This window comes from Urtica dioica, chromosome 2 (genome assembly GCF_054948205.1).
Source record: "Urtica dioica subsp. dioica isolate 48M chromosome 2, U.dioica_male_clone48M_v1_H2, whole genome shotgun sequence".
In the NCBI taxonomy this organism is placed as follows: Eukaryota; Viridiplantae; Streptophyta; class Magnoliopsida; order Rosales; family Urticaceae; genus Urtica; species Urtica dioica.
Genome location: NC_142757.1, coordinates 17,713,125 through 17,784,895, shown reverse-complemented (window position 1 = coordinate 17,784,895; position 71,771 = coordinate 17,713,125). Strand labels below are relative to the sequence as shown.

The window sequence follows — 71,771 nt, the reverse complement described above, 5'->3', positions numbered from 1 at the left end:
GAATCGGGCGAGGTATCGTCTAAGAGACTTGCCACTCTCTTGCCTGATTGACCACAGGTACATCTTGGTCTTCTTTTGGACCATAGACGTAGCGAACCGTGCTAGGAACATATCCTTCAGGTCTTTGAACGAGTGGATGCTTCCTGGCCTTAAGTTTTTGAACCACTCAAAGCCGGGGCCGGCGAGGGTCAAACTAAAAGCTTGGCACATGGTGCCAGGAGAAACACCCTGCATCGTCATCCAGGTTTCATAGTGCTGGATGTGGTAGGCAGGATCTTCTTTCCCATCATAGGGAGCGAGGTTCGGGAGCTTGAAATTCCCCGTACAAACCTCAGCCAGTATCTGAGTAGTGAAAGGTGATGAATTCTCCTCAACGACCCCATAGGCACTTCCACCTATTCCGTATTCTCGGAGATCTCGTACCTCATTTCGAAGGTTGTGGATCATAGTGACCACATCGAGACCGGTCGTTGGAGTAACCCCTTGATCGGGAGGAGTCACCTGCAGCCTCTCGTTAGACCCCTGTCCTGCGCGGCGGTTCCCGTTAGTTGGGGCTCCCAGCGGGATATTGGGTCTAGAGCTTAGTCGCTCTCTCAGATCATTGCCACGCCCAATGCGTTGAGCAGTGAGGTGGTCCCTAAGGTCAGGGCTGGCCGTACGGAGGCGCCGGCTTTGCTTGCGGTGGTGCGCTCTCCGCGCGCCCTGACTTTCCACAACATTCTCCCTCGGACCTAGTCGGTCGAGAGCTGAACGTCGGGAATTCCCCTCTTGAGAAGCTGCCGGCGCATCGCCTGTTCTGGGTAAGGGATTCGACGGACCGGCTTCAAACACGGCGGGGAGTCCCCCGTCCTTCGTGAGAGAAGTCTTGATATCCTCCGACTCACCAGTACCCTCGTAATCAGGGTCGCGGCTTTCCTCGTTGAGGTTCTCAGGATCCCCGTTGGGGGTCATGGAGTCACGCATAGGTTGCTTCGCAGCCAGTCGGCTGTGGTACCCTGCGTTCCTCGCCTTCAGTCGGCGGATACTCTCCTCTAACTCCACGATGCGGTTGTCCCTGCTATCAGGAGATGGAGATGGTGAGCGGGTCGAGCTCTCTTCGTGGAGCGACTCTTCGTCACCATGCGCTCGGGAGCGCAAGAAGTATTTCTTGGTCCTAGCGACGTTTTCGGGGTTGTTCACGCCCTCAGAACATACGGGTGGTTGGCTAGTCATCGTTTCTCAAGTTCGAGAAGGATGAGTTCGCAGAAGAAAAGAAGAAGATGAACAGAAGGGATTTCGGGCTGAATAGGTCGGGAAGTCCCCTCCTTCTAGCGCCAAAATGTTGTCGCACGAAAATGAACAACTATTTAAAACCTCGGGCGGTTCGATCCAAGGCCGGACCAAGTGATCGCACCCGGGCCAAGAGTGTGAACTCGATAGTCTCGAGCTAGGGTTTTCTCCGATCAACCCGCCTCTCGGGAGAGGTAGGGGGTGAGGAGGAGGAGTGACCGTGCCTTGGTTGTCGGCTGCCTACGTACCCGTGCGCGGGATCAGGTCAGAACGTAGTTCAAGCGTGAAAGACGCAGTATGAGGCGCGGAGCCTTGGTGGAGAAGCGTGCTCGACGAAGGAGACGGGGCGCGAGGAGTCCTCGGCAGCGTCTCAGAACTTCGGAGATCGCGTACGCGTCTAGCGTGTTAGACGCGCGAGGGGAACTCTAGTCGAGAACCCTAGGGGCGTGCTTGAGCACCGGAGAACGTTCGGTCAAAGGGAGCGACGTCCGGGAAGTCCCCGTGAGTGCTTCGGAACCTTTGAGAACGGGGGAGAGAGAAGAGAGTCTGCTTCAGGCTAAATATGGCATCCAGAGAAGCAGAGAAGAGTAAGAAATCGAGCGTGTCGATAGGAGATGAAGAGAATTTCCTGAATTGAATAGGATTCAATGGGATATTATTGGATGGCTTTCCCCTCAATGGGAGGCGGTTTATATAGGTGTTTGGGAGCCTTAAAAGGTCCCTTTTTCGTTCATGTGGGACTAGGAACGCGCATGCCATCAAGTGGAGGCGCACGGCACGTGCGGCGCACAAAGCGCGGCGCACAACGCGCGGCGCAGGGGGCGCGGCGCGCGGGTCACCGGGCGCGGCGCGGGTCGCGCGGCGCATAGAGCGCGCGGCGCGCGCCTGCCTGGCGCGGCGCGCCGTCTGCTGCATGGCGGGTCGGCGTAGCGTGTTGTGTGCGTGATGAACGGCTCGTCTTGCCGGGCTCTTGCGGGCCTTCGAATACCATTCTTCCCACGTGAAATATGAAGATTTCCACTTGACGAGAGTGACTCGATTCGAGGAGCAAGGCTCAACTCGACGAGAGCGACTAGCGACTTAACTCGAGGAGCGACTCGAGAATGACTCGAGGCTCGACTCGAGGAACAATTCAAGGCTCGACTCGAGGAGATTGACTCAAGGCTCGACTCGAGGAGCGAAGCTCGACTCGAGGAGATTGACTCAAGGCTCGACTCGAGGAGGGAAGCTCGACTCGAGGAGTCAAGAGTTTAGGCGAGGGCTTGAAGACCTGCCGCTCTTCAGGACCTCCGGCCTGACCATCGGCCCTTTGAGCGACGTGCCTTCTTGGCATCTCGGGTTTTCCGAAAACGACCGACAACATATCCTATATTCCGACTACTCAACAGACGGCTGACGTATTCACCAAAGCTCTACATGCACCAATATTTGGGAAGCTAATAGACAAGCTTGGAATGAAAAATATTTATCATTCAGCTTGAGGGGGAGTGTTGTTAACGTATATTTAGGGCTGTTAGATTTAGTCAGATAGTCAAATATTAGATCCTACACTCTAGGAGTTACTTTCCTAATTTCTAGGAAAATATCTTGTAACCTCCGTGTATAAATATATCTGATGTACCTCTTCACTATATCAGGAAATTAAAAAATATCTCTTCTGCAGTGTCATTACGAATTATTCTCTTAGTTAATTGCTTTTAGAAAAAAAAACTATAAATATTTCCTCCATTCATACTCAATGTAAGTCTTTCTAAATGACGAATATCCAAGCGGGAATGGGGCCGGTTCCGGCCAGCCCAACTCCTCCACCGCACATTACGCATCTCGACCAAGCGTCCAACGATATGCCACAGATATATCAACAAATGAGATATATGTCAATGAATCCGCAACATTCTTCTCTTCAAACTTTAGTTCATTTGTCATGTATATTAACAAGTACAATATTAATGAAATGTCTATCAATATATTGCCGTATATGTAAACAAATATTGTATTCGTTAAAATGCATAACAAATCTTCAAACTAACCCATAATTCACAAAGCATATTCCAAGAAGATTACATAACATTAAGGCTTCAGAATTCACGATTGAAACAATATTAAAATCCTAAATTATATAAATTACCCATAATTAAAGGTGCTATCAAAGAAAGTATATTGTTTTTCAAGTTTTTCAAAAGGATATTGTTGAACTGATTTATCGACTCAAGCAATCAATACGGAAATTATAGGAGTAATATGGAATTCGTATATTTACTTAAGGGAAGGGGTCTCAAAATTCCGTTATGAAGAAATAGATCGAATAATTGAGGTCAAAACACTATGAATAAATCGGAAATGAAAAATGCGAAAGATAGTTTATTTCTTTATTTAATCAAAGATGGACGACATCAAAACACTAGCCCTATCAAGCCTGATATTCTCAAACATCCGACGAGAAATAGATATGAAATAAAATAGAGGGATTCGAGAGAAAATTATTATGCCCCTTTGATGAAGCTGAAGAATCTATTTATAGCTCGCCTTTGGCTTTCCTCCTTGTCGAGCTTGCTCCACGTGTATGGTCAAGATCGGTCTTCATCTTGTCGATCCCGGAGCTTGTCCCCCTTTCCAAGGGAGTTTGACTGCTTCCCTTGGGTGACTGGAGTTTGAACGTCTATAGGCGGGATAATCCTTCAAGGACGAATAACTTATGGGCTTCAGGCTATGAATTGGTCCGTTATGCTCGCTTACAGACACGGATTTCGCTTGGTTTGGTTTGATTTTGACGAGATATTTTGAGTATCTTTGTTTTTCGGTTTCCTTGTAATGGGCATATTAACACGTGTCGGTGCCTCCTCGCTCCGAGAATCTAAGCGTCGGGCCTGTTCGAATATTTAAATAAGGGTTAAGAAACCTTCGATCATTAAAACTTCCATTCTCTCAAATATTCGAAGATAAACCTCGGCGATTTCTCCCTCTTTCTCTCTGAAACTCTTTTTTTTTCTAAAGCTCCAAACTTTTTCTCTCTCGTTCTCATCATGTGCTTGGAATAGTCTCAGAGGCTTCGAAGCTTTTACTTCTCTAATAACTTTTAAGATTTTTATCCTCTCTTTCGAGTCGTGTTGTTTTGTTTTTGTAACTGTAATTGTTAAAAAAATGTCAAGCACTGACATGAAAATGGAGGATTTATCTAGCGAGCTCTCGTCGCCGTCGATTTTGACGGCCGATGACCTCATTGAGATGGGACATAAATATAATTTTCCTTCGGGACTAAGGCTCCAACTGGGAGGTCAATCCGCCGATCGAATAATTCCTGGTTATGTTTGCGCATACCAGGTCTTCTTCGATGAGTGTGGACTTTGCTTCCCAATCCCGAGCCTCCCGATCGATTTTTGCGACCATCTGGACATTCAGTTAGGCCAGATGTGTCTGAATTTTGTGAGGCAAGTGATGGCCTTGTTGTTGGTGTCCAAGGAGACCGGGGTCCCCTTGTTTGTCAACGACATCGGCCGTCTCTTGGTCGCGAAGAGAAATTCGAAACACCATCCCATGTGGTTTTATCTTGCGAACCGACCTCGCCAGGGGGTTATAACCGACCTCCTTGTCAAGGACAGAAATTGGGAATCCAAATATTTTTATTTGAGATCAGCGACCAGACCGTCGAGGTGGTCAAACCTTGTCTGACTATTCCGTGGAAGTCGGACTGTGGTACTGTTTTAATGGGGAGAGAGGTTTTATTCATCGATCTGTAATCGAGATCTGAACTAATCGTGAATTTTGCTCGCTTTTTCAAGAAAGTTTATCTATCCGACATCTGAGGCCTTCAAACGAAAGTTAAGCAAGATGCGAGGCGGCGAACTATCTTGGAAGGGATTTACTGAAGCTCGATTCGTCAAAGCTGGACTTTGGCCTGTCCCATCCTCCGGTGAGTTCGCCTTGTCGAGCTGAGCATTCTTACCTAACTTCTAAAAAAATTTATATACAGACGACCTTTCAACCGACGATGAGATGACTGATCAGGGCATTGACTACGTTGGCCAGAAGAAGGCCGCCAAGGAGGCGAAGAAAGCTGAGCGAGATGCCAAGAAAGGTCTCGATGCTGAGGTCGCCCCCAGTTTAGCAGAGAAGGAGTCTACCTCCAAGTCGGGAGTGACTTCGTCTAAAGGGTTCCATGAGCTGATTATCATTGCTCCGCCCAAGGTGATACCAGTGGAAGTGGATCCACCAACCGTCGAGGTTCTCAAAGCCTCTACCGAGCAGGCCAGTCGTCCCGTGGTTCTGGCCACAGCGGCCAAGAGGAAGGGAGGTGACACTACCTCCCAACCCGGGGTCGACCTGAAGAAGGGTCGTCCGGAGGACAATGGGAAGGGCGTGATGAGCACATCCCGTTCCTCTACACAAACTCGTCCCCCATCCCACCAGCCCGCTCCTGGACAAGGAGCCCCGGCAAAGTTGTGCAAGTTGGGGTTTCACTGGAACGACGACCGCCCGATCTACGAGGATCCCGCGGCGGCGGCCTGCCTCTTTCGACAGTTCAACTTCCTAGAGTACCGACTCCCTACGGTCACCAATCTTCATGGGGCAAACTTCTTCCGAACTGTCAGCGGGGCGAGCGCTCAGGTAAGCTATTCCACGCTAGTTCTTTGTCGTTTTTTTTTTGTTTTTTTTTATTATGACTCTAATTTTCAATTCATTTGATAGTATCTTGCTGAGCTGAACAAGGGCTTCTTGGGCTACGAGGTTCTCGTGGAAATGAGACTTGTTATGGCCGAGGAGGCAAAGGCCAAGCTGAAGGATTCGGAGGCCGAGCTTGAGAAGTGCCGGGGGTCCCTGGGACAGATGGACCACTTGGTGGCCAAGGCAAACGAGCACCGTCGTCGCCAAAACGAGCTGAAGAGTCAGCTCGACGCGTCCGAGAAATCCTACGCCGAGCTGAAGAATGAGTTCGACCTCATGGAGGGCTCCCATAAGAAGATGGCCGCCGCGTTGGAGAAGACCAAGGCCGAGCTGGGAAACTTACATGCGAACAACCTCTCTCTTCACAGGGTGTAGAAGTCCGCCAAGGATGATGGCATCAGGTCCGGCAAGAAAGCAACCGCTCTGAAATACAGGGGTGCGTTGACAACCTACCGCCAGTTCGTGGCGGCTGGGAAGAAGAGGGCGATAGTCTAGCATCATTTTGATCAGGCTAGGGCGGCGGCGGGCATCCTCCTGGAGGTCATCGACAAAGAGATCGAAGATGCTCCTTCTGATCTGAAGGAGGCCGAAGAGGACCTGGTGAAGTTCCAGGCCGAGCTGGATGTCGTCCCTCTGCCTGCACTTTCCGGGGTCGAGGAGCTCGTCTTTACTCCCTACTCGGAGCTGGATGTCATCGACAAAGAGATCGAAGATGCTCCTTCTGATCTGAAGGAGGCCGAAGAGGACCTGGTGAAGTTCCAGGCCGAGCTGGATGCCGTCCCTCTGCCTGCACTTTCCGGGGTCGAGGAGCTCGTCTTTACTCCCTACTCGGAGCAATCTCCTCTGGACATGGTCATGACCGATGGAGGCGAGGTCCCTGCTCAGTTTGGGTTGGGAAGCTCGGAGGTCGTACTAGAGCGAATCAGCGAGGACAGGGAGACGACGAAGGTCGGGGAGTCTTCGATGAAGCCCTTTGCATGAGCTCGCCCTCGGCTAGGTCCAGCTTCAATTTTATCAGTTTATGTCGAGTTTTTGTTAAGTTGTCCGCATGTTGGGCTTTTCTTTTGGGATAATTTGGGCCCCTTGTTTTGGGCCCCATCATACAAACAATTTTCAAAAGGTAAATAGTTACGAATAAAGCAACTGTTAATCCTAAAACACACGAATCGAATAAAGTGAAAACATAGCATTATCAAAATAATTATATGTTCTATACTTTATTAAGCTTTCAAACCGAGACTCCAAACCCTTCTTTGTCCATGATTCGGGTCTGGAGTGGTTTATCGTACACCGTGTTCCAACAAAGCTTGGGTAATCACTAGGACAAAAAACGTTATCCGGTGCGACGAATGTCGAACCCAAAGCATAAAATGTCGCACCTAAAAGATTATTAGGTGCGACATTAGGTGCGACAACGTCGCACCGGATAACCCGTCGCAGAAGGTATTCGGTGCGACATGTCGCACCGAATAAATACACCTTTAGGTGCGACATTTTCAGGTGCGACATGTCGCACCTAATGCCCAAGCTATTTTCCTGCCAAATTTAATAAAATTGGCGGGTAAATTCATATCGGGTGCGACAATGTCGCACCTAATGACATTCCCGCCATATTATTCGGTGCGACATTGTCGCACCGAATATGGTTTTTAAATTAAAAAAATACAAAATTAGAAAACTAAATCAAAATTCATTTAAAATTAAATAAAAATTAATTAACAAAATTCTAAATTAATTAGAAATAATATTCTGAAAATAGAATTCTTAATTAAAAATACAAATTCTTTCCAAAAAAATGAAAAAATGAATTCCAAATTTTTTTTTCCTATAAAACTTATCGATAGTAGAATTCCCTCTACCGAATAAGTTGCCAGAACTTCGGGAACCGCTTCCGCGTCCTCGTCCACCGCTGCTTGACGCGCTGCCTCTCGCTCCGCCGCTTCCGTAAGGACGGTCTCGCAAGAAATCCATAGAACCAGGCGTAGAACCCGGCGTGGAACCCGGCGTGGAACTTGGCGTCTACTGATCAGTCCCACCTGGTTGTGGTGCATGCGGAGGTTGGGGAGTCATGGGAGGCTGGTTGTGCATCTGGCTGAGGAAGGCGATTTGTTGCCGTATCTGTTGCAGCTCGGCTTGTTCGGCATCCATCTGAGCTCGCATCTCGGCAACCAATGGATCGGTCTGAGATGACGAACTTGACGAGCCTCCATCTAGCGTTTGTGCAACACCCAACGATGACCTTGGGATCGAAGGCCCTAAACCGACTTCCCAGTCTCTGCGTACTCCCAAAACATCGCGCATTGCATACGTCTCCGCATCTTCTTGGGAGATCACGACGTTTTGCTCCGCCGCTTGCCGCAAAATATCTATCGTCTGGGCGGTGATTTGATCCTTCAAAATAAAACCACAAAAAACTTATCAGATAAGAAGAAATAAAGTAATTAAATATAGTAAATAAAAAAATTAACTTACGTATTGCGTCTTCGCGAAGTCCGTCGTCCACGATCCCTTAGCGTCATGGTGTTTTTCTGACCATATCGCTAAAGCCGAGCCTATACTCCCATCTTCCCTTCGCTGTAATTTTTCAACATTAAAATATGAATCACATATATATTGCATATTAATATTAAGAGACTTACGTTCCTCGAGCGATGACCAAAAAAACTAAGCTACCCTTGTCTCGCCTTCGTCTTCTTCATCTTTGAATTTTCCCGGTTGCGGAGAGATTTCGCATGCAAGACATAAATTCGTTAAGTTTAATTTTAAGAAATTCGAATAACCATCGGAAGTTCTACTCATACCTTATGCTCCGGCGAGTCGAACGTCTCTATTGCTTTCAACCAGGCTTCCTTGTTGTAGTCTTTGGGAGTTTCATTTTTAGCGAGATCCTTACTCCCGCAAAAAGTCTTGAAGAAGAGCTGCGACAACCTCGACTTCTGGCCACGGCGCATCCTCTTCGCATCGCGAATGATAGCCATATCAATCTCGTTGCGAATAGGATTTGCAGGCACAAGCTCGCCACTCTCGGGATGTTCATAAACGAAGTTATACTCGTTATGAATCGAGTTCATAAGAGCCGCCACACTCTGCGCAGGCACATGATTCTAGTCTGGGAGGTCGACTGGAATGGTACTCTTGATCAGGTTTCCTAATCGGTTTTGGAACATCCCGATCAACGGATTTTGCTCCTTGACGTCTTGGTAGAATGCCTGCGTAGTCTGATCGTAGCGAACTGTGTTCGCTCCAGGGGTCCCAACACGAGCTCTCGCAGAAACGACGCCAGTCGTTGGTCCCCGCTTCTTCCTCGGCATCTGCGGGGGGTCACGCTCTCCTCCTGGTGGGTCCTGACCTGAAGTAGACATCCTGCAAAATGAATTGTAGTTAGTATTTTTAATAACTATGTAATTAGTATTCGACGATTATGGTTATTACATGGTGTTAGTCATTCATCGTTGTCACTCGATGTAATGTTAGTATCAAGACGACGACGAGTGATGAACTTCACGCCATTCACAAAGCAACTCGGATACTGATGAGCAATTTGCATAGATCCCGTAGACAATGCGTAAAGCTCTTCAGACACGTTGGAACCACTTACTTTCAGGTCAAAAATCTAAAATATATGCAAATTAAGATGATGTCATTTTAGCAATTTTAGTATGCTTTCAGCAAATGAATCCTTTCAGTTTACCTTTTTCGCAAACCAAATTTTGAATTCTTTTCTGTGCATTGCTTCGATATCAGAATCTGCGGTTCCCGCTTCAGAGTTATTTTGTATAAGTTCCAAATGCTCACTATTAACATTACATAATTAGATGTAAATCAATGAGCTAGATAATGTACATATTTAAATAAAAGATTCCCTTACATCAAATACGGATCGATTTATGGACAATTGGTAAAAATGTACCACTCCGCCTTCTCTTTTTTGGTCGTCATCTAAAACTATCGGCTTCATCATCCCGTAAGGCACACAGTTTTCAGACCGAAAAACACTAAGTTCTTGCATTTGAACTTCATCGACAGTTTTCTTATCTTCGAGATACCTTGCAACAAATGTCAATGCCTCTTCTACAACGTACGCTTCCGCAATAGAGCCTTCGGGTCTAGCTCTATTTCTGACAAATTGTTTTAACGTTCCAAGGTATCTCTCAATTGGGTACATCCATCGCATATGCACCGGACCGCCACACAATGCTTCATCTGGTAGATGAATTGCCACGTGAACCATGATCGTGAAAAAAGCTGGCGGAAATATCATCTCAAGCTTACACAATATCTCAATGATTGAATCTTGCGCTTTTTCGAGATCATCCACTCGCAGGGTTCTAGAACTGATCAACTTGAAAAAGTTGCAGAGCTCGGAGATCGTCTCTTGTATCGGTTTTGGCACAAAAGGGCGAATACCATCAGCCAACAGCCTCTGCATGATCACGTGACAATCGTGCGATTTCAAACCTGTGAGCTTCCCGTCAGCAGTTACATTTTTCTTCAAATTTCCAGCGAGCCCGTCTGGGAATTTAACAGATTGGAGGAACTCGGTAAAACGGTGTCTCTGCTCAAGCGTTAACGTGTACGCTGCTGGCGGTTTGTACCACCCATTCCTTTGTTGTCTCAAGTGCAGAGAAGACTTGATTTTCAAGTCCATCAAGTCCAATCTCGACTTCTCCGTATCGTAGTTCTTCTTTTCCAAGCTGAGGATCGTCCCGAGAAGATTCTCGCACACGTTCTTCTCTATATGCATGACGTCCATGTTGTGCTTCAACTCCAATTTTGACCAGTAAGATAACTTATAGAAGATGCTCTTTTTGATCCAATTCAATTCGCACTCAGCACGTTTTCGTTTACCGATATTTTTGCCGGTTGTCGTGGAAGAAACACTAGTCAACTGATCGAGTATGTCTTGCGCAGTCAACTTGACAGGTTTCTGGCGCTTCTCGTGACAATTTACGTAGTGATCAGTGCTTTTTCCTCAATCGGTGAGGCGTAGGCAGGAATCGACGATGGTCATAGTAGACAATCCTGTTTCTAATTTTCATAGATGGCGTCTCAATGTTGCACGTGGGGCACGCAAGATACCCTTGGCCACTCCATCCCGACAAATACGATCGAGCAGGAAAGTCGTTTATCGTCCATAGAAGTGCGGCACGCAACCGAAACACTTCATCATTCGCCTCGTCTCGCACTTGGAACCCAGTATCCCACAATTCTTTCAACTCTTCAACTAGTGGTTCTAAAAACACGTCCATGTTTTTTCCAGGTGAGCTCGGTCCAAGTATCAAAAGCGTCAGCATCAAGTACTCTTTTTTCATGCACAACCAAGGTGGCAAGTTGTACGCAGTTAGTACAACGGGCCACATACTATACGCTAGACTCATTTCCCCAAACGGGTTGAACCCATCAGAAGCTAGTCCTAGACGTACGTTACGAGGCTCTACAGCGAAATTTGGATATCTCTCATCTAGATTCTTCCACGTCGAACCATCCGCAAGATGTCGCAAAACGCCTTCTTCTTTGACTCGATCTCGTTCGTGCCACTGCATCTCAAGCGACGTGTGTTGAGAAGCGTACAATCGCTTCAATCGATCTTTCAAGGGAAAGTATCGTAATATCTTTTGTGATACATTCTTCCCGGTTGGCTTCCATCTGCTCTCATTGCAAATTGGACAAACTTCTGCTTTCTCGAGATCTTTTCGAAATAACACACAATCGTTGATGCACGCATCGATCATATCGTATCCCATGCCAAAACGCTTCAGCTTCGCCTTTGCCTCGTAGTGTTTTTCCGGAATTCGATTACCAATTGGATGAGACTTCCTCAAGAGCTGCAACAGTTCTGTAAACGACTTGTTCGTCCAATGGTTCGTGACTTTGATGTGCATCAACGAAACCAAGAACGACAAAGACGAAAACTCTTTGCATCCAGGGTACAATTCTGCTTCCAACTCGACGAACAAGTCTTCCACTTGCTCATCTGCTCGCACTTCACTCGGAGTCGGATCCGTAAAATCGTCGAAATCCTCGTGATCCATAATATCATGGAGAGCATCGTGCAATCCACCGACTCCTCTTTCGTTAGTCTCGCTGGCATCTTCTACCATTCGCCGTTCGCCGTAATGATACCATTCGATGTATCCCGGGGTAAACCCCTTGTTCAAAAGGTGATTCTTTACGACCCCGATGTCCAGACATCTCACGTTATTGCAAGACTTACAAGGACAATGATAATGACCGTTTTCGTTCGAGAGTTTGCTTGCAACGCGGATAAACTCGTTAACCCCTATTTTATATTGCAAACTCAATCGATTGTTCTCGGTAATCCAGTCCCTACTTGGATTTGACATTCTTTTGAATGAGACGAGAAATTGGGAGATAAAATTGAATCGTTAGAATTCATTTTGTAAGACTGAATTATTAGGAAATTGAGAGGTAAAATTGAGAGTGAATCGTTAATATTTGAAATTTAGAGTGAATTATTATGAAATTGAGAGTGATGAATTGTTAGGAAATTGAGAGTGAACCGTTAATATTTGAAAGATTCGAGAGCGAATTTGTAAGAATGAAAGAGAAATTGTGAATGACATGTATTAATTTTGAAAAATGGTTAGAATTCGTTAATATATACAAATTCACTACTGATTTCATTAACGAGTTAACCAATTTCGACAAATTAGTTAATTCGTTAAATACTAAACTGAGTTTAAATTAAATTTAACATGTTACTAATTCATTTGAAAATATATTCATATATATTACTAATTAATCTAACTAAAAAAGTATTAGATTAATTAATTAACCAAATTTTCAACAAATTGCAATCAACTTAAACAAAACATGTTACAATTACATTAAATTACACTAAACATGTTACTAATTACTTTAATATATTACTTTAAACTTAATTAATCTAATCAAACATGTTACATATTATTAAAAAAAATTGACAATTACTATACGTTACTATTTTCATCAAAGTTATATTTTCATCTAATCTAACATGTTACTATTTACATATATATTACTAATTAATCTAACTAAACATGTTACTAATTAATTAATTAATTAACTAAACGTGTTAACATCTAATCAAAGTTATATTTTCATATATAATACTAATTAATCTAATTGAAATAATCTAAAAAATATTAAATTATGTAAAAATATTACTAATTACAAATAACTAACCTTTTTCCGAGGCGACGACGAGGCAACGAGATACGACGCGGGGCTGCGAGTGACCAAGCTGCGGCGAGGTCGGGGACGGGCTGCGGCAAGTCGGGGACGAGCTGCGGCAACATACATCGTGAAATAAATTAATAAGAATACTCACAAGTCAAAACCAAATGTCACAAACATGCTAAGAATAGTACTGCTATAAAAATTATTTTAGAGTCTAGACCAAAATGTCAAAACTTTTCTCTCTTCAGTTCTCATACAAAATAATTAGATACAAGTGCATTAAATAAATTAGAAAGTAAATTACATAAGTATTTACATAACACAAAGCATGTGAGCAAGAGCACCAACCAAAACCATAAATAAAAATTATTATTATTTATTACTCATAACATCATATATGAGATTTTCCAAACAAATACAAAATTCATACAAAGACAGAAACCTTTTGGTTCACAAAGGAACTACACCATGTCAAACTATAAACACAAATTGTCTGCCTCCGTCTAATTTTTTCCCCTCTTGTTTTTCTTATTTTTTGAAATTTAAACCTCTCTCTTTTATTATGGGAAAAACTCATTTGATGATGAAGGAAAAAAAAAACAAAAAGAAAAACATTAAACCTTTAAATGCTTAATGGCGGTGTGAACGTCCTTGTCGCCTCTGCCACTGCAATTCAGCACGAGCTTGGTTCCGTCCGGGAGCTCTGGGCAGAGCTTTTCCAAGTCTCCAAAGCCGGGATTATGAGATTGAGATGGTCGCGGACGGCGGGGCGGGGCTGCGACTTGATCGGTTGTGCCTCGCAGGGGGCTGTCGGATTTGGGGGGCTCGGAGTTCAACAGAGGACAAATGGTGGTGCCTCGCAGGGGGCTGTCGGAGGAGACTCGGAAGCGGGTTCAGCAGAGATGGTCACGGGCGGAGATGGTCGCGGACGGCGGGACGGGCCTGGTCGGAGAGAGACAGAATGAGATTGAGAGAGAGAGGGTGAGAGAGAGAGAGAGAGAGAGATGGGCGTACCTTGGAGGACGGCGAGATTCACGGCGGAGAGGAGAGTGATAGGCCGAGTGGAGGCTGGTCGGCAGCGAGGGGGCCGAGGAGATGGCGAAGAGGAGGGATGGGTGCTAGTCATGAGCGGCGGGGCGGAGATGGTCGCGGACGGCGGGACGGGTCTGGTCGGAGAGAGGACAGAATTAGATTGAGAGAGAGAGGGTGAGACAGAAAAAGAGAGAGAGAGAGAGAGAGAGAGAGAGAGAGAGAGAGGCGTACCTTGGAGGACGGCGAGATTCATGGCGGAGGGGACGCAAGTCACCGGAGATTCACGGCCGAGTGGAGGCTGGTCGGAGAGAGAGAAAGAGTGAGATTGAGAGAGATATATTTGAAAACTTGGGTAAGGAAGAAGGAGTCTCGGGTATTTATATTACCCTAAAACTATTGGGTGCGACATTGTCGCACCTAATACGAGTATTAGGTGCGACATGTCGCACCCAGTGTCGCACCGGATATGAAATCCGAAACCCAAAATATTTCGGGGGAATATGGCTGACAACTTTAAATTTTAAAACTATTGGGTGTGACAAATGTCGCACCCATTAGTATTAGGTGCGACAAAGTCGCACCGAAAGGCATTAGGTGCGACAAAAAAATATTAGGTGCGACATTGTCGCACCGGATACCACTAAACATCAGCGAAATTTTTAGTCATCTGGCGGAGTATCCGGTGCGACATGTCGCACCTAATATGAGCTTAGGTGCGACTTTTAGGTGCGACATGTCGCACCTAATACCCTTCCGCACCCAATATGTTAATTTGTAGTAGTGAATTTCATTCACTGGTGCGAGTCGAATCTACCATGTCTGGCAAATTGGTCGAATCGAACTTGCTTGGTGGAAGTTTATCTCATTTATATGAGGTGAGGGATGAACCTTGGTACAAGACTGCCTACGTACCCATGTTTGGGATCAAGCCGTGACGTAGTTTGATTATTGTGGTTTCCTTTAACAGTAATATTTCTTAAGGTTCCTCACATTCCAGTGTCTTAGTACGGGGATTCCCTCTGGAGTCTCGATCTTGTAGACACCTAGACGTGGGATTTCTGTGACTCGATATGGCCCTTCCCAGTTTCCTCCTAATTTTTTGACGTTTTCTTTGGCTCTGTTCAGGTATACTTTCCTTAGTACGAGGTCTCCGATGTCGAATCCTCGAGAATTGACACCTTTGTTATAATACCGAGCGATGGATTGCCGTTATTGTTCCATGCGTATCAATGCTTGGTCTCTCCTTTCGTTGATTAAGTCGAAGGAGTCGCATAGCATTTTGTTATTTGTTTCTTCATTTTCACCCGTATATCTCAATTGGTAATACCGCTTCGACCCCGTGAACCAAGGAGTACGGGGTTTCACCGGTGGGTCTTCGCGGACTTGAACGGTAGGCCCACAATACTCCTGGGAGTTCGTCGTCCCATCGTCCCTTTTTGAAGGTGAGTTTTTTCTTCAAGTTATTGACGATGGTTTTGTTGGTGGCTTCTGCATGTCTGTTTCCTTGCGGGTATCGAGGCGTCGATCGCAAGTAATTCCTTCGGCTTTGCAAAAGCGTCTGAATTCTTTTGATATGAACTGGGATCCATTATCTGTGATTATCTCTTGTGGGGTGCTATGTCGACAGATTATGTTCTTCCAAATGAAGTTCTTAACGTCAACATCTTTTCTTGAGACGAATGCTTCAGCTTCGACCCATTTTGAAAAATAATCTGTTGTGATCAAGAGGAATTTGAGTACTCCTGGTGCATTGGGCATGGGACCTACGATATCCATGGACCATTTTAGGAATGGGTATGGAGCGGAGATTGAAGATAGATTTTCTCCTGGTTGTTTGATATTCGGGCGTGTTTTTGGCAATGTTCGCATTTCTGTGAGTGTTGCTCACAATCTATGATCATGGTTGGCCAAAAATATCATTGATTTTTTATTTTGATGGCCAAAGCCCTTCCGGCTACGTGATTTCTACATTCTCCTTCATGGATTTCGGAGAGTATGCGCTTTGATTCATCTTTTTCTATGCATCGTAAGTAGATTCCTGTGACGCTTCTTTTGAAAAGTGCCCCATTGATGAGAGAGAATCTTGCGCTTTGACTTATTAGTTTTCGGCGCAGTTGTTTGTCTGTTGGGGCATGTCCTTCAGATAAATACTTGATTAATCCTCTCTCCAGTCCCCCTCTTCTATTATTACCATTATATTTGTATTGTTGGTAGTGATAGAAGGTTGTTTTATTACTTCGACCAGTATGACGCGACTTAGCCCTGGGTCCAACGTTAAAGCTAGCGCGGCTAAGGCATCGACGGTTGTGTTTTCTCCTCTGGGGATGCGAGTCCATTCGAACTTATCGAATTGGTTTGTCATTTCTTTTACCACTTGAACATACGCCTCCATGCGTTCATCTCTTGTTTCGAATTCTCCGCTAAACTGGTTCGCAACGAGTTACGAATCACAGAAAGCGGAGACAGATTTTGCTCCTACGGCTTTCGCCAAGCGTAATCCTATGATTAGCGCTTCGTATTCTGCTTCGCTGTTTAAGGCGGCAAAGTCCAGTCGGAAGGATTGCTCGATCACTTCCCCATGTGGCGATAACAGGTGTATCCCAATGCCTGCTCCTTGTCTTGTTGATGAGCCGTCGACCTTGAGTGTCCAGTTTCCGATATCGATTGTCGTCTCGCATTCGTTTGTGGGGAGCTCGATAAGAAAATCGGCTAGGACGTGATTTCGGACAAGTTCTAATTCGATATTCTATATCATATTGGCTTAATTCGACAGCCCATTTGGTCAACCTTCCTGATTGGTTAGGGTTGTGAAGAAAAGAGCGTAGTGGTTTGTGGTCATTACGACTATCGAGTGGGATTGAAAGTGTGGGCGGAGTTTTCGGGCAGCCGTGACGACGGCGAGGGCCAATTTTTCCATTGCTGGGTATCGTGTTTCAGCATCAACGAGTGATCTAGTGATGTAGAAAACTGGTTTTTGGTCTCCGCGTTCCTCTCTAACGAGTACCCTGTTGGGAATTAAACCCCTATATTTAATCATGCGGAAGAAATAATTACGTAACCTTATCCTAATTAATATTGATTATATTTAAAACAAGATCTAGTTTTACGAGTTTGTACTATAAAGTTGGAGAAGCAATCAAGCAATCGATAAGAATAAAGGTTCAAGAAGACTTACGGGTTGGGCTCACGAACCGAATTCTTCAAGCCTTGTCAGATCCGTCTTCGTTCTTGAACATTTGTCGATGAAGAGGACTTCCAGATCAACTTCGAGTCGTCGATGATGACACCGCACTCTTCCGAGACGTAATCTCCGAGACAAATAGGACAACTGAGTGGGCAGCTTTCTGTACCTCACTTCGATCTCGAAACAATGGTGTTTCGGATCTCACAGTGTTTATGGGATTGGAATCACGGAATCCCGGGGAAAGGGAGAGGGAGAAAATTTTCATCCACTGCTAGGGAGGGAGTGACGAAATTTTGTCCTTCAATTGGGTTTAATTTTTTTTCATCCTTTGAACCCCTATTTATAGTAGTGGAGTGGAGAGGTTTTAGGAAACCCTAGTCTCTAATTAAAGATCAACCGTTAGATCTGTATTTAAATTCCTACTTTTTCTCTCAACCCTTAGATTATAATCTAGGTATATGATTCCATAATATCTTCTTTTAAATAAGGAATCTATTTAAAAAGACATTATCTTATTCCCTTTTAAATAGTGAAATAATATCAAATCTAATATTATCTCCTATATATTAGGAATTTAAATATAGAGAGAATAAAGGCAAATATCTTATTTTCTTTTAAATATTATTCTCTCTTTATTTAAATCGTAAAAGAGACAAAATTGAGCGTTTTCCCAATATACCCACGATGGGTATTTCGAATTTCATGTGCCCATGAGCAAATGATTTCGTTTTTAGGCGTTTTCCAAATATACCCACTGTGGGTATGGACAAATTAATTGCTCTCCATGGGCCAAGGAATTTCGAATTTTTCAATGCCCATAAGGCCTAATTCAAAATTCAATTAATTATTTACTTGATCCAACAACAAATAATTAATTCCACTATAAATAGTTAATTCGACAAATAAACAAATTTCCGAATGTATGTTGCTAATCATATTACAACATGTGAGATTATAATAAAAACAATATTATTAGAAAGTTCATATTCGTCTTTATCGAAGCCGAATCGGGGACTATGTACCTAATATTTGAAGCTTAACAAATCCGATCAAAAAGACGAAAAAAGTCATTTCTCTTTTTCGTTCGATTCGTCTAATCTTAGTCAATACTCCACCGTGTAAGCTAAGACTGAACTCTCATTTAATACTAAAATTATATTTACTCGTCGTGACGAGTGTCCACTGATATAGTCAGTACGTGCTCAAGATCCTCCAGGTTCAACCCGTATCGAGAAAAGGTCAATTATTCTGTTATACCTTTCTCATACATATAAGCCCTAAGCATTGTTGCTTCCCCAGTAAAAGATTCTCTCCAATGTTACTTACTTCGAGAGTGCCGACAATCTATCTGTTCTAGAAATAACCTTTAGGTGAGAGAACATTTACCTTCTTTCATGAAGGTTGGATTCCGTATCTGTGAAATACTTCCCTTCTATGATCAAGTCCTGAGTTCCCAAAATATCTGTTTATGCAACCTCAATTATCCTTTAACGTGATGCATCAAAGAACTAAGTAACAAGACCTAGAAGTCCATGAACACGTTAGGATTTATATCAAATCTCACTGTGACTATCATAGTGACCTCGGCTAGTGTGTCGTAACAGTGCTTAAACGTAACATCTCAGGCAAGGTCTGTCCAGGTCATACACTTACCAAAAATGTAGAATGCTCCCACTAAGTGATCAGCCTTCACTTAGTGTTCCACATATATGATTTTAGATACAACTTCCCATGCGTGTATCAATCATCGACCATGCTTTAGCATACCGCCCGAACTTAGATGCCCAGCATGTAATCAAGTTTAATACAGAGGCTATGAGTGTTGTCAATGGTGCCCACAAGAAGAGTTGTAGTCTTTATATTGTACATTTGATGTAATAAAGTCTCATGAAGACTCTTGCTTGTAATGGCTTATTCATTAATAAAAAATTGAAACGTTCATTCATTCTTCCTTGTCTGTTTGAAGCTTTATGATAAAACATTAGTCTTTAGTCCATAAACAAACTAAACAACTTACGAAGAGACAAATGTAGATTTGCATGAACAAACTCTTCGTAGTTTGCTTAAAACGATATATTCACAATCTAAGGGTCAAAGGACTATTGACCTCAGTATGATTGTTAGGGGAATCTATGATGTCTGGTTATGGGGCATTGAGAGGTGGAGACTCTATAGTTCTTCTAGGTATCTTCCGAAGGTACTGAATTGACCAGTGCACTTCTAGAGACAAAATAAGAACAAACCATTTAACCTCTTATGTCTCGAAGTCACTACGTATGAATTGCATCGTGCTTACCTTAATCCTGAAATGAGACATGCCATTTCACACCTTACGTATTCTCATTTGAGAAAGTCAGAGTTCGGACTCACTATGTGATTCCGAACAAGGCCTATTGGTGAAGTACTAAGTTGTGAGAATGTCATGAGTAACTTTGTGAAATTCTCATAGACATGGAATTCATGTACAAGATTGCTAAAATGCAATGTATATCACCTCATGCTTTGTTCCTTGGAGTGTGAATAAATGAACTGGCCAGTGTCCAAATTGAGTCCTGACTCTTTTGGATGAAACAATGTGACTTGTTAGCTCGTCGTCAATACATTGTTTCTAACTTATTCACAAGCGACAAAGGAGTTGAGGAAATAACAGCTAGAAGGGTAAAATGGTAATTTTGTAAATCCCGACTAGCTGATGATATTCATGAAGGGTAAACACTGATAATATTTTGTGGATCCACTCATTACAATTAGGTTGAATTCTTGAGTAGAAAATAAATTCATTTGAACCGAGATATTTTCAGTGTCAACTCTTTAGTGGAGTCAGTTGACATTAAGCTAAACTTGGAAAAGGTTTTGTGAACTTTTGAGTCCAAGTGTTTAGCCCAAGCTTTGTTCATTTAGATCCACGAGGTCACTGTCACAAATCACATCGAGTAGGAATAGTTAAACTGGAAGCTAAGTCAAAACAAGAACGAAAATTGTCAAAAGGGTATTTTTGTCTTTTGAGGCATAGGATGAAATGAATGTCAATAAATTTTTTGACATGGTCATTTGATGACATGCATCACTCGGCCAAAATTAGATTTATTGGGCCTTGTGGATTAATTTCATTTCATAAGAATTTTATTGAAAATTCTTAATGGGCCTTTCTCATTTTGTCATGAACAAATGAAGAAGCTTCTAGAAGCTCCTTCTAGAGATATGTTGGGCGCCTACTACCCAAGAGAAAGAGAGAATATTTTATGCATAAATGTATCAAGATACTTGCCAAAAGAAAAAGAGGAAACAAATTTCCTATGCATGTCAATAGGAATTTCGGCCAAGTGAGTCAAAGGCAAGGCAAGGAACAATAAAGGAAACAAATCCAACCCTTCTAGAAGGCTGCCTTCGCTGCCCAAATGAAAGAGGTAATAAGGCTATCTTGCTCATGAATTTGTGATAATCTACAGAAGAGGAAATTACCTTATTGAAGGCAAAGACCTCTCCTATAATTAGGAGCCTTATTCTTCTCATTTCATTCATCCAAAGTTTTAGAGATTGAGAGCTTCTCTCTCTAGACTTGGCCGCCCCTCTCCTCTCTCTCTCTCTATTCAATTTCGTTTTTATTGTTTTGGCACCTAGGTCCTCATTTGACCTAGTGTTTAGCTCTGCGACTTCAAGACTCGTTCTTAAGTCGTAGTGTTTAAAAGTTCCCACACACTAATTCCTTTTTATCTTGAGTGATTTAGTGATAGAAACTTTCGTGGTTGCTCGAGTTGCCGAGGAAGGAAGAGAGACATGCCGCGAGGGAGTCGAACGTTGTAACCTTTTCCAAAAGCTTCTCAACGTTCAAGCTTCTAAAAAGGTTAGTAATCTTTTATGCTCATATTAGTTTTTAATTACATGTGCTTGCTCTTGGTCTAGGTTAGTCAAAACTGTTTTACTTGTAAAAGAAAATTTTTAAAATTCCGCCGCTTACCGAAGCGTTAATCTTTTTCTTAAACCTAGATCAATTCCAACAAATTGTATCAGAGCTATGGTCAAAGATATGCATGTACATGTATTTAAAATTGTGAGCTTGAAAATCGTTTTCAAAAGTATACTAATTTTGTGACAAGTTAGAATTGTTTTCTTAGATTTTTTTTAATTTATTGCTCTTGCCTTTAAATTAAAAATCATGTTGATTTTCTATGAGTTTGGGATATTATTAAAACACATTAGAATCAGTTCTAAAAGTTTTTAATTTTTTATATTGAAAAACGTGTTTTTAAGTTTGAGAAAATTTCGAGTAAATTTTGTGACTAGTTTTCTTGTCTTACTAGTTTCTTTTATTTACTTGAATCGTTTTATGCTTGTAGTTATTTCTTTTATATCATGTTATTAACTTGCTAATAAAACACAAATAAAAGCTTTCAGAACTTCATAAAACGTTCCGTTACACTCGATTCTTTTTCGCACCTAAAAAGACCGAACTTTAATTATTTCTTTTTCTTCGAGCTGAAGTAAAACCCGCAGTAAAAGTGGCATAACTCTCTTCTCAGAAATCTAAATTTAATGATTCTTGAATCAAATTAAAATTCTGTCTGTCCTCCTTCCAATGCCATCGGTTTTGGGTCAAAAGGATATCGGAGCCGCCAGTTATCACGATTTTACTCCAAGGTGCGCGGCTGTTCCGAAAGTCCAGTTTTTAGAATTCCGGATTTTTCAGCCCCACTACCATGAGTTATAGAACTCTAATGATAAAAATTTCTTGAGCAAAAATGTTTTTCATAAGATTATAAACATGATGTGTAAGATTAAAATGTTTTGATTTTTGAAAGTTTAACTGAAATTGAATTTTACAAAAATTTTGTCATCCAAATCAAATAAGTTTTCAAAACTATATCTATATGACATATGTTCAAAATCTATATGCTCTTGAAAATTTGAGTGAGAGGTCTCCTTGTAGACAAGCCGAAAAATAAAAAGATGTGTAATCTCAAACTTTCAAGTGTTCGAGTGAGTTGAAGTTCACACTTCCCTCATGCACTTTCCCGAAATAGAAAATAGGAAAAGATCCGAGTATGTCCCTTGTGCCTTTATGCACTAATACTGCTCTGAACATGAAGATCTAGGATTCTTTTCTAGTTGTCCGCTCTATCGCTCTATAACTAGGAAAACCGTTTCCGAACTTATAAGAGTCGATGAACCAACTCCAAAAACTTAGTGGTAGGGTTATACTTGTTGTTTGTAACCCACGATCCCCAATACTAATGAAAGAAGCAATTAACGTGGGACTAAGAGCCGCTCTTGCGACCCTCTCTTAAATGGGAGTACTCCAAGGCGTTTTTGCTTCGATCATTGCTCAATGAGCTACGTCGGGAGTGAGACGATGATGACAAGGCCTCCCCTTGGGGGATTGTTTTTCAAAGTTGACCTTTTGGACTAAGTGGTTGGTTGCACACTTAGGCTCAATCCCTAGTAATCCTCCCTTGAGGCTCTGCGAAAGGATGTGAGTGATCAAACAAATTTAAAAGGTGGCTAGTCAAAATTGATGTATTGACATCTTGGCTAAGCTTAATGATGTGTCATTTACTTATAAATGGAGATTTTTTGCGGCCTTCTCTTGAGGGAGTAAATTATCGTTTGGTTTATAACACCTTTGGATTTTATCAAGTCTTAAACAAACTTAAATCCTAAACCAAAGACTAATCATAAACTTGTTTCAACTTTTATAGGAAAAATGTCTCTCAACCATCTCTCAACCATTCTTTCCTCGAATAAACTCGAAGGCGACAATTACGTCGACTAGAAACGTAACCTCGACATAGTCCTTACTGTCGACAAGCACAAATGGGTTCTCACCACCCCCTGTCCTCAAACGAATGAAGATTCGACGCAAGAGGAAAAAGACACCCTGGCGGCCTGGCTTCGATCCGATGAGATTGCGAGGTGCTATATTCTGGCATCAATGAACAATGTGTTGCAACAACAACATCGTGATTACAAAACTGCCACCGATATGCTCTACAATCTCCATGAGATGTTTGGAGGGCAAGGACATCAAGCTAGGCAACAAGCGGTCCGGCAGTTTATGAACTGTCGCATGAAGGCTGGGACTCCCGTTAGAGATCATATGATGCTGATCATTAGCTATCTAGACGAAATGGAGATCCTTGGATCTGAGATTGATGGGGAGACTAAAATAGATATGATATTGGAAACTCTCCCCGAAACTTTTGATACCTTCAAGCTGAATTACTCCATGAACAAGCTAGAGTACACTGCTACCGAGCTCATGAAGGAACTTCACACCGCTGAGGCACTCACTAAGAAAGAGAGGGCTCTAGGAGAGGTACATGCTACTGCCTCCACCTCTGGATCTAAGAAGAGACCTCGCAAGGCCGAGAAGAAGAACCAACCTAAGGTTCAAACGAAGAAGAAGGCGCAAAAGGCTCCGAAGGTGGATAAGTCTAATGACAAATGCCACCACTGCAATGAGCCTGGTCACTGGCGTAGGAACTGTCCTGCCTACCTCAAAACCAAAGTAAAAGGTATTGTACTTATTACCGAAGCTTGTTTAGTAGCTGATAATGTATCATCATGGATTATTGACTCCGCTGCTACTAACCATATTTGCTGCTCCTTAACTGGTTTTAGGAAAAGCAAAAGCTTAGAGGATGGCGACTTCTGCTTCAAGTGGGGCGATGGAAGCGTGGTGTCTGCGAAAGTTGTGGGATCCGTGACGCTATCTTTTGAAGATCGCACTTTAAATTTGAATAATGTTTATTATGTTTCTTCCTTTGGGAAAAACCTAATATCTGTTGCTCAACTTTTAGAGCAAGATTATTATTTAAAGTTTATGAAGAATGGAATTCGCATTTCTTTTGTCACTGATGCATGTATGAAGAATGGTCTTTTTTACATTTATCCCACTCAACCTTCACTTTTAGACACCGAAATAGATAATGATCTTATTAGGGAGCCAAAGAGGATCAAACTTTCTGAATCCTCCGATCTAACAAAATCAACATACCTTTGGCACTTAAGACTTGGTCATTTCAGTCTAGATAGGATTAAGAGACTTGTGAGGGACGGTCCACTCCAAGCCTCTGCAATAGGTTCACTACCTACTTGTGAATCCTGCATAGAAGGAAAAATGACAAAGCGACCTTTCTCCGATAAGGGTCGAAGAGCCACTGAGTTGCTGGAACTAGTACATTCTGATGTATGTGGTCCGCTCAGCCAACAGGCACGTGGAGGATACAAATACTTCGTTACCTTCACCGATGATTACTCGCGATATGGTTTTGTCTATTTGCTCAAACACAAATCCGAGACCTTTAACGTATTTAAGGTCTTTAGGGCTTTAGTGGAAAAGCAAACTGGCAAAGTGATCAAAACCCTTCGATCTGATCGAGGTGGTGAGTATATGTCTGGAGAGTTCGATGAATTTCTTATAGAAGAAGGTATCGCTTCTCATCTTACCGCACCTGGCAAACCTCAACAAAACAGAGTGTCGGAGAGAAGGAACCGAACTCTTATGGAGATGGTTAGATCAATGATGAGTTACTCATCACTCCCTCTTTCCTTTTGGGGATATGCCCTCGAAACAGCCGCCTATATACTGAACCAAGTTCCGTCTAAAATGGTCCCTGGTACTCCTTATGAACGATGGACTGGCCGTAAAGTGAATCTTGGACGCATCAAAATTTGGGGTAAGGCAAAAGACTAGCAAGTTGGCTAGTAGGTCAGAATTGTGCTTGTTTGTGGGATATCCAAAGGAAACCAAGGGTTTCATCTTCTATAGTCCCGAGGACGATAAGACTTTCATTAGCACGAATGCTCGTTTCCTTGAGGAGGACTTTATGAAGGATGCAAAACCTAGAAGCAAAATTGTGCTTGAAGAAAAGTTGGGTAAGGAAGCTTCTACCTCATCTGTAAGAACTGTTCTTACCCCAACTGAAACACAACCTAACTCATCAGAATCTCGTCAAGTAGTACTTCGACGTAGTGGGAGGGCTACTCAAAAGCCTGACAGGTACATGTCTTATAGCCAAGCAATGGCTTGTTCTGAATCAAACCTTTGGCTTGATGCCATGAAAGTTGAAATGCACTCAATGTATGTCAACAAAGTCTGGAAACTTGTAGACCTTCCTGAAGGGATTAAACCTGTAGGGTGTAAGTGGATATACAAGAAGAAAAGGGGTCCGGATGGGAACGTCGAGACGTTCAAAGCACGACTTGTGGCTAAGGTTTATACCCAACAAGAAGGGATTGACTATGAAGAAATATTCTCGCCAGTCGCAATGCTTAAATCCATCCGCATACTCATATCTATAGCTGCAGCCCTCGACTATGAGATCTGGCAAATGGATGTCAAAACACCCTTCCTGAATGGCAATCTTGACGAGCGCATTTACATGGCTCAACCAGACGGTTTCGTGGAAAAAGGTCAAGAGACCAAGGTTTGTGAGTTACTTAAGTCCATTTATGGACTCAAGCAAGCATCTAGGTTATGGAATATTAGATTTGATGAAACTGTGAAAAGCTTCGGCTTTGAACAGTCAATTGATGAGCCTTGTGTTTACAAGTTAATACACGAAGGCAAAGTTGTGTTTCTTGTACTATATGTCGATGATATATTACTCATAGGTAACGATGTGGGTAAATTCGACATGAAGGATCTAGGAGAAGCCGCGTACATTCAGGGGATCCAAATCTTTCGAGATAGGAAAAACCTGACCATGTCGCTCTCTCAAGCATCTTATATTTATAAGTTGATGGATCGCTTCTCGATGCAAGACTCCAAGAAGGGCCAAACACCCTTTAGGCATGGAGTCTCACTCTCTAAGGACCATTCTCCCAAGACTGCACAAGAGATTGAAGACATGAGGAAAATTCCTTACGCCTCTGCCGTAGGAAGCCTCATGTATGCTATACCTGATATATGTTTCGCCGTTGGCGTAGTTAGCCGTTTCCAATCCAACCCTGGACCCGAGCACTGGATTGCTGTTAAGCATGTTCTTAAGTATCTTCAAAGAACTAGGAACTTGATGCTTACATACTCAGGTACTGACCTGACTATGACGGGATATACCGACTCCGATTTTCAAGCGGATAAGGATTCCAGGAAAGTCACTTCGGGATCTGTGTTCATCCTTAATGGTGGAGCTGTTGTGTGGAGGAGTATTAAGCAATCTTGCATTGTTGATTCCACCATGGAAGCAGAATATGTGGCTGCTTGTGAAGCATCCAAAGAGGCTGTATGGGTTAGAAAATTCCTTGAGTATTTGGAAGTTGTTCCAAACGTCGACAAGCCCATGACCCTTTATTGTGATAATAGTGGGCTGTCGCTAACTCAAAGGAACCACGAAGCCATAAGCGCTTTAAGCATATTGAGAGGAAATACCATTTGATTCGAGAGATCGTGCAACGCAGAGACGTGGAACTGAAGAAGATCTCAACGGTGGACAACCTAGCAGATCCATTCACAAAGGCCCTAGCGAACAAGGTCTTCCACCAACATCGAGAGGGATTAGGCATGAAGGACTACGCACATCTTCTTTGAGTCAAGTGGGAGTTTGTTGTCAATGGTGCCCACAAGAAGAGTTGTAGTCTTTATATTGTACATTTGATGTAATAAAGTCTCATGAAGACTCTTGCTTGTAACGGCTTATTCATTAATAAAAAGTTGAAACGTTCATTCATTCTTCCTTGTCTGTTTGAAGCTTTATGATAAAACATTAGTCTTTAGTCTATAAACAAACTAAACAACTTACGAAGAGACAAATGTGGATTTACATGAACAAACTCTTCGTAGTTTGCTTAAAACGATATATTCACAATCTAAGGGTCAAAGGACTATTGACCTAAGTATGATTGTTAGGAGAATCTATGATGTCTGGTTATGGGACATTGAGAGTTGGAGACTCTATAGTTCTTCTAGGTATCTTCCGAAGGTACTGAATTGACCAGTGCACTTCTAGAGACAAAATAAGAACAAACCATTTAACCTCTTATATCTCGAAGTCACTACGTATGAATTGCATCATGCTTACCTTAATCCTGAAATGAGACATGCCATTTCACACCTTACGTATTCTCATTTGAGAATGTCAGAGTTCGGACTCACTATGTGATTCCGAACAAGGCATATTGGTGAAGTACTAAGTTGTGAGAATGTCATGAGTAACTTTGTGAAGTTCTCATAGATATGGAATTCATGTACAAGATTGCTAAAATGCAATGTATATCACCTCATGCTTTGTTCCTTGGAGTGTGAATAAATGAACTGGCCAGTGTCCAAATTGAGTCCTGACTCTTTTGGATGAAACAATGTGACTTGTTAGCTCGTCGTCAATACATTGTTTCTAACTTATTCACAAGCGACAAAGGAGTTGAGGAAATAACAGCTAGAAGGGTAAAATGGTAATTTTGTAAATCCCGACTAGCTGATGATATTCATGAAGGGTAAACACTGATAATATTCTGTGGATCCACTCATTACAATTAGGTTGAATTCTTGAGTAGAAAATAAATTCATTTGAACCGAGAGATTTTCAGTGTCAACTCTTTAGTGGAGTCAGTTGACATTAAGCTAAACTTGGAAAAGGTTTTGTGAACTTTTGAGTCCAAGTGTTTAGCTCAAGCTTTGTTCATTTGGATCCACGAGGTCATTGTCACGAATCACATCGAGTAGGAATAGTTAAACTGGAAGCTAAGTACAAACAAGAACGAAAATTGTCAAAAGGGTATTTTTGTCTTTTGAGACATAGGATGAAATGAATGTCAATAAATTTTTTGACATGGTCATTTGATGACATGTATCACTCGGCCATAATTATATTTATTGGGCCTTGTGGATTAATTTCATTTCATAAGAATTTTATTGAAAATTCTTAATGGGCCTTTCTCATTTTGTCATGAACAAATGAAGAAGCTTCTAGAAGCTCCTTCTAGAGATATGTTGGGCGCCTACTACCCAAGAGAAAGAGAGAATATTTTGTGCACAAATGTATCAAGATACTTGCCAAAAGAAAAAGAGGAAACAAATTTTCTATGCATGGCAATAGGAATTTCGGCCAAGTGAGTCAAAGGCAAGGCAAAGAACAAAAAATGAAACAAATCCAACCCTTCTAGAAGGCTGCCTTGGCCGCCGAAATGAAAGAGGTAATAAGGCTATGTTGCTCATGAATATGTGATATTGTACAGAAGAGGAAATTACCTTATTGAAGGCAAAGACCTCTCCTATAAATAGGAGCCTTATTCTCCTCATTTCATTCATCCAAAGTTTTAGAGATTGAGAGCTTCTCTCTCTAGACTTGGCCGCCCCTCTCCTCTCTCTCTATTCAATTTCGTTTTTATTGTTTTGGCACCTAGGTCCTCATTTGACCTAGTATTTAGCTCTGCGACTTCAAGACTCGTTCTTAAGTCGTAGTGTTTAAAAGTGCCTACACACTAATTCTTTTTTAGCTTCAGTGATTTAGTGATAGAAACTTTCGTGGTTGCTCGAGTTGCCGAGGAAGGAAGAGAGACGTGCAGCGAGGGAGATGAACGTTGTAACCTTATCCAAAAGCTTCTCAACGTTCAAGCTTCTAAAAAGGTTAGTAATCTTTTATGCTCATATTAGTTTTTACTTACATGTGCTTGCTCTTGGTCTAGGTTAGTAAAAACTGTTTTACTTGTAAAAGAAAATTTTTGAAATTCCGCCGCTTACCGAAGCGTTAATCTTTTTCTTAAACCCTAGATCAATTCCAACAATGGGGATAGTTGTTATTGATTCTATATATTAATATTAGAATTCAACCCAATAATCATAAATGCTACAGTGTTCTTCTTATCGAATTCAATAATCATTTATCTTCAGCGGGCAATATTCCTAACAATCTCCCACTTTGACCAGAGAAGATAAGGCAACTCCCTCACGTCATTAATGCTTTGCTATCGTACAACAGACGGCTCAGATTTCTTATCAGGGTTGAAACTCCCATCTTATGGATTCTAACATTAATTTATATCTCTATCAATTTTGTCTTTCGACGTACGTCTCATTTAGTTTTCTTCTAGTTCACGCTCTTTAGCAAGTGATATTTTGACTTACCAATCAAGGTCAAGTCAAATTGCTCGCATTAAATAATTTACTTTCGAACATATTAACACTTCGCGTATCATACACCAGACCTTATATCTTTTAAAGATCATGAGTCTACCTAGTGTCGGTGTATGACCCTTTTGGTGTCAAAACAAGTTGCACCTAGGCATATATTACTCTTTCACCACTAACCATAGTGTGAATTATTGAATCATGTTTGTCAAGAACTTTTATTGGCATTTTCCATTACTTGGTTATTTATAGTTTTCCTTAATCAGTCGCGTTCATATCTCATATACACGGGACTTAAGGATTTTACTATACTTAATAACTAAGAGTCTCACTATTTCCAGAAACTTTAGTGTTCTACACTTTAACGTTTCTCGGAAATTCACTTTTGTCAAGAATCTAATTGATTAGATCTATTGATGACAAAAACATTAGCCTCGACAATCGAGCTCATACCTTATATCAAATAAGTACGTTTGAGACAAAATGGAATGCGCTTATAGTTTCAAAACTATTCGTTATAGAAACTGTCAGCTCAGTCAATTTCTTCGTGTCATTATTTAGTGCAATACCGACAGATAATGACTTTATTTATGACAATTGTTTTTTGGAGATACATTTGTCGATCATTTTCAAAACATCGATTGTTTTACGAACTATCATATTCGATTAGCAATTGGATCAACTACTATGATCCTAGTCATAAGTTTTCGGAACCTTTTCCAATTGGTTAGGATTGTTCATCTTCCATTCAGAAGATCCCAATGATCTTGTTCGTAGTATTATATAGAAGAGTGAAATTGTTCACAATGACTCTTCTAAAGGGTTCAATCCCTTTTATACCATTCCGCTTCTTAAAGCTTGAACATATTCATTAATCTATTTATAGATCCATCTCTATCCATTAAGCTAATAGCTTAACTGGAAGATCTACTAAATTGGGTATATGACAATTGCTTATTTAGTTTTGATCTTATGTGATGATTCACGATCAATTACTTTCTTTTTTAAAGAAAGATGTAGTTGATGATTATGACAAGGATCCACGCAAGGATGCTTCCACCAGTGTATTGATTTTTAATGGCAAGGTAATTATCAATTATCCCTCCATTCGAATTATCGAATCATGTGGTAAGGTAGTTAATTACCCTCCCACTCAAATTATTGAATAATAGCAGTTTATTCCAATTAAGGATGCCATTGTTAATATTGGCTCGAATCATGTGGTAAGGTAGTTAATTACCCTCCCACTCAAATTGTTGCTTCCCTAGCGAAAAATTCTCTCGAACGTTACTTACTTCGAGAATGCCGAAAATCTATCGGTTCTGGAAACAACCCTTAGGTGAGAGAACATTTACCTTCTTTCAGGAAGGTTGTATTCTGTATCTATGAAACACTTCCCTTTTATGATCAAGTCCCGAGTTCCCAAAACATTTGTTTATGCAACCTCAATTGGCCTTTAACGTGATGAATCAAAGAACTAAGTAACAAGACCTAGAAGTCCATGAACACTTCAGGATTTAGATCGAATCTCACTGTGACCATCATAGTGACTTCGGCTAGTGTGTCGTAACGTGCTTAAACGTCACATCTCAGGCAAGATCTGTCCACGTCGTACACTTACCAAAGGTGTAGAATGCTCCCACTACGTGATCAACCTTCACTTAGTGTTCCACATATATGATTTTAGATACAGCTTCCCAGGCGTGTATCAATCATCGACCATGTTTTAGCATACCTCCCGAACTTAGATGCCCAACATGTAATCAAGTTTAATACGGAGGCTATGGGGATAGTTATTATTGATTCTATATATTAATATCAGAATTCAACCCACTAATTATCACTAGTACAAAAAGCATCATTGGGTGCGACTTTTTTCACACCTAAAAGTCAAAAGTCGCACCCAATGATACCTTTAGGTGCGACTAAAGGTGATGGGTGCGAAAAGTCACACCCGATGGTCATGACTTTTAGGTGCGACTTTTAGATGCGGTTTTTCGCACTCAAATTCGCACCCATAAGTCTAAAAAGATGTGCGAAAAAGTCCGCGGGAAGGCCATTGGGTGCGACTTTTCGCACACAAAGGCCTACCCGCCAAACCTTTGGGTGCGACTAGTCGCACCCAGTGGCCTACCCGCCAAATTTTTTGGTGCGACAAGTCGCACCCAATGGCTTTCCCGCGAAACTATTGGGTGCGACAAGTCGCATCCAATAGCCTGCCCGCCATTTTGTGGCGGGGAATGTTGACCTTTGGGTGCGACTATTCGCACACAAAGGTCTACCCGCTCAATTTTCGGGTGCGGATAGTCGCACCCGATAGTTTTTTTTGAATTTTTTTTTTTGGTTTATTATGCTTATAAATTTATGATTATAATCAAATAATACTTACTAAATAGTTTATTAATTAGAAAATTCATTAATTAATATTCATAATAATAATAAAAACTAAACATTTGTTGTTCGATTACAATAATTATTATAATGTACGACAAATAATTAAAAAAAATGTTCATTCTTTTCCCTTTCCTTTTTCCTCGGTTTGTAAACCACTCCTTAAATGTTTTACTCCCTCTTCCGCCAAATCTTCCTCCGGAACTGTTGCTACCTCCTCGTGCACTGCCGCTCGTATGCTCTCGCTGGAATTCTGCTGAAGCTGGTGGCGTCGTCTGAGCATCTGCCATTGAAACTGATGGCGGCGTTGTCTGAGGCAACGGGTGCATTTGAGGCGACGGCGTCGTCTGAGGCATCCGTGGCAACATGCCGGGCGACATCTGAGGCATCTGTGGCATTGTGCCGGACGACATCTGAGGCAAGGGCGAAAACTGCTGCGTGAACGCGAACAGTTATCGCTGCATCTCCTCCATCTGCTGTTGTTGGGCTCGCCTCATCTCATCCATAGCGAGTTGTTGTGCCGCCACCTGAGCTTGGAGCTCGCCAACCACTGGATCTGGAACGCGGCGTCGCGACGAGCCTGAGCCTGACGACGAGCTTTCGTCCTGAGCCTGAGCAATAGCCCAAGATGATCTCGGGACCGCTGGACCTATTCCAACGTACCAATCTTGACGGTTCCAGAGAATTTCTAGCATCGCGTGCTCCTCTGCGTCGTCCTGGTTAAAGACTACGCCTTGCTCTTCTGCTTGTCGCTGAAGATCCGCCAGTAGAGTAACTATGCGCACCTTTACACATAAGAAAAATTATTAAAAATTAATTATTATGTAAGTAACGTAATCGTAATTATCACATATGACTTACATGTGCTCGTCTCGCCCAATCTGTCGTCCATTCACCTTTTCTATTATGGTTTTTTTGCTCCCACGTCGTTAACGCGGAGCCCAAAGTCCCATCATCCTTACTCTGCAATTGTTATGAAAATATAAGTATTGAATTTATTTCAAATTAATTATTTCAAAATTAGAATAACTTACGTTCAAATGACGATGAGCCAAGAAAGAAAGAGATCCTTGAGTCGACCTCGTCTTCTTCTTCTTCGAATTCTCCTTGTTGCGATTAGACTTTTTCTGCAAATAATTAATTTTGTCATTATTCAATCTGATAAAGATATTGTGATTTATTACAATCATACATTACGTACCTTCCAATCGTCAGTTGCGAACTCGTCTACCACCGCCTCCCAATCCTCTTTCTTATATCCCGGTGGTGTTTCCGCCTTAGCATTTTCTTTGCTCCCACAAAACTCCAACCTGAACTTCTCTGATAGCTTGGACTTTTGGTTGTGTCGCCTGATCTTGGCATTCCGAATGATAGCCTGATCAATCGTATTCTGATAGCAATCCGCAGGCAGATCCTCGCCGGTGTCAGGATCCGTGTACACAAATCTGAACTCGGAATGAAGTGCGCTCAAAATAGCAGCCAACGTCTGGGGCGTCACTTCACTCCAATCACGAGTCGTAGGCGGGATATGTGCTTTCACCAAAGCACCGAGGCGGTTGTTAAATAGTCCAACCTTTTTATTTTCTTTCCTTATCTCTTGATAGAATGTTTGGTTTATTGGGTCCCACTTGACCACCTTCGCACCCGGTACACCCTGTGTTGCTCGCGCCGACGTCGAGCCGGTTGTTGGTCCCCTTGATTTCTTAGGACCTTGGGAATCAGGTTCCTGTGGCGGACCTTGAGAATCCGGTCTCTGTGGCGAATCTCCACCAGAACCTGAAGCGGTCGACATCCTATAAAATGAAAACAACATTTGTAAATTGACATCGTATAAAATAATACAACATTTGTGAACATACATCACAAAACAAAAGGGAACAACATCATACAAAAACGTGGGTGACACCACGAATATATTTTATTATAAAACCTCACATATGGCGGAGGAAAACCGTGGTTACATAGATAGTTCTCATTCATCGTCATCACTACCTATATCAACATCAACATCAACATCTTCTCCCTCAAAAACGATGCATTCCTCATGATCATCATCGTCTTCCTCACCATCGTCAACGATATTTACTAGCTCAGCATCTTCGATTTCATGTCGATGATTCAGACGATCGATGTTTGACAATTCTATTGTCAACGGAATCGAGGCTGAGGTGGTGGGGTCGACTTCAGGAACGTCCTAAATCCCTCGATGATTGCATTCCTGAACGATTTCCCAGTTACCACCTAAAACAAGATCTTTGATGTAAAAGACTTGTTTCGCCTGAATTGCGAGTATGTACGGCTCCTCTGTAAACCACTGTTTCGTGGTAAAAACACTCGTTTCTCCAGTAGTCTTATCGTTGTGAACTAGTCACCGAGAATCGTGCTTGTCACCGTACCATATATATTTGAATAATACAACACGACAGTCGTACTTATAATTCAGCACCATGACGTCTTCCATCCGACCGTAGTAAGTGAAATCATCCACAGGCACACATACACCGCTATTTTGAGTGACTCGTTGATTATCGCGACGATGAGTAATGAACTTCACGCCGTTAACAAAGCAGCATGGATATTGATAAGCGACTTGAAGGGAACCGATAGAAAGCGAGTAGATCTCGTCAGACACGTCAGAGCCACCAGCTTTCATTTCAAAAATCTGATTATTACGAAACAAAGTATTGGTTAGCACTTGTGTGTTTATAAAAAAACGGGTTATTGTGTTATTACCTTGTTCGCAAACCAATCTTTGAATCCCTTTCTATGCTCCGCTTCAATATCGCGAACTCCAGATTCGTTCAGGAAATCCAAATGCTCGCTGTTGTTTAAAACATTGCTTAAACAAAATACAACAATGAAATAACTTAGAGAAGCAAGTGGATCGATTACTTACACCAAATACGGATCCACTTCAGGACAGTTGGTATAGATGTACCACTCCGCTTTTTCTCTTTGCTCATCGTCTAATACTATCGCGTTCATCATCCCATAAGGCACACACATCTCGGATCGAAAAACGGAGAGCTCTCGCACTTGAACTTCTTCAACTACTTTCTTATCTTCAATATACCTTGCAATGAACGTTAGAGCTTCTTCTACAACATAAGCTTCTGCAATAGAGCCTTCTGGTCTAGCTCTATTTTTGACAAAATGTTTTAACGTCCCAAGGTATCTCTCAAAAGGGTACATCCACCGCATATGCACCGGGCCGCCGTGCAACGCTTCCTCTGGTAGATGCATCGCCACGTGAACCATGATCGTGAAAAAAGCAGGTGGAAATATCATCTCAAGCTTACATAAGATCTCGACGATAGACTCTTGCGCTCTTTCAAGATCTTCGGCTCTTAATGTTCTCGAACTTATCAACTTGAAAAAGTTGCAAAGCTTAGTGATCGTATCATGTATTGGTTGTGGCACAAAAGGACGAATACCAACAGCCAACAATCTTTGCAAGATCACGTGGCAATCATGCGACTTCAAACCTGTGAGCTTCCCATCAGTTGTCACATTTTTTTTAAAATTCCCAGCGAGACCATCGGGAAATTTGACAGATTTTAAGTACTCTGTAAATCGCTGTCTCTGCTCAATGGTCAAAACGTACGACGCTCGCGGTTTGTAATACCCACCCCCATTTGGTTCCAAGTGCAAAGCGGTCTTGATGCCCAAGTCCATCAAGTCAAGCCTCGCCTTCTCGGTGTCACACGTTCTTCTCTACGTGCATCACGTCCATGTTGTGTTTCAACTGCAACTCAGACCAGTACGACAACTCGTAAAAGATGCTTTTCTTGGTCCAATTCAGTTCGCACTCAGCTCGCTTTCGTTTTTTTCCTACAGAGGCAGCGTGTTTGCCAGTAGTCGTGCAAGAAACACCAGCCAACTGAGCGAGTATGTCTTGCGAAGTCAACTTCTCGGGTTTATTTCGTTTCTCGTGCTTATCTTTGTAGTGATCGTTGCTTTTCCTCAATCGGTGACGCCTTTTTAAGAACTGACGATGGTCGTAGTAGACGATCCTGTTTCTGACTTTTAGGGACGGCGTGTCAAAGTTGCACGTAGGGCAAGCGAGATACCCCTGGCCGCTGTTGTCGCTGTTTTTCGGACAACGATTTAGGAACCGGAAATGGTTAGACCCAAGGCCGGACCAAGTGGTCTCACTCCGGCTCGAGCGTGTCGGACTTGATATCTCAAGTCGTCCCTTAGCTGTCTGTAATGTCTATCTCGTCCAAGCACCTGAAACACAAGCGAAGAGGTGTGAACTACAAAGGGGAAACAGAGGGGTTGCCTCTGTTTACCTCTCCGACGCTCAACATTAGTAGGATTGAGGTGGTTGATAGAGGTTTAGTGTTTAGGGGTCGAGAGTTGAGAGAAACGAGCGAGTTGTGAGTTCGGCAGCGTTTCAGTACTCAAATTTCGGATTACCTGGTTCGAGGGAGAGACCCTCTTATTTATAGGCGGCCAAGAGGTGTTTGAGGAACCCCTTGGCCTTGGGCCGGTCTTGGAAGGACGGCCTTGGAGCGCCGGCCGAGGAGGGCCGGCCTTGGAGCGCCGGCCGAGGAGGGCCGGCCTTGGAGCGCCGGCCGAGGGGGGCCGGCCTTGGAGCGCCGGCCGAGGAGGGCCGGCCTTGGAGCGCCGGCCGAGGGGGGCCGGCCGTGGATCGCCGGCCGAGGGGGGCCGGCCTTGGAGCGCCGGCCGAGGGGGCCGGTCCTGGAGCGCCGGCCGAGGAGGCCGGTCCTGGAGCGCCGGCCGAGGAGGGCCGGCCTTGGAGCACCGGCCGAGGAGGGCCGGTCCTGGAGCGCCGGCCGAGGAGGGCCGGCCTTGGAGCGCCGGCCGAGGAGGCCGGTCCTGGAGCGCCGGCCGAGGAGGCCGGTCCTGGAGCGCCGGCCGAGGAGGGCCGGCCTTGGAGCACCGGCCGAGGAGGGCCGGTCCTGGAGCGCCGGCCGAGGAGGGCCGGCCTTGGAACACCGGCCGAGGAGGGCCGGCCATGGAGCGCCGGCCACGGCGAGTGCCGGCCCCGGACGAGCGCCGGGCTTAGGACGGCCGCCAGCGTGGCCGTCGTCGATCTACCGGACCGAGACGGACCGGTAACATTAGCCCCCCGAGTTTATCACCGATTGTAAATCGTGTGGTAAACTCAGAGTCCGACGTTGGCCCATCGGAGAAGCCCGCCGTCAAGAGGTATGCTCCGACGTCCTTTCATGTTGTTTTTATTTTTATATTTTTTGTCGATCGTGCTCGTTTCGTTATTCGCGCCATGGACCCCATTGACTCGGGATGTGGGACCGTTGACGATGGCTTACATGATTTGTTTGAGGAAAACCACGTGGATTTGGATGCTTTTTGGGCTCAATTTTCGCCACCATCAACACCACCCAACACTCGACACTCATCGCGTTCGTTCAACGCTATTGAGATGACCGGAGAGGATTTTTCGCTGGTTGAAGCGTGGCTGGCCGACGAGGGTGAGGGCGCGAGTGCCGGAGACGGCCAGCGCCGGCAGGAGAACGCCGGCCCGATGGCACCAGCCGCCGGGGACGGCCGGGCCGACCAGCACGAGGCCGTCTTGGCCGAGGGACGCGCCATGGAGGCCGCGCGCGCGGGGGCGGCCACCCAGGAGACCGGCGGCGCTGCGCAGGCCGCCGCCAACGCCGGGGGAGTCGCGCCTGGCTGGGTCGGCGCCGTCTGCGCTGGACCCAGTCCGGGGATCGCGCCAGAGGACTCGCGCGCGACGATCCCGACCGGGGAGCACGCCGACCAGGCCGAGGAGGCCGACGCCGGGGTGGAGGAGGCCGGGCCCGACCGAGTCGGCGCCGTCTGGGGCGAACCCAGACCTGGGGGAGACGTCCCTCGCCCCGGGGGAACCAAGCCGGCCGTGGGGGACGCGGGCGACGCGTCTGGCGAGGCCGACGCCGGCGAGGAGGCGCTGGCGCAGAGGAGCGCCGCCCGGGGCGGCGTTGGCATCAGGGAGGACCCCACCCCCTCGGGTGGGGCTGCGTTGCAGGTGGCCGGCGGCCGTGGGAGCCCAGGCGGACCGGCCCCAGCCGGGCCGGGGCGCGTCTACGTCGGGGGGGCGCCGCCGGCGGCGGCCGACGCTGCAGGAGGGGCCGCCGGTGCCGGACAGGAGGAGCGCCGGCCGTCCAATGCTGGAGAGGGGGAGGCGGCCACCCTGGTGGCCCTGCAAACCCTAGGACCCAATGGGCCGGGCCTAGGGGATGAGACTGCAGCCGGCCGGGAGTCGGGCCGGGCCGACATGTGCGAGGAGGGCCCAACCGGCCGAACGCCGGACAGGGCCGCTGGGCGTCAGGCGCGCGAGGAGGGCCCAGCAACCCGCGAGCCGGGCCGGGCCGGTGGGCAGGACGCGCCTGGGCTGAACGCCGGGACGCCCGGGCAAGCCACCAACGCCGGAGACTTGACCGGCCGGGAGCTGGGCCGGGCCGACGGGCCTGGCGCGTGCGCCGAAGGCCGGACGTCGCCGGGACCGCGCGTGGAGGAGTCACCCAGCCAGGAGGCGGGCTGGGTCCTCGGGCTTGACGCACACGCAGGCGAGGGCGTCGCCGGCCACAGGACGAGCCGGCCCAATGACAGTGACCCGGCCGGCCGGCAGCCGGTCGAGCGTCCGGGCACCGCCCCGGACTCCGGGCACTCCGGCGACTCGTCGAGCCGCCGTGCAGCACCCGCGGCGAGGGGACTTTCCTCTACCGCGCAGGAGGAAACACGGACCTCGTCCTTCCCGGTAGGGGAGTCAGCCGTGCGGGGTAACTTTGACTGTTCGGGCGTCGATGTCCCGAGCCTGATCTCCATCGTCAGCTTCAAGAGCCTCAGGAAGCGCTACAGCATCCCGGACTCTGTGTCAATCCTCCGACCGTTGCCCGACGATCTACCGTCCCGCCCTCGAAGGGGGTACGCCGCGGTCCACGAGGCGAGCCTCCGCGGCGGGCTAAGGTTGCCTTTCCAGCCGGTTATCCAGGAGCTGCTAGCTCGACTGGGGGTGCACGCCTTACAGATGTCTCCGGCCTTCTACCGGGTGGTCGCAGCGTGCCACATGATGCTTCACCGGGCGAAGAAGAGGGCTGTCACTGCCGACGACATCCAGGACCTCATGACGATACGAGGGGTGCCGGGGAAGCCGGGCTTCTACCAAGCGCTACATCGCAAGCGCTTCGTCATCGTCAGCAACGTTAGTTCGAAGCACCGATACCCTTGGATATGGGTGTCCGAATCAGCCTTCGGGGTCGCGCCTCTCTTCTTTGGTCTTGCGGCTGACTTTCCACCTATGGGCGATATCGAAAGTTCTGAGCTTCACGCGGTGATCAGGGCGCTCCCGGAATCGAGGCGACAAGGACCACACTTCGAGTCCCCAGACCTAATGGCAAGGACCGGGTGGTTCCCGCCTGGAGACGACGCCCTTCCGAGCTCGGGTCTCGCCGCGGAGGCTACGGAGGACCCCGAATCAGAGGCGGGGGGCTCGTCTGCTCCTCCCCCTGACGTGGGGGGTACCAACCGCACACAAGCTTCCAGTTAGTGTATATTCCATTGTATTGCACTCTAACCTGTCACTTCTTCGTCTTTTTCAGATACGATGACTCGGCGACACCGACCACGCACGCAGGCACCGAGGGTGGCGCCTGACGCCGAGGCCGTGGTCGCGGCTCAACCACAAGCTGAGGCCCGCCATAGGGAGCTTCCAACGCGGGCGAGGACCGAGGCGAACTCCTCGAACAAGCGACCGTCGTCGACGATCCTTCCCGGCTCGTCCTCCGGCCACAAGCGCGCTCATACGTTGGCGACGCCAGATGGCATGGAGTCGATGCTCCTGGCGGAGGCGGCGGAGCTGAGGGACCGATGCTCTCAGGGGATCCTTGAAACCTCACTACGGGATTTCAAGAGCCTCCTGACGGTGAGCGACCTTGAGCATTTCCAGAGTGGGATCGGCGACGCCCGAAAGGTATGACTCGCTTGTTTTCCTCATTTGCGATTTGTTGTGCTTATTTCGCTTACATGTACGTTGTTTGTTTCCGCAGATGCTCGCACGCCAAGAACGGAGTGACCGCATTCTCCGGGATCTGCTGCGTCGCATGCAGATCATGGAAAAAGACAAGGAGGACACCGCGGCCGCCCATGCCGCTGCCCTGGCGGGGGCTCGCCCCATCCAAGAGTTCCACGCGCTTGAGGAAGAGCTAAAGCGAGCTCGCGAGAAGGCGGCGGCCGAGAAGGCGTCACGGGAGAAGGCTGAGCAGGCGGCCGAGACTTTCTTAGGGGAGACCAAGAAGCTCCAGGCGGCCCTCTCGAGCCGAGATGAAGAGCTGAACATCGTCCACGCCCGACTGTCGGCGAGCGAGATCTCCCGGGTCAGGGCCGAGAGGGAGAGGGAAACCCTGCGGGCGGAGGTGCAGACCCTCATCGAGGAGAAGGACGACGCCGTGCGATCGAAGACAGAGCTGGAGGAGGACTGGGACCTCTCGCTAGAAGTGGCCCGTTACGAGGTGGCCATGCGGGTCAAAGACGCGACCGCGGAGGAGAACGCGTCTCGAGGGATCACATTTTCCTTCTTCGACGCCATGTTTCCTCCCTTGGAGGACGAGCTGCCGGAAGACGACCTGCCGCCCGAAGTCCCTGCGGAGGCCGCCCAGTCGTCAAACTGTCAATCCGGCGGAGGAGCCGTCGGCGGGTCGGGCGCCCCTCACCCTGAGGACGACGAAGAGCAGGTCGATTATGGCTCGGAGTGATCGAGTTCTCTTTGATTCTTCTTTCTTTTTTTTTTTTTTTTATTCGCGCATTTGTTTAGCGCTTGCTTTATGCTTTCTTTCGGATTCTTGCTATGATTGCGTCGTACTTTCGTATTTTTCTTATCGGGTTGTTTACGCAATATTGTTTTGCCTTGATTGAAGCTTTCTTTTCATCGTGCGTCTTATTTTCTCGACTTGCTACGTTTAGTGTAATCGATTCGCGCAATTTGAATAGTGCGTGTCTTACGGGCCCGGCTTACTATGCTTAGCGTAGCCGGTTGGCACGGCTTACTGCCGCGTTTGGCGGCGAAGTTTCCCACGGACGCAGGCTAGACCAGTTTCATCCGGTGGGTGCGATTTCCGGCCATCCACTTGTGACTCGCTGCCTATCGGCGCGTGCGAGCTGGCGGCCGTCGCGCTCATCATCCGGCGAGTACGCTACCTATCGGCGTGCGTATCCGGATGGGTTTGCAGCTCCCAGTGAGCGTGGTACTCGTTGGTACGCGTGTCACGTTTTTGGGTTTTGACTGCCGAGATCGACAATCCGGTGCGCGGACGTGATCCATCGATGACTTGTCGCCTGTCGGTGCGCAAGGTGCATCGGTGCACGAGAGGGTCGCCGCAAAAGACGTGCGAGGCCGGAGGTCCGGTGCGCGGATCCAACTCATCGACGTTTCGCTATCTCTCGGCACATGGCCTCATCCCGTGCGAGAGCGTCGCGCGGGGAGGGTACGAATTCGGAGGTCCGGAGCGCGGATCCGATTCATGGGTGTTTTGTTGCCGTTTGGCGCATGGAAGTATCCTCCTTAGCCCCCCGAGTTTCTTGGGTGCTCGTAGAGGAGGCTAGAAACTAAGATACCAAGTGTATTGAAGTGAAATGTATTTTATTAAATTATCGAAATGGTTCAACAATTACATTCCAGGCCTTTGGCCAAACTTGAAATTTAAAATTGACTTTGCTAGAATCAAAAGTTACACGAAAACGACAAAGCGTGAAAATGGACGAGCGAACATTTATTGATAATATTGCCGGAGATGCTCCGCATTCCACGGGTGCGTGAACACGAGTCCCTCCATGTTCTCGAGCTCGTACGTGCCATTGTGGATGGCTCGGCGCACACGGTACGGGCCTTCCCAGGTGGGGCCTAGAACTCCCGCGCCTTGCACCTTGGTGTTTTGGAACACCCTTCGAAGGACGAGGCTTCCGTCGGCGAACTTCCGCAGCTTTATCTTCGAGTTGTAGTACTTCTCGACCTTCCTCTTCTGCGCGGCAAGCCGGGTAAGTGCGTCCGCCCTCCTTTCGTCTATGAGGTCTAGCTCGAGCCTGATCGCGTCATCGTTGGCGGCTTCGTCGTACTCCTCAATGCGTAAGGTTGGCAGCTTGATCTCGACGGGTACCACAGCCTCGACGCCGAACGCGAGAGCGAAAGGGGTTTCGCCGGTCGCGTTTCGGGCGGTGGTGCGGTATGCCCATAAGACCATGGGGAGCTCGTCAGCCCAAGCCCCCTTTCTCGCCTCCAGCTTCTTCTTCAAGTTCTCCTTGATCGTCTTATTCACCGCCTCGACCTGGCCGTTGGCTTGGGGATGGCGGGGAGAGGAGAAAGTCTTGCTAATGCCAAGCTGTTCGCACGTTTCTCGGAGGCGTGCATTGTCGAATTGCTTTCCGTTGTCGGTTACAATTGACGCAGGGATCCCGAAGCGGCAGATAATGTTTCTCCAAATGAAGCTCGTCGTGTTCGCCTCGGTGATCTTTGCTAGCGGTTCAGCCTCTACCCACTTCGTGAAGTAATCGATAGCCACGATCGCGTGCTTGTATTGTCTCGGGGCCGTAGGTAGCTCGCCGATGAGGTCGATTCCCCACTTCGCGAAAGGTCGTGGCACGATAATCGGACACAAAGGGGCCGGTGCTTGGCGCGGAATGTGGGCGAACCTTTGGCACTTGTCACATTTCTTGGCCCACTCGTGGGAGTCCTTTTTCAAGGTTGGCCAGAAATATCCAAGTCTTAGCAACTTCAATGCCAAAGATTGCCCGGCGGCGTGGTTACCGCACACCCCCTCGTGCACCTCGTGGAGTGCTTTTCTCGCCTCCACCTCGGTCAGGCAACGGAGAAGGGGCATGGAGTAGCCTCTCTTGAACAAACTGTCCTCCCTCATTGTGTACTTCGGGGCTAGGCTTCTCAGCTTTCTAGCTTCTTCTTTATCCTCGGGGACGACTCCTCGTTTAAGGAATTCCACGAGCGAGGTCATCCATGAGGGAGGCGGAGTCTCGTCAATGACCCCCACGTCGCCTCTCGAGACGTAAGGTCGGGTCAACACTTCGATTGGGACGCTGCCCTCGCTTTCCTCGTCTATCCCGGACGCGAGGCGAGCTAGGGCGTCGGCGTCGACGTTCGCCTCTCGAGGGACCTGGACGATCTCGAACCACGACAGGGCCTCCAAGTTCTTTTGGGCCTTGGACAAGTAGGCGATCATGTGTGGCTCCTTTGCGGCGTAGTCGCCCTTAACCTGATTCACGATCAATTGCGAGTCGCAATGGATGCGTAGGTTTTGGGCGCCCAACTTGTTCGCTAGCTCCAAGCCAACAATCAGAGCCTCGTACTCTGCCTCGTTGTTGGAAGCCTTGAACTCGAACCGCAGGGCGTACCTCAACTTTCCCCTATCGGGATTTGTGAGCACAACGCCGGCGCCAGCCCCCCGGGCGTTTGACGCGCCATCCACGTGTAAATCCCAAACCGGCCCTATCGGGTCGTTGGTTCTCTTCCTTGACGACTCGCTATGGTCGTCCTCCTTGTCTTCCACGGTCTTACTCCCTTCGTCGCCCTCATTGGTTGGGGGCGCGCTTGTGAATTCGGCGATGAAGTCGGCGAGGGCCTGACCCTTAATGGCGGTTCTCGGTTGGAACTCGACCCCGTATTCGCCCAGCTCTTGGGACCATATCGCCATCCGAGAAGAGGTCCCCTTTTGAAGGGCCTTCTCGATGGGATGCCCCGAGCGGACCACGATGGGGTGCGCCTGGAAGTAGGGCCGGAGCTTCCTCGCGCTCATGACGAGGGCGAGGGACAGTCTCTCGATCTCGGGGTATCGGGTTTCGGCGTCGAGGAGCGCCTTGCTAACGTAGTAGACTGGCCATTGCACCTTGTCTTCTTCGCGTATGAGGACCGCGCTCACGGCCCTATCGGAAACCGCGAGGTAGAGGTACAGGGTTTCGCCGTTCTTTGGCTTCGCGAGGAACGGGGGGGAGGTGAAATAGGCTTTCATATCGCGGAATGCTTCCTCGCACTCCTCCGTCCACACGAACCCGTCGGTCTTCTTCAGTGCCTTGAAGAACGGTTGGCACCTATCAGTGGCTTTGGAAACAAATCGCGTCAGGGCGGCGATCCTTCCCGTCAAGCTTTGAACTTCTTTGACCTTTTGTGGCGACCTCATCTCTAAGATCGCCCTAATTTTCTCAGGATTGGCCTCGATCCCGCGGCGGCTCACCATGTAGCCTAGAAACTTTCCAGACTCGACCCCGAAAGCGCACTTGTTGGGGTTAAGCTTCATCTTGTAACGCCGCAGAATCGTGAACATTTCCCTAAGGTCTCGGACGTGGTCGCGGGCTTTGAGGCTTTTGACAAGCATGTCATCCACGTAGACCTCCATAGTTTTGCCAATTTGATTGGCGAACATGCGGTTCACCAACCTTTGATACGTTGCTCCCGCGTTTTTGAGGCCAAAGGGCATGACCTTGTAACAGTAAAGTCCGCGGTTCGTAACAAAGGTGGTTTTAATTTGATCCGGCTCGTGCATGCGGATCTGATTGTAGCCTGAGTAGGCGTCCATGAAGCTTAGCAGTTCGTGGCCCGCAGTGGCGTCCACGAGCTGCTCGATCCTCGGGAGAGGGAAGCTGTCTTTCGGGCAGGCTTTGTTGAGATCTTTGTAGTCGATACAGATCCGCCACTTCCCGTTTGGCTTCTTGACCATTACCACATTGGATACCCACTTGGGGTGCTCCGCTTCCCTGATGAAGTTGGCGGCAAGAAGTTTGTCAACTTCTTCACCAATGGCTTGGTACCTCTCCCCACTGAACGCCCGTCGCGGTTGAACGCGCTCGGCCACTCTCTTGTCATCGTTGAGACGATGAACCATGATCTCGGGGTCGATCCCCGGCATGTCGGCGTGCGTCCACGCAAAGACATCTTTGTGTTCTCGGAGGAAAGCGGCGAGCTCGGTTCGGGTCTCAGACGGGAGTTGGGCGCCTATCTTGACCACTTGGTCAGGTTTGGCGTCGTCCAACACGACGGGAACGAGGTCGTCCGGTGTCTCCACCTTCCGACGCTCGACTTCGTCCCTCTGGTCTAGCTCTCCGAAGGTGCCTCCTTCCTCTAACTTGCACGGGAATTTGTCTCCGAGTTGGAAAACGGTGCTCACCACCTTCGCCTTCCCTTTTCCATCCACGCCCTGGATGTAGCACATCCTCGCCATGGATTGGTCTCCCAACATCACGGCGATCCCTTTATCGGTCGGGAACTTCATCATCAGGTGGTACGTGGATGTTATGGCCTTCAACCGATTGAGAGTCGGGCGGCCGACGATGATGTTGTAAGCCGAGGGCTGATCCACCACCAGGAATGACACGATGTGGGTAACCTCGAGCCCCCCCGGCGTACCGAAGGTAACCGGGAGGTCGATAGTTCCCTCCGTCATAACCCTCTCCCCGGAGAAGCCGAAGAGTGGGGTTGAGATCGGGGTCGGTCTTACCCCGGATAGTTTCATCCTGTCCAACGCCGATTTGAAGATTATGTCGGCGGAGCTCCCATTGTCGATCAGGATTCTCCGGACGAGGTTGTTGGCGACCGGGGCGGAGACGACTATCGCGTCGTTGTGTGGATGGAGAACTCGCGTTGCTTCCTGTCCGGTGAAGAACATGGACTCGAAGGAGGCCGGAGGAGGGACCTCGTACGTATGGTTGATGTAGTGCGCTATTTTCCCTTGGGAAACTTCGCGCACGTACTTCTTCCTTTGTGTAGCCGAATCCCCGAACTCCGGGCCACCCAAGATTGCACCCACGACGTGAAGTTGCGAGCTCTCCGGCTCTTCGTTTGTCGCGCGGTCTGTGACAGTCACCGTCGCCGGACCTTTCTTCCCTTGCCGCGGGCGACCCCCGTGCGCCGCGGCCGTCCCGATAGTTCTTAGGACATACTCTTTCAGCTTCCCATCTTGAATCAGGGCCTCAATCTGACGCTTAAGTTGATAGCATTCGGATGTCAGGTGCCCGTGATCTTGATGGTAATCGCAGTACTTGCTTTGATCCCTCTTGGCGGGATCCTTCGTGAGCGGGGTCGGGCTCCCCAACTTGTCACGGTGCAGAGCTAGGATTTGCTCCGGCGGAGTGTTCAGAGGAGTGAATGGCGAGAACCTCCGGAAGCTGTCGACATGCGATGGCTTCGGCCCGGGGAGGGAACGGCCGTTAGGGGCCTGGCTTCCCTTATTCCTCCTCTTTCGGGGGTCGGGACGATCTTCATCTCGATCGTCGCGACGGCGACTCCCCTGTCCTCCTGCCTTTCGGCCATCTCGGCCATCGAGATAGTCCTCGACTCCCATGTATGTGCGGGCTCTTGTCATCAGCTCCGCCATGTCACGCGGGACTTGGCCAACAATAGACTTGAGGAAGTCGCTCGTGCGCACTCCCTCGGTGATCGCCGTGATGGCGTCCCTGTCGTCGAACCCCTCGACCTTGTGAGACTCCTCGGTGAAGCGAGCGAGGTATTGTCTCAGCGTCTCGTCTCTTCCTTGACGGATAGAGAGGAGGTGGGTCTTCGGCTTCTTCTGCGCCACGAGGGTGGCGAATCGGGCGAGGAAAGCCTCTCGCAAGGCCCGGAAAGACGGGATGCTTCCCGGTCTCAAGCTTCGGAACCACTCAAACCCCGAGCCTGTGAGGGTCAGGCTGAAGGCTTGGCAGAGGGTGGCGTCCGCCTGCCCTTGCATAGTCATCCACGTCTCATAGTGTTGGACGTGGAAGTGGGGGTCCGTACGTCCATCGTAGGGAGGAATGGACGGTAGCTTGAAGTTCCCCACGCATGGTTGCGCGAGGATTTGTGCGGCGAAGGGAGAGTACGATTCCTCGATCCCTCCGTACGGCCTTTGCCTCCCCGACTCCCTCATTTCGATGATTTGATTCTGGAGGCTTTGAATCATCGTGACCATGTCGAGCCCATTAGCGGGGCCGATCGTCGGGGCCACGGGAGTCACCGGTTGGCGTTCGTTGGACGCTTGGTCCACGACATTGGCCTGTGGCCGGCCGAGAGTTGCGGCGGGGAGCGCGTCCCTTCGAGAGTTTAGCCTTTGGCGGAGATCCTCCCCTCGGGAGTTTCTCTGCGCCGTCAAGCGCTCTCTGAGGTCCGCACTCGGTGCGGGGCGAGGTGAGGTCGCCCTTGGTCGGGCCGTCCGGCGGGCGCTTCGGCTGTCGGCCCCATCGTCTACCAGAGTCGCTCTCTCCTCGGCGAGGGGCCGTGTCCGGCCACCTCTTGAAACCGAGGGGGCGAGTCCCCGGGAATGTGACCGTGCCTGCTGCCGCCCTATGTGCGACGGTCCGGCCAAAGCGTCGTCGGGCCTCTCGGGCCGCGAAGGGGCGAGGCTAGGCGTTGCCTCGTTGGTCCTCGACTCCCCCACATATTCGGAGTCGGAGTAGTCTTTGGCGGACCTATCCTCAACGTCATAGCCGAGGAGGTCGGCTATGAGCGAACCATCGACGCCGGGGCGGTCAAGGAGCTCCGCAAGCCGCCGGGCCGTGTCCTCTCGGAGCGCGGCCTCGGGGTCAACCATCGGGTCTTGGGGCTGGCTCTCGCTATCGCGAGGTTGCCCTTCAAGACGATGTGCGAGGTGCCGAAGACCGTACCTCGAGCCAGTCGCTCGGGTACCCGCGGAGGTAGTGGGAATGTGACTCATCTCTCGAGAGTCGTGAGAACAGAGGGAGAAAAACTGGTAGAGGGAATGCGTCGTCAAGGTCGAGAGATGCCCTCCTTCTAGCGCCAAAATGTTGTCGCTGTTTTTCGGACAACGATTTAGGAACCGGAAATGGTTAGACCCAAGGCCGGACCAAGTGGTCTCACTCCGGCTCGAGCGTGTCGGACTTGATATCTCAAGTCGTCCCTTAGCTGTCTGTAATGTCTATCTCGTCCAAGCACCTGAAACACAAGCGAAGAGGTGTGAACTACAAAGGGGAAACAGAGGGGTTGCCTCTGTTTACCTCTCCGACGCTCAACATTAGTAGGATTGAGGTGGTTGATAGAGGTTTAGTGTTTAGGGGTCGAGAGTTGAGAGAAACGAGCGAGTTGTGAGTTCGGCAGCGTTTCAGTACTCAAATTTCGGATTACCTGGTTCGAGGGAGAGACCCTCTTATTTATAGGCGGCCAAGAGGTGTTTGAGGAACCCCTTGGCCTTGGGCCGGTCTTGGAAGGACGGCCTTGGAGCGCCGGCCGAGGAGGGCCGGCCTTGGAGCGCCGGCCGAGGAGGGCCGGCCTTGGAGCGCCGGCCGAGGGGGGCCGGCCTTGGAGCGCCGGCCGAGGAGGGCCGGCCTTGGAGCGCCGGCCGAGGGGGGCCGGCCGTGGATCGCCGGCCGAGGGGGGCCGGCCTTGGAGCGCCGGCCGAGGGGGCCGGTCCTGGAGCGCCGGCCGAGGAGGCCGGTCCTGGAGCGCCGGCCGAGGAGGGCCGGCCTTGGAGCACCGGCCGAGGAGGGCCGGTCCTGGAGCGCCGGCCGAGGAGGGCCGGCCTTGGAGCGCCGGCCGAGGAGGCCGGTCCTGGAGCGCCGGCCGAGGAGGCCGGTCCTGGAGCGCCGGCCGAGGAGGGCCGGCCTTGGAGCACCGGCCGAGGAGGGCCGGTCCTGGAGCGCCGGCCGAGGAGGGCCGGCCTTGGAACACCGGCCGAGGAGGGCCGGCCATGGAGCGCCGGCCACGGCGAGTGCCGGCCCCGGACGAGCGCCGGGCTTAGGACGGCCGCCAGCGTGGCCGTCGTCGATCTACCGGACCGAGACGGACCGGTAACAGCCGCTCCATCCCGATAAATACGATCTAGCCGGAAAATCGTTTATCGTCCAAAGTAACGCGGCACGCAACTGAAACACTTCATCTCTGGCTCCATCACGAACGCGGACTCCATTCTCCCACAGTTCTTTCAGCTCTTCAACCACAGGCTGCAAAAAAACGTCCATATCTTTTCCTGGTGAATGAGGCCCTGGGATCAGAAGCGTGAGCATCAGGTACTCTTTCTTCATGCACAACCAAGGCGGCAAGTTGTACACCGTAAATACTACATGCCACATGTTGTATGATAGGTTCATATCCCCAAACAGGTTGAATCCATCCGCAGCTAGCCCAAGCCGCACGTTCCGAGGCTCTGCAGCAAAACCTAGGTATCTCTCGTCCAAATTCTTCCACGCTGTACCATCAGCAGGATGTCGTAGAACGCCAGCTTCCCTGACGCGATCTCTTTCGTGCCACTGCATATGAAGCGCCGTGTGTCAAGATGCGTACAGTCGCTTCAATCGATCTTTCAATGGAAAATATCGCAATATCTTCTGCGGTATCTTCTTACCAGTTGGCTTCCATCTACTCTCGTTACATATCGGGCACACGTCGACGTTCGCGAGATGTTTTCGGAATAGGACACAGTCATTAATGCACGCGTCGATCATCTCGTATCCCATGCCAAAACGCTTCAGCTTTGCTTTTGCCTCGTAGTGCTTCTCCGGTATTCGATTACCGGCTGGATGAGACTTCCTCAAAAGCTGCAGCAGTTCTGTGAACGACTTGTTCGTCCAATGGTTCGTGACTTTAAGGTGCATCAACTGAACCAAGAATGACAACGACGAAAACTCCTTGCATCCAGGGTACAATTCCGCTTCCAACTCAACGAACAAGTCTTCCACTTGCTCCTCCGCACGCACATCGCTCGGAGCCGGCTCCGTAACACCATCGAAATCCTCGTGATCTCTTATATCCTCCACAGCAGCATGTATTCCTCCTACTCCTCTCTGGGCTGTTTCTCCGATGGGGACTTCTTCAAGATGACCGACGGAACGCACGACCTCGCCATGATGATACCATTCTGTGTAGCCCGGGGTAAACCCTTTGTTTAGCAGATGATGCCTTACAACCCCAATGTCGTGCCATCTCACGTTGCTGCAAGGCTTGCAAGGACATCGATATTCGTAATTATCGTTCGAAAATCTTCTTGCAGCGCGGATAAATTCATTAACTCCGATTTTATACTGCAAGGACAACCGATTGTTCTCGGTGATCCAATCTCTACTTGGATTGGACATTGATTTCGCTAAACGAAAGGGAAAAAGAACAATTATTAAGAGTTGTTGCTAAGTGACGAAGACGAATGAAGTCAATTACTTATTGCTACGTGACGAAGATCAATGAATGAAGATGAGATTATGAATTTTATGTTATTTGAAGTCGAATTGAAAAAGTTAGGGTTTTGAGAATAATAGACTGGAAACTCAATCTAAATTTCGGCAGAGTTTCCCCTATAATACTAACAAACCAAAAACCTGCAAACTCATTTAAAAGCATATATAAATCATCCAAAACTATCCTAATAATCAACTAAACCCTAAACAGAACCTCTGTGGCTCGTTTACAACAATAATACAATAATCTCAACTCATTTATAAAAAAATGTGTGAAATAAAACTAAATTATACAATAACATAACTAATTTTAATTTCATGATTAACAATTTAACACATATCATTAAACTAATTTGACAATTTCAATTAACCTAAACTAATCAAAACTAAACAACCTAAACATATTATTAAACTAATTACAATTTCAATTTGACAATTTCAATTAACCTAAACTAATCAAAACTAAACAACCTAAACATGTAAATATTAAACTAAACAACCTAAAACTAATTAGAACAAATTTCAATTAATAAATTAATTACAAACTAACTAATTAATTCATTACAAATCAATTATAAACTAACTAACTAATTATAAACTAAACTTCTAATCAAAATACTAAACAAATTATGAAAAATACCGATCGTCGGAGGGGCTGGTCGGATGGGCTGCAGCGGAGGCTCGGGACTAGTCGGAGGGGCTGCAGCGGAGGCTCGGTGCTGGTCACGGAGGAGCTGGTTGTCGGAGGGGCTGCAGCGGGACTGGCCGGCTCGGTGCTGGTCGTGGAGGGGCGGCTGGTCACAAATCCGAGCATAAAACCAATCCAAAAATCATCAATTTAATCTCAGAATCACAAAGCCCCAAATCCACTTCATAAACCCTAATTTCGGATTTTGAATCCTTACCTTGATGAAGGAGACGAAGAACACGGCGGTGGCTCGGTGGCTCACGGCGTCTCGGTGGCTCACGGCGTCTCGGTGGATCGGTGGCTCACGGCGTCTCGGTGGCTCACGGCGTCTCGGTGGCTCGGTGGCTCACGACGTCTCGGTGGCTCACGGCGTCTCGATCGGTGGCTCACGGCGGTGGTTGTTCGTCTCGGTCAGAGTCTGGCTCGAGGGGGTCGCGCGAGGAAGAGGTTCAGAGTCCGAGGAGGACTGGTCCGAGTGGTGGCGGCGACGGGTTTAGAGGTGGTCGTCGGAGAAATTGCAGAAGAGTTTCGGAGAGAGAGAATAAGGGTTTTGGTGTTTGGCTCGGGTAGAATGAAAACCGAGCAGCTTTTTATATAGAAATTTGAATTTGGGTGCGACTTTGTCGCACCCAATGACACCTTTGGGTGCGACACAATGACGTGTGTCAGTGATTTCGGGTGCGACAAAGTCGCACCCAATGATATTTGTAAAAAAAAGGGGGAAAGTTGGCCGCGGAAAAATTTAGGTCATTTAGGTGCGACTTAGTCGCACCTAATATGTTGGAGAAAGTATTGGGTGCAACTAAGTCGCACCCAAAAGTATTAAGAAACTTATGGGTGCGACAAGTCACACCCAAATTCACAAAAATTCGCGAAAATTTTCCAGCGCTTATTTGATTTTTGGGTCCGACTATTCGCACCTGAAAGTCCTTTTGGGTGCGACTTTTAGGTGCGAATAGTCGCACCCAAAAGTCATCCGCACCGGAAAACCATATATGTAGTAGTGTATAAATGCTACAGTGTTCTTCTTATCGAATTCAATAATCATTTATCTTTAGTGGGCAATATTCCTAACATAACCCGCTTACTGCCGCAGGCGAGACTGCGACATACAAGTAGAGAGTTTCTCCCTCCTTGAGTTTTGCTAGTACTGGGGGTTCGGCCAGGTACTGTTTCAATTGTTTAAAAGCGTCTTCGCACTTCTCGGTCCATTCGAATTTCTTGTTCCCTTTTAATAATATGTAAAAAGGCAAACATTTATCGGTTGATCGAGATATGAATCGGCTTAGTGTTGCGACGCGACCTATTAACCTTTGAATTTCTCGCTTATTTCTTGATGAGGGCGAATCGCAGAGTGCTTGTGTTTGATCTGGGTTTGCTTCCATCCCCCTTTAGATTACCATGTATCCGAGGAATTTTCCGGAGGATACTCCAAAGGTACACTTAGAGATGTTTAATTTCATTTGGTATTTGTTTAGGATTTCGAAACATCCCTCCAAATGTGTGACATGGTTCAAATCACGTAGAGATTTCACCAACATGTCGTCGATATAAACCTCCATGGTTTCTCCTATTTTTTCGGCGAACATTTTGTTTACCAATCGTTGATATGTGGCTCCGGCATTTTTGAGTCCGAATGGCATGACTTTATAACAGTAAATGCCTTTTATCGGTCGTGAAGGCGGTTTTTTCTTTATCGTTCGGATGCATGAGGATTTGGTTATATTCTGATAATGCATCCATGAAGGACAAGATCTTGTGGCCGGCCGTTGCCTCGACTAAGCGTTCGATGTGGGGTAAAGGAAAGCTGTCTTTTGGACACGCTTTGTTCAGATCGGTATAGTCGACACACACACGCCACTTACCGTTCTTCTTTTTAACTACGACTGTATTGGCTAATCAATTGGGGTATTTCACCTCTCGGATTAGCCCTGCCTTTAATAACCGTTCAATTTATTCGTTGATCACTTTGGCTCTCTCTGGACCAAGTTTTCTTCGTTTCTATTTTACAGGCTTATGGCTAGGGTCTACGTTGAGTTGATGATATTGATGTCGATACTTGGCATGTCCTCCGTGGTCCATGCAAAGGTTTTCTTGTTCTTTCTTAGGAAAGCGATCAGCTCTCGACGGATGCTTCCTTTTAATTCGGCCCCTATGCCTACGCATCGTTTAAGATCGGTTCCATCAATTTGAACATGTGTTACCATTTCTACGCATGGTTCGTCCTTTTCTTCTATTTTTCTTCCTTTGGAATCGGGTCTGCAGTTTCGCTTCTGATAGTCATTAATTGCTATTGACTTTCGTTGGCTTCATTGTAGGAGGGTTCTTAAGGTTTAATTTCTTCTGACTTGATCTTTTCAGTGATCATCTTGACTTCCCCTGATTTCCTGGATTCCGTTAGGGGTCGGGAAGCATACACATAGGTGGTATGTTGAGGGTACTGCCTTCATTCCGTGTATCCATGGTCTCCTAAGGATTATATTGAACGGAGAGGGGCAGTCGAGTACAGTGAATTCAACCATGCGATTTACGTCCCCGGCCTGTACGGGGAGTTCGATGACACCTAGGGATGGGGTCGTTTCACCGTTGAACCCGGATATCTGGTTGGGTCTGCGCTCGATTTCGGTTTCTTTGATATTCATCTTGTCCAAGGTGGTTTTGAATATGACGTCTACCGAACTTCGGCCATCGATTAAGATTCTGACTACTATGCAGTTGCCCACTTCTAGCTCGATGATTAGAGCGTCATCATGGGGTCCATGCAGCCTTCGGGCATCGCTCTCGCTAAACGAGATCGTGGTGTCGACTTTTTCTTGGGATCCGGAGGACCTTGGTGCGCCTTTAAGTTGGCGTTGGTTGGCCTTTATAGAGTTGATACTTTCTTTGCAAAACTTTGAACCTCCCATGATGTAGTCGATTCTTTGTTTTGCATGGGGTGCGTTATTGTCATCTTCCTCGGATCTCCCTCTTTTTGGAGAGGGATTTCCTAGTGGCTTTGTATAATTATACTCTTTTTTCTGGGGTGGCGGACCCAGATCGATGTTCTTCAATTCTCTGTTCTTATATTTTTTAATAAGAACCTTTCTAGCTACGACACAATCCAAAGTGTCGTGTCCGTAGCTCTTGTGGAAAGCACAGTATTTCTTCTTGTCACGGGGCCATTTTGAGCTGCCCTATTCCGAGGCACCCTCGTCGTTCACGTTATAAGTATGATCTGGAGCACCTTGAGGCTTTCCATTCGTTGCTTTGAAATGGTATCGCACCGTGTGACTTTGTAATGGCCGGATGGAGCGTCGTTGATGGAATTCTTTTTGGGTTATGTTTCTTTGCCAAGAAAGTTGTTTCCTCTTAGGCCTTCGCGTAGTTCGAAGCGCAATGAATCGCATCTTCGATGGTGGGAGGCCTGTTTACCGTCATTTCCTCTCGAAACCCGGATTCATGTCAGAGTCCGTTCTTAAGGACGTTTAGGGCCGATTCGCCCTCGACACAAGGGATTTTTTACATGACAGTTTTGAACCTTTTCATGAAATTCTTTAGGGTTTCGTCTCGAGTTTGTTAGGTGCTCCATAGATCAGCCATGGTCGCCTCGTCCTCTACTAGCATAGAATTATGCTTCAGAAAGGCAGCCGAGAGCTGTTGGAAAGTGCTAATCGATCCTTCCTCGAGACGGGAGAACAAATCTAGGGCGGTTCCTGACAGGTTTTCAGCAAACAACTAACAGTACCCAGCCTCTTTTTCATCATCTCTCAGATATGCCCGACCCATCACGATGCGGAAGGGCGGTCATATGTGATTTTGGGTTAGAAGTTTCGGAATACCTGGGAAGTCTAACCTTCCCAGTGTTGTCAATAGTGCCCACAAGAAGAGTTGTAGTCTTTATTTTGTACATTTGATGTAATAAAGTCTCACGAAGACTCTTGCTTGTAATTGCTTATTCATTAATAAAAAGTTGAAACGTTCATTCATTCCTCCTTGTCTGTTTGAAGCTTTATGATAAAACATTAGTCTTTAGTCCATAAACAAACTTAACAATTTGCGAAGAGACAAATGTAGATTTGCATGAACAAACTCTTCGTAGTTTGCTTAAAACGATATATTCGCAATCTAAGGGTCAAAGGACTATTGACCTCAGTACGATTATTAGTAGAATCTATGATGTCTGGTTATGGGGCATTGAGAGTTGGAGACTCTATAGTTCTTCTAGGTATCTTCTGAAGGTACTGAATTGACCAGTGCACTTCTAGAGACAATATAAGAACAAACCATTTAACCTCTTATGTTCACTACGTATGAATTGCATCGTGCTTACCTTAATCCTGAAATGAGACATGCCATTTCACAACTTACGTATTCTCATTTGAGAAAGTCAGAGTTCGGACTCACTATGTGATTCTGAACAGGGCCTACTGGTGAAGTACTAAGTTGTGAGAATGTCATGAGTAACTTTGTGAAGTTCTCATAGATACGGAATTCATGTACAAGATTGCTGAAATGCAATGTATATCACCTCATGCTTTGTTCGTTGGAGTGTGAATAAATGAACTGGCCAGTGTCCAAATTGAGTCCTGACTCTTTTGGATGAAACAATGTGACTTGTTAGCTCCTCGTCAATACATTGTTTCTAACTTATTCACAAGCGACAAATGAGTTGAGGAAATAACAGCTAGAAGGGTAAAATGGTAATTTCGTAAATCCCGACTAGCTGATGATATTCATGAAGGGTAAACATAGATAATATTCAGTGGATCCGCTCATCATAATTTGGTTGAATTCTTGAGTAGAAAATAAATTCATTTGAACCGAGAGATTTTCAGTGTCAACTCTTTAGTGGAGTCAGTTCACATTAAGCTAAACTTGGAAAAGGTTTGTGAACTTTTGAGTCCAAGTGTTTAGCTCAAGCTTTGTTCATTTGGATCCATGAGGTCACTGTCACAAATCATATCGAGTAGGAATAGTTAAACTAGAAGCTAAGTCAAAACAAGAACGAGACGAGTTTTACAAAAATTGTCAAAAGGGTATTTCTGTCGTTTTGGACATAGGACGAAATGAATGTCAATAAATTTTTTGACAAGGTCATTTGATGACAAATGAAACTTAAAACACTCAGCCATTAATATTTTATTGGGCCTTGAAGATTAATTTCATTTCATAGAATTTTACTTGAAAATTCTTAATGGGCTTTTCTTATGTTGTCATGAACAAATGAAGAAACATCTAGAAGCTCCTTCTAGAAGCTCAAATTTCGTCCAACCCAAGGAAAATAAGGCTGAATTTCATTCATGCCATAGTGGGAAAGAGAGTTTATTTTGTGCATTAATGTATGAAGATACTTGCCAAAAGAAAAAGAGGAAACAAATTTCCTCTAGAAGGAAAGTGCAATTTCGGCCAACTAAGAGAGAAAGCAAATGAGGAAACAAATCCAAAGGCTTCTAGAAGCTCATTTGGACGTGCAAGGGGTATGAGGAAACTACCTTTTGAAGGTAATCCTCCTCCTATAAATACCCCACCTCATTCCTCTCATTTCATTCATTCCACATAAGTTAGAGATTGAGAGACTCTCTCTCTAGACCTTGTGGCCGATTTCTCCTCTCTCTCTCTAAATATTTTTCGTTTTTGTTTTGGCACCTAGGTCCTCATTTGACCTAGTGTTTAGCTCTGCAACTTCAAGACTCGTTCTTAAGTCGTAGTGTTTAAAAGTGCCCACACACTAATTCCTTTTCTCTCGAGTGATTTAGTGATAGAAACTTTCGTGGTTGCTCGAGTTGCCGAGGAAGGAAGAGAGACGTGTTGCGAGGGGAGACGAACGTTGAAACCTTTTTCCAAAAGCTTCTCAACATTCAAGCGTCTAAAAAGGTTAGTAAACTTCTATGCTCATAATAGTTTTATTTATATGTACTTGCTCTTTGTCTAGGTTAGTAAAAACTGTTTTACTTGAAAAATAAAATTTTTAAAATTCCGCCGCTTACCGAAGCGTTAAACTTTTTCTTAAACCCTAGATCAATTCCAACACCCCTGCATCTCCAATTCTAACTCGGGTGATATTCTGGGCGAAAGGAGTTTGCTCAGTGTCTGCTACAAGGTGGTCGATCTCGGGAGCCGAGCTCGTGGCATAGTGCATTCAGGAGTCGACGGCTCGGAACTTCGCTTCCACCATCTGGCGAAAAGCATCGAAAGCTGTGTTATCGGCCCCTAGGAATTCGACAGTGAACTGTTCGGCTCTATTTCGGACCTGTCCGCCCTGGATATTATTCTCTCCAAGGTGAACTGATGGCTTGAAATGATTTGGTCCCTCTTGAATCTCTCCCCCCTGCGGGGGGTCGATAATTCGAGGAACATACCCTGCGGGGGGTCCTCCTGGGGCGGAGGTGGAAGCTCGTCTTGGATCAGTCAAGCTCGTCCAGCGTCGGGCTCGACCTGATTTTCAGACAGATTCATTCCGGCCGGGTTACCTGGCCTGGCCGTGTTGGGTGTCACCTGAATCCTGGAGAAATCCAGGCGCCTCCTGAGTGAAGTGAACCGATTGCCGCTTTCGGTCGTGGATACTGGACCGATTGAGCTCAGCAAGGCAGCTCGTTCGGCGTCAAGCTGCTCTTGAAGCGAAGGCTATCCCGTTGTCAGGCTGTCGAGCTGAGATCAAGTGGATCTTTGGAATTCGCTTTCGAACAATTTCAGCAGAAGAGCCCGCATGTCTGGATCGGTTCCAGGAATGGGGACTTCATGCTCGCTGTTGGAAGACATTCTTTAGATCGGTTCGATCTGTTTTCTTCGGAGTTAGGTATTCTGATAGTTTCCCACAGACAGCGCCAAATTATTGAACCGATTTCTCGACTCAAACAATCAATACGGAAATTATAGGAGTAATATGGAATTCGTATATTTATTTAAGGGAAATGGTCTCAGAATTCCGTTATGAAGAAATAGATCGAATAATTGAGGTCAAAACACTATGAATAAATCGGAAATGAAAAATGCGAAAGATAGTGTTTAATCAAAGACGGACGAAAGCAAAACAATAGCCCTATCAAGCCTGATATTCTCACACATCCGACGAGAAATAGATATGAAATAAAATAGAGGGAATTCGAGAGAAAATTATTATGCCCCTTTGATGAAGCTGAAGAATCTATTTATAGCTCGCCTTTGGCCTTCCTCCTTGTCGAGCTTGCTCCACGTGTATGATCGAGATCGGTCTTCATCTTGTCGATCCCGGAGCTCGTCCCCCCTTTCCAAGGGAGTTTGACCGCTTCCCTTAGGCGACTGGAGTTTGAACGTCTTTAGGCGGGATGATCCTTCGAGGACGAATAACTTATGGGCTTCGGGCTATGAATTGGGCCATTCTGCTCGCTTGCGGACACGGATTTCCTCGTTCTCGCCTTGGGCCGGACTTGTTTTGGGCCTTTCTGGTCCAGCTCTGTTGTCAATGGTGCCCACAAGAAGAGTTGTAATCTTTATTTTGTACATTTGATGTAATAAAGTCTCATGAAGACTCTTGCTTGTAATTGCCTATTCATTCATTAATAAAGTTGAAACGTTCATTCATTCTTTCTTTGTTTGAAGCTTTATGATAAAACCTTAGTCTTTTAGTCCATAAACAAACTAAACAACTTACGAAGAGACAAATGTAGATTTGCATGAACAAACTCTTCGTAGTTTGCTTAAAACGATATATTCGCAATCTTAGGGTCAAAGGACTATTGACCTCAGTACGATTGTTAGAAGAATCTATGATGTCTGATTATGAGGCATTGAGAGTTGGAGACTCTATAGTTCTTCTAGGTATCTTCCGAAGGTACTGAATTGACCAGTGCACTTCTAGAGACAAGATAAGAACAAACCATTTAACCTCTTATGTCTCGAAGTCACTATGTATGAATTGCATCATGCTTACCTTAATCCTGAAATGAGACATGTCATTTCACACCTTAGTATTCTCATTTGAGAAAGTCAGAGTTCGGACTCACTATGTGATTCCGAACAGGGCCTATTGGTGAAGTACTAAGTTGTGAGTATGTCATGAGTAACTTTGTGAAGTTCTCATAGATATGGAATTCATGTACAAGATTGCTGAAATGCAATGTATGTCACCTCATGCTTTGTTCCTTGGAGTGTGAATAAATGAACTGGCCAGTGTCCAAATTGAGTCCTGACTCTTTTGGATGAAACAATGTGACTTGTTAGCTCCTCGTCAATACATTGTTTCTAACTTATTCACAAGCGACAAAGGAGTTGAGGAAATAACAGCTAGAAGGGTAAAATGGTAATTTAGTAAATCCCGACTAGCTGATGACATTCATGAAGGGTAAACATAGATAATATTCAGTGGATCCGCTCATTGTAATTAGGTGAATTCTTGAGTAGAAAATAAATTCATTTGAACCGAGAGATTTTCAGTGTCAGCTCTTTAGTGGAGTCAGTTGGCATTAAGCTAAACTTGGAAAAGGTTTGTGAACTTTTGAGTCCAAGTGTTTAGCTCAAGCTTTGTTCATTTGGGTCCATGAGGTCACTGTCACGAATCACATCGATAGGAATAGTTAAACTGGAAGCTAAGTCAAAACAAGAACGAAAATAGTCAAAAGGGTATTTTTGTCTTTTGAGACAAAGGATGAAATGAATGTCAATAAATTTTTTGACAAGTTCATTTGATGACTTAATGTCACTCGGCCATGACTTGATCATTGGGCCTTGTGAATTAATTTCATTTCATAAGAATTTTATTGAAAATTCTTAATGGGCCTTTTTTTATGTTCTCGTGAATAAATGAAGAAGCTTCTAGAAGCTCCTTCTAGAGACATGTTGGGCGCCCAACATACCTAAGGAAAGAGAGTTTATTTTGGGCATAAATGTATTTAGATACTTGCCAAAAGAAAAAGAGGAAACAAATTTCCCACACATGCTTGTAGGGAATCGGCCATGTTGAGAGAAAAGGCAAGCCTTGAACAAAATAGGAAACAAATCAAGGCTTCTAGAAGCCTTGTGTTGGCCGAGTGTCTCAAAGGGAAAAAGAGGAAATTGGCTCATGAATATGTGATATTCTATAGAAGAGGAAACTACCTTATTGAATGTGAGACCTCTCCTATAAATAGGAGCCTCATTTCCTCACATTTCATTCATCCAAGTTTAAGAGATTTGAGAGACTCTCTCTCTAGAACTTGTGGCCGAAAATCCTCTCTCTCTCTCTCTAGTTTATTTTCGATTTTTCTTGTCTTGGCACCTAGGTCCTCACTCGACCTAGTGTTTAGCTCTGCGACTTCAAGACTTGTTCTTAAGTCGTAGTGTTTAAAAGTGCCCACTCACTAATTCCTTTATTTCGAGTGATTTAGTGATAGAAACTCTCGTGGTTGCTCGAGGTGCCGAGGAAAGGAAGAGAGACGTGCTGCGAGGGGAGACGAGCGTTGCAAACTTTCCAAAAGCTTATTCAAAGTTCAAGCTTCAAGAAAGGTTAGTAAACTCTTAGCTCATATTGGTTTTTAATTACATGTACTTGCTTCTTTGTCTAGGTTAGTAAAAACTGTTTTTACTTGAAAAGAAATTTTTTAAAATTCCGCCGCTTCCCGAAGCGTTTAATCTTTTTCTTAAACCCTAGATCAATTCCAACAAGCTCTTCTAGGGCCGAGGGAGGTCGTCGATCTATACTCCCACATATATTGATACCAATATTACTATTTGACTGCCACTTACCAAAAATCAACCAAAATAATTAGGTCAATAGTTCATCTTATTTTTAAAAAATAGCTCAAGTTTTAGTTTATTAAGGAAATAGTTTATTAGACCAACGTAAATTTATTAACTGGTTAAATTAATTTAATTTACTTCGGAAAATAGTCTTAAATGTTAAAGTAAATTAATTAACCTGATTAGATTAATTAATTTACTTTGACTTAATGAGCTATTTTCTTAATAATATAAAACTTGAGCTGATTCTTATAAAGAGGTAGATGATCGACGAGTTACAACAAATATCTATAACATAAATAATAAATGCAACCTCTCCCTCAACTTTCATATGTGGCGGCCTCTTTTTTTTTTTTTTTTTTTTTTTTTTTTTTTTCGGTTGGTATTTATATATATGTATATTGTTTTTTTTTTCTCCCCCTCTCATCAATATATTTTGTATAATTTTTTTTATGTATTTTATAATCATAATTATTGATGCTATATTATACTATATCAATAACATACATTATTTTGAGTGTATGTTAGTTTTATATTTTCTTTATTAAATTCTCTTTCTTTTTCTCTTTGATATTTATTTCTCTTCACCTTATATGTGTCTCTATATTTCATTAGTTCTTTTTTTTTAAAGTTTTTTTTCAATCTATTTTGTAAATTTTTTTTCATCTCTCTCTCTCTCATCAATATATTTAGTATAATTTTTTTTTATGTATTTTATAATCATAATTACTGATGTTATATTATACTATGGCCCCATTTAACATAACTTTGTTTTTAAAAAAAAGCTTTTTAAAAAAAAAAATGACAAAGTGTTTGGTAAACTGTTTATAAAACAGTTGTTGCTGGTAACAGAAACTGATTTAGCGTTTGGTAAAATAAATATATCATAGTAAAAAGACTAAAATAGACATGTTCTTAATAATTAAATAATAATTATTAATATGCTTATTTATATACATATATATATATAAATAATATTTTGTACGAGGATATTACAGTAATTTATATAGCAAACTTAAAAAAACTTTTTCTAAAAGCTAAGAATCATAGCTTTTTCATCTCATGTACAAAATCTAAAAAAGTTTTTGAAATTTTTTGTAAAAACAGTTTTGCCAAACACTGGATAAACAGTTTAGTTTTTTCTAAAAACAAAAACAAGGCTTTTTAATCCCAACCAAACGCAGCCTATATCAATAACATACATTATTTTGAGTGTATGTTAGTTTTATATTTTCTTTATTAAATTCTCTTTCTTTTTCTCTTTGATATTTATTTCCCTCCATATTTCATTGGAAGGCGAACGCAAGTCTTATTTACCCATGAAAGTTTAATCAATGTACAAAATAACTTTTTTACATTTTATTATTCGTTCATGATTTTTAAGTGTTTTTTCTTAGTTGCCGGTTTCATTTATCATTTAATCTTGATTTATCATTTAATCTTGATTTATCATTTACAAATCTTTAATATGCTAAAACTAGTATGAAAAATATACGCAATGATTTCTCTCTATATTTTACTAATAATTTTGTTCTAACTATAATTTTGATTAATTTTAATAATAATGAAGTATTAATATTGTCTTAATTTTAATGAAGCCCATAAAGTAGCGACTCGCGATATTTGGAAGTCGAGAAATCGAAAAAAATACGATACGATATACGATACGGACGCCAAACAGACCCAAAATCCTCTAACCATCTTTCTCTTTCAGTTCCGCCCGTTCGTTCGTGCGAGAAGAAAGATGAATAAAAAATAAGTAAATCAAAATGAAATAAATAAATAAAATAAAATAAAAACCGAAAATGAAAGCCATACTCGTCCCGTGCGGATAGAGATCTTCCATTAACGCCGACGAAGACGAGGGAGCTCAGAAAGTCGAAGCTCGAATTCCCAGGTACTTTGTATCAGTAATTTCTCAATCTCCAGTTGAGTATAAACCAATTTTATAGGTCGTCATTCGGTTCATTTCGTTTGTCCCGACCGGATATCTGTGTTAACGCTGTTTCGTTGTTGGATATTTGGGCTTGGGTTTGTATTGCGAGCTCTACTTTATGGTTTGTGTGAGAAATGGACTATCCGTGAAATTGGCTGCTTGTTTGGTTTGTCTAGGTTTTGTTGAGCAGAGGTTGAATGTGAAATCTTTTGCCCTGTTTCGTTGTTCAAGAATAGGGTTAGGGAGTTTGTTGGATTTATATATTTTTCGGGTTTAGGGTTTTTGGGTAAAGGAAGAAGAAAGAAGAGATATGAAAAGCCGGTCCCACCACAACCGGCTTCAAAATTCCGACCCTCCGGATGATTGGGTCAATGGCTCTTGGACCGTGGATTGTGTTTGCGGTGTGAATTTCGACGATGGTGAAGAGATGGTCAACTGCGACGAGTGTGGGGTTTGGGTGCACACTCGTTGTTCACGGTATGTAAAGGGCGACGATGTGTTTGCTTGTGATAAGTGCAAGATCAAGAACAACAGAAATGACAGTGAGGAGACGGAAGTAGCGCAGCTGTTGGTGGAGCTTCCGACTAAAAGTGTCAGAATAGAGAGCTCTCTCGCGGGGGCGCACAGAGCTTCTCGTCGACCTCCCTTCAGGCTCTGGACCGAGATCCCCATTGAGGAGAGGGTTCATGTGCAGGGAAAGCCGGGCGGTGATCCGGCGATGTTTGGCGGGTTATCGTCGGTCTTCACGCCGGAGCTCTGGAAGTGCACCGGCTACGTGCCGAAGAAGTTCAACTTTCGGTATAGGGAATTCCCGTCTTGGGACGACAAGGAAGGTGATGGTAAGTTGGATGAAGAGAACGAGAATCCAGTTGATAAAGGAGCCGGGGTTTTGTTCTCTCTGTCGAAAGAGAGGGTGGTTTCTGCCCCGGCGGTCGGTGAAGCACGGGAAGCTGCCTCGGATCAAATGAAGGTGTGTCTGAAAGAGAGGAACAAGTGGGATGGCGATGGCTTAGATGTGAGGTGCTCGGAGAATGGTTCGAAGAAGGAGAACGGCTTACTGAGGTCTGTCATGTTGCACGCGGGGAAGCGGAAGAAAGAAGATCGGAGTGGGAGGAAGAAAACTAGAGCTGCTGAGAAGAACTCTGATGCAAAGAAGAGAGGGACACATTCTTCTAAAACAGGTAATTGATTGTTCCATTTCCAATGCTATCATAAACCATTGAATGAAAACCTGCAATATTTTTCTCAGTCAGTCTCCTACCTACTTATTGATTAAGATACACTTTGATGGTGTAGTGTAGCTAACATCTTGCTCTAGCTGACATGTGCCTGTTGATTCCAATGTTTTTGTTTTATTTTATTACTAGTGTTTACACCCACCAGTGATGCAAAACACTTGGCATTTTATGAAGACAGAGCCCAGAAGTTTCATAAAGATGAAGTTCAGAGCACGAAGAACAAGAGGCCGAGAGAGACAGAGGTCAATGAACCTACGTCAGACCATCACCTTGCGGGGACTGGCAAAGCCAAAAACCGTTTAAAAGAGACCGCATCTGCTGCCATTGCTGCACCAGAGTGTTCTCCTGAAACCGACATTGCTGTTTGCTCAGTGGGCAGTCGTGATATTGCTAGGAAAATGCATGTAAAACAAGAGGTAGTTGTCTTTGCCTCCCACTTCCTTTTTTAGGACTGTGTACCACAGGTTTACTTTAGTTAATTTGTTTCTCTTGATAAACCACTTGCACTATGATCTTTTCACGCGGCATGGGTGCTCTGGTGTATATCTGGATCGATGGTATAAGTTTATAGAATTTTCAAGCTAAGAGTTTGTTGAAAAGATTTCATTTACGTGACACTGAATGCTACTGCACTTTGTTGAAGAGGATTTTAGGTCTAGAAAACAAATCATTCATACTTGGTGGTCATTAAGCATTGCTTTTCTTCGTTTTAGAGTTTACTCTTCACCTGTTTTAAATTAACCTCATTTCTTAATCGCAGGAAGATGGCTTGTCCGTTAGTAGGACTGATGATTGCTTAGAAGTTTCTGATAAAACTGTTGGTAACTCTCTTGTCAAAGATGTTCCTGGAATTGTAGAAGCTAAGCAAAATAAGGTTCGAGATTCTAGTAGTGACTTGCCAATGAAGTCTGAGCATTCCATCACTGAAATGGAGGTAGAAAATCTGGATAACAGCTCTGGGTCTCTCCTGAATGTTCAATCTTCTCTTCTTGGCAATGCCAAAGGTCCTGGTATAACATCAGATCACATGTCTGAAATTCCTAAAGTAAATGGTGTAACATCAACGACATCTCAGCCTCGTGACCATAAGGCAGAAGATTTTAACCAAAGCTCGGAAGCAGCGAGCGATTCTCACATGAATAAGGCTGGTCAATTGGCGGATGATCTTTGTCTGCTTAAATCTGAATTGGAGGGCACAGAAGGCTTGATGGCCTTGCACAAAAGTCCGAGAGCTAGAAAACATGGTACTGCGTTTCCTGAAGAGCATGCTAAACCAGGAGGAACTGTGTCAAGTTTTCGTGGACTATCTGGTCAGCGTAAAATGGTAGCTTGCACTGGAAAACCTTTTACTTCTACCACTACCTTGATTCCCAAGTCCTCCACTTTTGAACAGTTTAAATCAGCGAATAATCGTAACCCTTTTGCAAAATCACAAAATATACATGACTGTAATGTCAATGTGAGAAAAGATCGTGCTTTACAGGATGAAATCAGGGATGAAAATCCAAGGAAAACTGTGAAAGAGCGCCCGAAGTCAGTAGGAAATCCCATTCCGAAACCCTCAAACCCAAGTAGGATCACACACGATTCTGTGTCAAGGAAGTCTGCATCAGAAGCAAAAGAGATTGCCCTCTCTGCATCTTCCAGATCATTTTCGCCTTCAAATGCCACTATTTCTTCTGGCTCTGGTGAATCTGGTGTGCAATTGCACCATCAGAGGGCTACAACGCATATGTATAATCGAAGTTCAGCTTCAGGGTTGTCTCAAAAGTGTTTTGAAAAGCCGAGCCAGCCAAACTGCCTAGCCTCCGCTAAGATTAACCAGAATCATGTGCCTTCTGTTTGTCCACCAATTCCTTCAAGTTCTCCGGCGGCACTCAGTGATGAAGAGGTTAGAGCAGAACTCTGTTTTGGAACTGACCTTCTCAAGTATTATGCTAATAAATTTTCCGAAAACGATGTTTTAATATCACTCTGTATTTTGTCAGCTTGCTTTGTTGTTGCATCAAGAACTCAACAGCTCTCCAAGAGTACCTCGTGTACCGCGTATGCGCAATGCGGGCACCTCACCTCAACTTGCAACTCCTACTCCAACAAGCCTGCTCATGAAGCGGGTATCAAGTTCCTCGGGGAAAGATCACAGTGTGGTAAAGAATTTTTTTTTTCCTCGTGCATTTGTGAATTTGTTTTATTATTATTTTTTAATTGATTACTCATTCATTTTTTATTCATCCTTTTTTGCAGATCCCTAAAAGGAAATTCAGGGATGCGGCCAGAGATGGGTTTCATTGTTCTCGTGAGGCGGCTGATGAACCTAAAAGAATGGAGAGAGTTTTATCTTATGATACCAAAAGGCGAGATACAGATTATACAGCAGAAGCCACTAGCAAGGAGGACGGTGAATCTGCAGCCATGGAGTCGGGCAAGAAGAATGCTCCTTCGACATTGGATGCCGCCAATAGTGATCCATATTCGTCGAATGAAGCAAATGATTGTACTTTGTCTTCTATAAGAAATTCACCTCGCAATATTTCTGATGATGATACTGGCACGCTTGGCGGTCCTGTTCATCAAACCTTACCAGGTAGGTATGAGATTCCCCAGTTACTTTTTTGGATTTTATTTGATGCTTGCTTACTGACCCCCGTCTATTCACAGCCTTGATTAATGACATTATGAGCAAAGGAAATCGTATGACATACGAGGAGCTCTGTAATGCTGTACTACCGGTATGGTGCTTTTATTAGAAGGACATGCTCTCTCTCTCTCTCTCTCTCTCTCTCTCTCTCTTCTTTATGTTTGCAACGAGCTTAGAAGATTTCTCAAACAGTTGTCGGTCTGGTGACTTATTTATTTTTTGTTCCTCATAGCATTGGCAGAACTTGAGAAAGCATAATGGCGAGCGGTATGCGTACACAAGTCATTCACAAGCCGTTCTTGATTGCTTGAGGAACCGACATGAATGGGCTAGTTTGGTGGATCGTGGTCCTAAGGTATGACCACTTTGGTTTATCTCCAACAGCCCTATGTGCATTATAATCATGCCATTGGAACATGCTTGAGCTCTATTTCCAATCATTGAAAACATTGTTTTGCTGAACGAAGGGCATTTCTGCATTGTCCAGTCAATTTTTTTAACCTGTGTAACTGGTAGCTCGTAACTTCCTCTTCTAAATGTAAATGTCAGTGATGTGACTGTTAGGTCCTCAAGGCTAGTATCGTAATTATAAACTAACCGTTAGTTTATCAGTTATTTGGTATAAATAAGAGGTGAGAAAGGAAAATTTAGGCAAATATTGAGTGAAAATTGGGATGTTTTCCGGGTTAGAGAACAAGCCTCTCCAAAGCTTGTAACTTTCATTGTATTTTCTATTTTCAAGTATTGAAATACACAGGGTCTTAACAGATTGAAACCCTGAAGTTTTGTGTTGATACGTAAAATTCACGTATGTCAATACTACTGGGGAAAAAACGCCAAGTATGATATTTTATCTGAAAAAAACATGTTACGATACTTTTTGAGGGTACAAATACCGAGTGCTTCTTGTTGGAGAGTTTGATGCTATATTACGATTAGTTTCTAACTAGAGGTAGTTCTAATGTACCCTAGACCGTGGAAGGATTTTTCTGTGAGTAATAGTGATGCATATTTGTTGTTGCTTTGATCTTGTTTTACGTTGTAATCTTCTCACTTCTGTTTCTCTCCTCTTTCCAGACAAATTCAAGTAGGAAAAGGCGCAAACATGACGCGGAGGATTCAGAGGACAACGATTACGGCAAAGGAAAAGCTGGAAATCAGGTGGAGAGCAAGAGCCTTGAATCCCAGAAAGAGGACTTCCCAAAGGGAAAGCGAAAAGCAAGGAAGCGAAGGAGACTTGCACTTCAAGGAAAAGGGATACAGGACATAAGGAAGAGAAGGAAACGGGATCGGCTAACAGACGAGGATTTCGGGACGTCTTCGAATTCAAGTGAAGCGAGTAGCGCGTCCAGCGAGGATGAGATTCAAGGAAGCGAGGCCTCCTCTAGTTCACACGAGGAAGGGACTCTGTGATCTATTTTAGACGCACTCTTCCACTCTTAACTTGCTTGAAATGCTGTTGAGGATAGATAGAGATTGTGTGGCGCCAGAAAATTGTAACCACTTGTGCATATAAGATTTGGACCTTCTTTTGTCTTCTTCCGATAATGTGTTAGGGAGGAGGGGTAGGGTAGGAGCTTAGGGAGGGGCAAACCCTCGGTAGCTAATTATTATTATTATTATTATTTTCATTCAGATGTAAATTTGTAACGCAGCAAAATAAAACGATAGGACTTTGCTCAATGCTTTGTTGGGAATATTGATTGAGAAATTTCACTTGTAGACCTCATAATTAAAAAAAAAAAAAAAATCAAGATTAGACTTCTTGGTTGAAAAATTACACAAAATTGGATTTTTGACCTAATTTTGGATAAAAGTACCTTTTTAACCAATTTAACATCTAATTTTCGATAATTTTTTATGAATTATGATGAATTTCATCTGAATTCATCGGAACGCATCTACTTTCTTTTTGTGAAATTTGTTGTAACTAGCCAAGTTTGTCATTCTTATTGGGGGAATAGCCAAAGTTTCATTTTATTAAGCAAATAGCCCATATTTTCGGCTCAGACCACAATGCCCTTGGTAAATTCGCGTTTAGGTTAATTTAATTAACCTATTGGAGTGAGTTAGATTAATTAATTAACTTATTGGTTGAATATTAGTTTAGGTTCTTATTTTTTTGTGAGTAAAGTTAATTTACTAAATGATTGAATTCAGAATTAGGTTAATTAATTGAATGCTTTGAATATCAATTTACTTTAAGTTATAATTTTTGTAAATTTTTTGTGAATTTCAAATCCTTCACGAATCAGTTAATTAATTAACTAACTCACTCCAGTAGGTTAATTAAATTAACCGATTCGCGAATTTAAAAAGTGCCTCTCCTCAATCCCCTCCATCGCCGCCGATTTCCTCTTCGCCGCCGATTCCTCTCCCCCCGCCGATTTTCGAGTCAATCTGAGCCGTCGATTCTCCGCGAGTTAGGGATCAGCAATTAACTGTTTCTTCTTCGTCTCCATCTTCGATCTCTCACCACTCTCTCTCCTCACCAGTCCGGCCGATCCTCGCCGTACCTTCCCTGCACCGCCAAGCAGCATATCGCCTTCCCTTCTTCGTCTTGTTCCTCAACGCCGTGGTCGAGCTGGTTCGTTCCGGTGAGGTCGAGCATCGCCGCCGCCGGAGCTCGATGGAATCGACGCCGTCTATGGCGGATCTTGACGGCGTCTATGGCGGATCTCGCCGACGACGTTAGGGATCAGCAACGAGGATGGACGACGATCGGCGATGACGCGGTGGTGTGAAATGGATCGGCGGCGTGAAGTGGATCGGTGGCGTGAAATGGACGAAGACGAGAACGAGTTTAGGTTTGGGTTTTGGGAAAGTTGAGTTTTGCTCTTATATATGAGGGTAATTTAGGTAGTGAAATATTAATTGGGCTATTCACTTAATTTATTCAAACTTGAGCTATTCTCCTAATATTGGTGGGTTGATTGGGCTAGCATGCTCACTCTCCCCTTTCTTTTTTACTTGGAATTTTTAAGAGATTTGTAAACAACTAGCCTACTTATAGAGGGGACTTTTAAATTATAGCCCAACTATCCATTTATTTAGGGAAATAGCCTATATTTTTCATACTTCCAAAATCACCATTGGTTTCATAAAACTTCGTTCTTCTTTGTTTGTTAATTCCAAATTTTTTTTTTTCCAGTTATTCATCATCGGATTTGAATCATGGAATCGTTCGCCAAATCGAAGACATGTATTTTGCTTTTTCGAATAGTAAATAATATTTACTATCGAATGACCGGGCTGTAAATATTATTTACCATTAAAATTATCCTGTGATTTGCAACCAGGATATTCGACGACTCATTTGGAATAGATGTTTAGGATTTTCGATTTCGTAGATGTTCTTCTATTGTTCTTATATTATCTGTTCGTCTAGGTTAGTCATATAATCCTTCTTAGTTTATGTTTGTCTAGTGTATGTGTTTAGGTTCTTTGGTTTCATAAAACTTCATTCTTATTTGTTTGTTAATTTTAAATTTTTTCCAGTTATTCATCATCGAATTTGAATCATGGAATCGTTCGCCAAATCGGAGACAAGTATTTTACTTTTTCGAATGGTAAATAATATTTACTATCGAATGGCCCGACTGTAAATATTATTTACCATTAAAGTTTCAGAGTTTCGGTTATGGTGTTCTATGAGTTAATCGAATTGGAAATATTATTTACCATATTTTATAGTCAATCTAACATAGAATTGATCGGAGATCCGGGCTAGGGTTTCGATTATGGTGTTCTATGGGTTAATCGAATTGGAAGTAATATTTACTTACCATTTTTTTCAAGTTTGAGAACGGAGACGTCTTCGCCGGATTCGAAATGGCAAAATCAGAAATTGGTGGCGGAAAAGGAGGTCGGACGCAATATCGGAGGATTGAAGGATTCGAAATCGACGGATAATTCCGAGGCAATATCGGAGGATTGAAGGATTCAGAGTCGGATGCGAAAATTTGATGTGTATTTGATGAGGGGTAAGATAGGAATATAATATTATTTGGTAGTGGATTGGGCTAATTACCTAATTTAAGTAATAGTTGGGCTAGAATTTTAAAGGAGGTGACCAATTTCGGCTAGTTACCTAACTGGCCCTTTTATTTTCTTACGCAAATAAAATGGAATTGATTCTTAATTTTGTCTCCCTTGGAATAAAACATCTATTTTGCTTTATTAAAAAATAATAAGAGATGAGCAAGACAATATTAATAAAGAAAATATATAGTGTGTGTAAATATAATGTTAATAAAAAATGTAATGCTGCTCTTGAATCCATAATATATAAGCAAAATTGACAAAGAGTTATACATGTAATGTTAATAAAAAAATGTTAGTCAAATAAATTTTTGATTACTATTGCTCATGGTCTACCTAAATAGCCAATTAAAAATAGTAGATTTATACTTATTAATTAAAATGTGTCTACTTTATTATTTTCATGAAATTAATAATTTAAAAGATAATATTTCTTTAAAGATGTTTCGCAAAATGAATGTAGATGTTAAATATTTTTTATTTGGAGAAATAAATTATTTAGTTAATATTTGTATTGAAATACTATGTATACATTGAATGACTAGTCAAGACGACATAAATTTAACTAATATATTCCGAGCCATTGGAAATCATCAAATTTTCGATAAATTCCGATGCGTTCCGATGAATTCCAATAAATTCATACGAAATTCATCGGAAATTATCGGAAATTAGAGGTTAAATTGGCTAAAAGGGCTTTTTTGGTCCGAAATTGGGTCACAAGTCCAATTTTGGATATTTTTCAACTAAGAGTCTAATCTTGATGTTTTTTCAATTTTGAGGTCTACAAAATGAAATTTCTCTATTGAAAACTGCCTGGAAAGAAAAATGAGAATGATTTAAAATTCGGAATAGTTCAAATAGGCAAATATACTAGGGTTTGTTTGGTAAGGCCAACTCCTACCACACGGTATATCATCAAATATAGTGCAAAATTATCTCCAACCACACTGCAAATACAACACTATATTTTTACAGTGTACAGTATCACACCAAATTTATTGTGTTACTGTATCACACGGCAAAAGGAAAAACATTGATATTAAGGTTTATTAATGGCACAAATACCACAACTTTTCGATTTTATACACTTTTATTTCACAATTTTTTTTTCGGCGGTAAAAATACGTAACGTTAAATTTTAGGATCATCGTTATTCTATGTCCGTTAAAATAACACGTGGACCCCGACATAAATACTACTTTTCAATTTAATGGGTTATTGGCGGCATAAATATCACAACTTTTCGATTTTATACACTTTTGTACCAACAAATTTATAGAAAAAATAATTAATAGATTGGAGGCTGATTGTGGGGGTAGAGTTCGGTCCCATCAAATAATTTGACATGCGGCTGCCAAAGCCCATCTGATCTCACATGAGGGTCAACCGCAAAATTTCCTCCTCTTATTCGTTGACATGCTCTCTCGCCCTGTCACGCCGAAGAGCCACACTTTCTCTTCCCTCCTCAAATCACTCAAGTGCTTAACATTCTCACTCGGCGCGTCACTCTACGCTTAGGCACTCCGCCGCAACATCATTGCCACTCTTTTGTTGCCACGTCATTCCTCTCCTTTACTTCAACGCCGACAATCTACGAAACGCGTGCAAGGTGTTCGACAAAATGGCCCAAAGAGACTACTGATGTCATTTTTGA

At 44.8% G+C, this 71,771-nt stretch overlaps 2 protein-coding genes and 1 pseudogene across 5 annotated transcripts; 1 reads left to right on the top strand and 2 right to left on the bottom strand.

Annotated features, from left to right (window-relative positions):
* Positions 1–48,500: 48,500 nt before the first annotated feature.
* LOC149404123 (uncharacterized) lies at positions 48,501–52,796 on the bottom strand (annotated as a pseudogene).
* A 150-nt stretch (positions 52,797–52,946) lies between these two features.
* On the bottom strand, positions 52,947–54,006 carry LOC149404122 (uncharacterized). Its single transcript, XM_089607414.1, has 2 exons — positions 53,944–54,006; positions 52,947–53,762 (listed from the first exon to the last, which is right to left on the bottom strand). The coding sequence occupies exons 1-2, from the start codon at positions 54,004–54,006 to the stop codon at positions 52,947–52,949; spliced, it is 879 nt and encodes a 292-aa protein (XP_089463540.1).
* A 7,982-nt stretch (positions 54,007–61,988) lies between these two features.
* Positions 61,989–67,756, top strand: LOC149404121 (RING/FYVE/PHD zinc finger superfamily protein). 4 transcript variants are annotated; one of them, XM_089602961.1, is made up of 10 exons: positions 61,989–62,158; positions 62,374–63,378; positions 63,565–63,851; positions 64,196–64,759; positions 64,919–65,326; positions 65,424–65,582; positions 65,680–66,019; positions 66,094–66,164; positions 66,306–66,428; positions 67,151–67,756. In XM_089602961.1, exons 2-10 carry the CDS (start codon positions 62,508–62,510, stop codon positions 67,484–67,486), a joined length of 3,159 nt encoding a protein of 1,052 aa, XP_089459087.1. In that variant the 5' UTR covers positions 61,989–62,158; positions 62,374–62,507; the 3' UTR covers positions 67,487–67,756. The 4 variants fall into 4 exon arrangements, with proteins under 4 accessions (XP_089459087.1, XP_089459079.1, XP_089459066.1 ...); XM_089602953.1 differs by having other exon boundaries at positions 63,610–63,851; positions 64,196–65,326; XM_089602940.1 differs by having other exon boundaries at positions 64,196–65,326.
* Positions 67,757–71,771: the final 4,015 nt, after the last annotated feature.

Coding starts and splice junctions, on each gene's coding strand:
- LOC149404122 (XM_089607414.1), bottom strand. CDS start 54,006: ATGACGGTAAACAGGCCTCCCACCATCGAAGATGCGATTCATTGCGCT. Junction 53,763..53,943: donor GCGCTTCGAACTACGCGAAG/GCCTAAGAGGAA, acceptor GCCTCGGAATAG/GGCAGCTCAAAATGGCCCCG.
- LOC149404121 (XM_089602940.1), top strand. CDS start 62,508: ATGAAAAGCCGGTCCCACCACAACCGGCTTCAAAATTCCGACCCTCCG. Junction 65,327..65,423: donor CGGCACTCAGTGATGAAGAG/GTTAGAGCAGAA, acceptor GTATTTTGTCAG/CTTGCTTTGTTGTTGCATCA. Junction 66,429..67,150: donor TGGTGGATCGTGGTCCTAAG/GTATGACCACTT, acceptor TCCTCTTTCCAG/ACAAATTCAAGTAGGAAAAG.